Source organism: Phodopus roborovskii, unplaced genomic scaffold (assembly GCF_943737965.1).
Source record: "Phodopus roborovskii unplaced genomic scaffold, PHOROB, whole genome shotgun sequence".
NCBI classification, from domain to species: domain Eukaryota; kingdom Metazoa; phylum Chordata; class Mammalia; order Rodentia; family Cricetidae; genus Phodopus; species Phodopus roborovskii.
The window spans coordinates 24525652-24593938 of NW_026126459.1; the positions used below are offsets into that span (position 1 = coordinate 24525652).

At 49.7% G+C, this 68287-nt stretch overlaps 5 protein-coding genes across 5 annotated transcripts; 3 read left to right on the forward strand and 2 right to left on the reverse strand.

The window, feature by feature from the left end:
• Positions 1–4482: 4482 nt before the first annotated feature.
• Krt7 (keratin 7) lies at positions 4483–17754 on the forward strand. The gene is made up of 9 exons (XM_051189948.1): positions 4483–4845; positions 6113–6324; positions 8267–8327; positions 10166–10261; positions 10616–10780; positions 11580–11705; positions 13935–14155; positions 17090–17124; positions 17471–17754. Exons 1-9 carry the CDS (start codon positions 4537–4539, stop codon positions 17626–17628), a joined length of 1383 nt encoding a protein of 460 aa, XP_051045905.1. The 5' UTR covers positions 4483–4536; the 3' UTR covers positions 17629–17754.
• Positions 17755–20850: 3096 nt separating this feature from the next.
• LOC127226122 (keratin, type II cuticular 87) lies at positions 20851–28105 on the reverse strand. The gene is made up of 9 exons (XM_051189981.1): positions 27707–28105; positions 26156–26364; positions 25121–25181; positions 24256–24351; positions 23601–23765; positions 23236–23361; positions 22365–22585; positions 21595–21626; positions 20851–21206 (listed from the first exon to the last, which is right to left on the reverse strand). The coding sequence occupies exons 1-9, from the start codon at positions 28088–28090 to the stop codon at positions 21013–21015; spliced, it is 1488 nt and encodes a 495-aa protein (XP_051045938.1). The 5' UTR covers positions 28091–28105; the 3' UTR covers positions 20851–21012.
• Positions 28092–37389, forward strand: LOC127226224 (keratin, type II cuticular Hb1). The gene is made up of 5 exons (XM_051190162.1): positions 28092–28289; positions 34125–34229; positions 36379–36596; positions 36897–36928; positions 37220–37389. The coding sequence occupies exons 1-5, from the start codon at positions 28092–28094 to the stop codon at positions 37387–37389; spliced, it is 723 nt and encodes a 240-aa protein (XP_051046119.1).
• A 5938-nt stretch (positions 37390–43327) lies between these two features.
• On the reverse strand, positions 43328–48018 carry LOC127226125 (keratin, type II cuticular Hb1). Its single transcript, XM_051189983.1, has 9 exons — positions 47622–48018; positions 46775–46983; positions 46156–46216; positions 45554–45649; positions 45225–45389; positions 44856–44981; positions 44357–44577; positions 44088–44119; positions 43328–43833 (listed from the first exon to the last, which is right to left on the reverse strand). Exons 1-9 carry the CDS (start codon positions 47988–47990, stop codon positions 43667–43669), a joined length of 1446 nt encoding a protein of 481 aa, XP_051045940.1. The 5' UTR covers positions 47991–48018; the 3' UTR covers positions 43328–43666.
• Positions 48019–57239: 9221 nt separating this feature from the next.
• LOC127226124 (keratin, type II cuticular Hb6) lies at positions 57240–63246 on the forward strand. The gene is made up of 9 exons (XM_051189982.1): positions 57240–57678; positions 58315–58523; positions 59163–59223; positions 59981–60076; positions 60213–60377; positions 60619–60744; positions 61023–61243; positions 62777–62808; positions 62941–63246. The coding sequence occupies exons 1-9, from the start codon at positions 57310–57312 to the stop codon at positions 63120–63122; spliced, it is 1461 nt and encodes a 486-aa protein (XP_051045939.1). The 5' UTR covers positions 57240–57309; the 3' UTR covers positions 63123–63246.
• Positions 63247–68287: the final 5041 nt, after the last annotated feature.

Here is a 68287-nt window from a genome sequence, read left to right on the forward strand (position 1 = left end):
CCCCAATGTCTAAGACCCATGGGAAATGGCAAAACTTCCTTCAGTTCAGGCTAGAGAAATGGTCTAAGTGTAGACAAAGGCAATGTGTATAGAAAATGTCTCCAGCTTCTTCCTCTTCCCAGATATTTCAAACAGACACTGCTCCTACAACTTAGCTAACCCTGCCTCCTTGTTTAGCTATATCAATGACCCAGCCTCCCTGCTCAATTGTAGGTAATAAACATGCTGTAGCTTCTCCATTAGAGAGTACAGTACAGCCAATACCAACTTTTCTTTGTGTATTTGTATTCATTCCCTCGATAACCCAGGCATATAACTCCTGGAGCCATGCTGGATGTGGCAATCGTGTACAGAGACCTCGGGATTCATTCACCAGAAGCAGCAGGCATAGGTAGCCCACTCCAGAGCCTGACTTGGCTTGCACCACCTATTGTGAGCGTCTGAATATGTGTCCTTGTCTGCTCTCAGCTCCTTTTCCTACCACAGAGCTGGGGCTATTCCTTGTGTGCTCCAGCAGGTCTCTTAGGTACATTCCTCTGGACCCCACTCCGGTGATTTGCATAAGTTTCTCATGTTTGAGATCCCAATCCATGTGCCTAGTCTGTAACCATGTCTTTATTTAGGCTTACTTTCTGCTTAAGTCGACTTCTATGTCACTTTCTTTTCCTTCCAAAGGGTCCTTCTAGAGCTGGTGATGGCTCAGTGGTTTTTTAAAAAGATTTACTTACTTTTTTTTTAATCTTATGTGTACATGTGACTGCCTGCATGTATGGATGTGCACTACATGCATAATTGGTGCCCATGGAGTCCAGAGAGGGTGCCAGATAATCTGAAATTGGGGTTATAGATGGTGTGAGCCTCTTTGTAGATGCTAGGAACTGAGCTCAGACCCTCCAAAAGAGCACCCAGTGCTCTTAACCATTGAACTGTTTCTTTAGCCCCTGAACATGTCTTTTTAACCCTGAGACCTTTTGCTAACTTTCCCTGCAAGAGGAAGTGACAATCAATAACTCCAGCAGCAAAGGACAAGATTTGCTGTTATCTCCACAGCCATCCACATGGAACGCTGCTAACATCAATTTCAGTCTTTGATGACTTGACACGCACAAAAGGATTTCATGAAAGAGACAGAGACTTGTTATGGAACCTGGACTGTCCCTCAGCTTGCCACCCTTCACTGTCAGCTCCCACCGTGCTGAGGTTATGGTCATGGCCACCATACTGGCCTGGTTTGCTGCTTCTATTCTTTCTCTCACCCCACTTTGAGTGGTGCTGAGCAGTCCTTCATATCTGCAACTCGTTTTCCTTCTTACAGTTGTATTTACTTTACGTGTGTGTGTGTGTGTGTGTGTGTGTGTGTGTGTGTGTGTGTGTGTGTATGCATATGCTTTCAGGTACTCACAGAGGTTCAAAGTATTGGATCCCCATGGAGCTGGAGTTATAGGTAGATGTGAGCCACCTGACATGGGTGCTGGAAACCTAACTAGGCACTCTTAACCACTGAGCCCTACTGTCGTCATCATCATCATCATCATTTTACAAATAACCCAGTGGTTCCAATTACGGGGACTCAAATCTTAGCTTTTTTACATACTAGCTGTGGGGGGCTGGGCAAGTGACTTACATTATTTGTGCCTCAGTGTCTTCTCTTCAGGTGGGGACAATAACTGGGTTTGGTGACACATGCCTGTAATCCTAGCACTTAGGAGATTGGGCCAGCTTGGGCTATGTGGTGAGAACTTGTCTCAAGAGGTGGAGGGTATACGACATAAATCTCTGTGTCACAGGTTATAGCATAGGGACAAAATGGTTCAATAGGTTGTAAGCAGACATGCATGCAGGAGGCACGAGGTACACAACAGCCCACACTCTTCCTGTCTGTCACACTCTTCTGGACATGATTTACAGTCGGGAAAGTAACCTGCTGTTAGTCACATTCTTCTTAGCTGTTGTCACTTATTTCCTTTGTAGGTGTTATGCTCTGTGTGGAACTTTTTGTGGTTCACTATCAGAGATTCAGCATAGGACCACATGCATGCTGGTCAAGCATTCTGCTACTGATGTCCACACAGAATGTCAAGTGGCTCTTAGTGTGGTTAGAAGCATTCACCTTCCAAGATAATGGAAAAAAAAATTCCCCTTTAAGAATCAGAAGATGTAGGGCTAGAGAGATGGATCAGAGGTTAAGAGCACTGGCTGTTCTTCCAGAAGTCCAGAGTTCAATTTCCAGCAACCACATAGTGGCTCACAACCATCTATAACAAAATTTGGTGTCCTCTTCTGGTATATAGGCATGCATGTAGAGCACTCACACATAAAATATTAAAAATAAAAGACTCAGAAGATGTGTTTTTACTTTGCTGGGCTATGAATAATACTTGTGAATATTTCACCTACTCTGTGGGAGGAGCCACAATGTTCATGGGCCAGGAGAGTAGGGGCCAGGTGTCTAGGTGTCCAGGTTGGGATTTGTGGACAGAGATAGGGCTAAGAACCTGGGTCCAGCACTGTTGGTAGCTGTTTGTTCCAAAGGGTACTTAGTACTGTAGCCAAGAGAGTCAGAGGATAAGTGAAGTTTACAATTGGCTTAATGTGAATGATCATGAGTGCGTGCGTGCGTGAGTGCTTGTGTGTGTGTGTGTGCACGCGCGCACGCGCGCGCACACACACGCGCTCTCTCTCTCTCTCTCTCTCTGTGTATATAGTGTATATAGCAGAATTCACTGAGTTGGCAGAGGGCAATGGAGAAAAGAGTTTGTGGGTTAAGCCAGGATCTAGAATCTGTGGTCTCTGTGATGGCCAGCAGGAGCAGTTGGTGTGTGTGTGTGTGTGTGTGTGTGTGTGTGTGTGTGTGTGCGCGCGCGCGCTTGTGCATGCATGCATGCATGCGCGTTTGCCTGGGTTCTGATGAACCACCAGGTTGAACTCCCTTGGGGCAAGAATTTGATGGGAGGCTTTCAGGGCTGTGAAACCCGAGAGAAAGGGGGTGGGGTGGGGTGAGACTGCTGCTCTCACCTGGCACTGAGTTGGCCTGGCACTCAGGTTGGCCTGGGAATGTGGGGGCAGGGGGAATCTGGCCAGTACTGGAGCCTTTAAGAATGTTCCAGGGAGGGGCAAGAGGCCCAGGGAAGAGCGGTGTAGGCTCTGGAACGAGGAAGTATTCTCAAGCCTGTGTGTAGTGGTTATGGGGGACTGAGGCCTGGCCTGAAGTGCCCGGACACCTTTCTGTTTTCAGTGTGCTTCCCAGCTTCTGTCAGACATTTGCCCCGAAGGAGTCATGGCCAGTGGCTTGTCTAGGTCGTTGCACTAGCTGTGACCTCCTAGGATTTCTCAGACCAGCTAGAGAAAGTGGGCAAGACACAACCTTCAAAGTTGGGGATGGAGTGGGGAGCAGGAGGGGCTGCAGAAGGGTACAGGGAGCTGAAGAACTGAGGAAACACTCTGAGGGATGGGGGTCTCCTTTGGCAGTTTAGGGGTTGCTAACTGCAATGGCAAAGCAGGAGGAACATTCCATTCCCACCCTCCTCCACCCAGGACTCCCCTAAATACTCAGCTCACAGGGTGGGGCTAGAAGTGGGCCAAAGGCTGACCAAGAGAGTCTGGGAAAATGGGAGTGGGGGAGTAAGTGTGCTGGTACTGGCTGCACCAGAGTGACCTCAGTCTCGGACCACCGTTGATTGCCTTTTCAGGTACACCGGGTAGACCTTTAAATAGGAAAATGAGGCAGGATGGGGAGGCGTATTTGGATGTGAATGGGAGCCAGGACACACATGCAAATGTTCATAGCAATGTGTTTAATTGTGTATCCAGACAAGCATGTATGCTCACATGCATGTGCCTAGGAGTGAGAACACAGGGAAGTGCACATTCGGACATCCCAGAAACCCACAGGGTAGTATGAGTAGGGGGTGAGGAAGGTCCTGGGAACTTGGGTGGAGTGGAGAAGGTGGACTGCAGTTAGGGAAACAGTGGTGAGGCTCATCACCCTGTAGGTTACTCAAGAACTGAGCATCGGATCTCTCCAGGAGCAGCTGGACTGGGGAGGGAGTGTCTTAGAATGCCTTAGGCTTCTCTAGCCAGTGGGTGAGGGGTTTCAACTTTCTCAACTGGAGCTGAAGTTTGTCCTTTTGTTGAAACTGGCTTCCCTGCTGGCCTCAGGAATCTGGGTATTCACTCCCCAGGCCTGTTCCAGGAAGCCTTCCCTGCCAACTGTAAGGCAGTCTCTTTGAGATCCAGAGATTTCTGAACTGCGGGTGTCTGAGGTGGGGGTGTCCCAGGATGGCGTTTTTGCATCCTGCATATATTTCTGGCCTGGGCCGAAAGTCTGGGCGGCGGCTGGGGGCGGTGCGAGGGCAGTAGGCGGGCCCCATAGGCCCCTGGCGACAGAGAAAGGTGGCCAGCGGCCAGTCCCGCCCTGTCCCCACCTGTGTGTGCTCAGCAGCCTGTCCTGAGGGATAAAAGGTCGCAGTCTGCCTGGGGTCAGTCAGTTCCCGCTGCTCTTCAGCCGCCCCGTCTAGCCAGCCACGTTCAGCTGCTATGTCCATCCACTTCAGTTCTCGCTCCACTGCCTTCCCGGGCCGCGCTTCCCAGATGCGCCCGAGCTCAGGCCGTGCTGGTGGCTTCGGCAGCAGCAGCCTCTATGGCCTGGGAACCTCTAGGCCGCGCTTGGCAGTGCGCTCCACTTATGGGAGCCCGGTGGGCGCTGGCATCCGAGAGATCACCATCAATCAAAGCTTGCTGGCACCGCTGAGGGTGGACATCGACCCTACCATCCAGCAGGTGCGCCAGGAGGAACGTGAGCAGATCAAGACCCTCAATAACAAATTTGCCTCCTTCATCGACAAGGTAAGGCCATATGACCCAGGCCCAGCCATTCCCTAGCGGTTCATACCTGACAGGCCTGCATCGGTCCTGCCCTAGAAGGCTGGGCTCATATCTCCTTCCTCTGGCATCTTTGGTGGGCTCTTTGTAGTACTTTTCCTTACACCCTCCAGTCTCCTCCAGCATCCCTCCCTTTCCTCGAGGATTCAAGGATTGCGGTCTAAGATCTGTCCAGCTTTCTTGGTTGATTGGTTTGAGGTCTCTGGGGCTTTGGAGCACCTGTGTTACAGATATGAGGCTGGGAGCTTTCCAGGCCACACCCAGCAGTTAGTCCTTTGCTGTCTGGGTCCCCTTCCCTGAGTGGAAGTGATGGGGAGTGAGGAATAGGGTGGAATGGCTATCCCTTTCCAGTGGAGAGAATGATGTGTCTGAGATAGAGGCTGAGAATAAAGGCCTGGGGGTGGGAAGCTCCTGCCCCCCCCCATCTGCCTGTTCCTCTACTTTCCTTTGCTGGTAGGAGGTGAGGTCACCGGTGCCTTTGGAGATGGGGAAGATGGCTGGTGAGGGATAGGGACTGAGTTGAGGGACCTTTGATAAGAACCCTTTTAAAGCTATGCTCCCTGGCAGTCCATTCCTGCCATTCATGGGCTCCTAGGGGTGAGAGGCAGACCCAGGTCTCAGAGAAGGGAGCCAAGAGGAGTTGAGGCCTATAGTCCTACAGAAGCCCTTCCCCTACTCTCTGCTACCCAGATTCCTGCCTTGATGCTGGGCTGGACCATCCTAACCCAGTTCCTGGCTCTCCAGGCCACTGGTTTCGGGGCAGCTCCTCTTGTCTCCCATCATCAGGCTGAGCGTTCCCTTTGGTTCTGGGATGGGTGCCAGGGCTTCTTTTCTTTGGTTTGATCCTAACATGCTTCCCTGAGGCCTGACTGGAGGAAAGAGGAGGAGAGAAGATATTGAGGAAGAAAGAGAAGTTGCAGCCTGGAAGGAGGGGGCGGTCCAGTCAACAGCCTAACACCCTCTCACCTCTAGTTTCAGAAAAGAAATGGGCTATTTAAAGGGCAGAGATAGAGCATACCATTGAAGCAAAATTGGCTAGAAATCCTGATACACCACTGAACCAAGCCCACCTACTCCACATCTCACACTTGAAATGGGGTCCTAGAGGGGAGGAGTGAGCACTGGGGACAATTGGTGGGTATGTGGGCTCTGCCTGGTGGCTCCAGACTGTTCAACACCTGTGGTGGTGTGGTCTGGCTGCTCAGGCACCTCCTCTTCCACACCTCTCCAGGTGCGCTTCCTGGAGCAGCAGAACAAGATGCTGGAGACCAAGTGGGCGCTGCTGCAGGAGCAGAAGTCCACCAAGGGCAGCCCGCTCCCCCGGATCTTTGAGGCCCAGATTGCAGGGCTGAGACAGCAGCTTGAGGCGCTGCAGCTGGACGGGGGCCGCCTGGAGGTGGAACTGCGGAGCGTGCAGGATGTAGTGGAAGATTTCAAGAATAAGTAATGTCCCTGGTGCCACCTGGAGGACCCCAGCCCTGGGACACTGTGCCTCTCACTCATAGGCGCTCTGCAAGTGTCACTGGTTCAGGGGTCCAAGTGCATACCTGCCCAGTATTAGAACTGCTTAAGTGATGCCTTTTGCTGACACACTCCCTGCCTTGCCTCTCTCCCTTCCCCCTCAGGGGATGTTGCTGGGGCATTCTGGTCATTCCACCCCCACCCCACCCCCTGCTTAGTCAAGAGAAATAGCACAGTCTACCCTGACAGTCCTGGTTCCTTTTGGGTGCCTGGCTAAGCCTCAAGGCCTTGGGTGCCCGAGACAGAAGGTATCCCATGATAGAGTGATTTAGAACTTGAAGTCCTCTCAGATTATTCTAGAACAGCCTCCCCGGCCCCCATGCAGATGAAGAATTGGAAACCAGACAGTCTATGGGTCTTAGTTGAGATTGCTGCATAGTGGGTGACAGGAAACTTGGTTTTGAATTTGGGTCCCTAACTCCCAGATGTGAGAAGGAAAGAAAGAGATGGGAATGATGGTTTTGAGTGACAGGGCAAGGCTTAAGGCAGAGCCAGGGAAGAGGCTGCCAGAGACAGGACTCCTGGGGGTTTGTGGACATGCCTTTGAATGCTCCTGTGGGTTTTTCCCCCTCCCTCACTGATCAGAAGCAAAGCCTAAGGCTTGAGCTGGGCCCCACCCTGAATCCCTGTTACTGGGCATTGGGGGCAGTGGATGTGCTCTGTGGTTGTGTGACTAAGCAGAGCCAGGCATACCGGCTCTGACTGGAGGAGAACAAACAGGACCTCTGGGGAGTGTCTCCCACCAGCTGCTTCCCTTGGCAAAAGTCAACAGATTCATCCCACAGTGGGTGGAACCAGATAGGAGTAGGGCAAGGGGATTCTGGGTAGCCAGCCAGCAACCCCTGTTGTCAGGCATTCATTCAGCCTGCACCCATCTCCCCTTAGAGCACCTGGCTTCTATGGAGCCAGGCTGAGCTCTAGGAAGAGGGTGAATGAGAAGCTGGCAGCAGGTACAGGGAGGGGCATGGGTGCTCTGAGAGCTTCAGCCAGTGCATTTGGAGCCCAGCAGCCCAGCAGTGCAGCACCAAGGCAGGGCATCAGATAGCCTTGCAGATTTGTAGCTTCTGTGGTATTGGAGTGGCACTCTGCCCACATGAATATTCTGAGACTGGGTTTCTGGTTGGCACTCTGCTTCCTACCAAAGCTATTGCCACTCTGTGCAATTCCTGTGTGCCAGGGAACCTTGTTTCTTCACTGCTACCTTCCCATTGCTTTCCTTGGATTCCCCACATACACACCAGAACAAGCTAATGCACTCTTCCAAAGCCAGATGCCAGCTCCTCGAGAGGAAGAGGGATTTGGGAGAAAAAAGGATGCTGGCTAACACCCAGTTCGGACACTCCATATGTTCTCTGTCCTGATTCTACAAGCTTTCCCCATTTGAACTTCCTCTTTGCACCTCAGGGGTGGGCCTAGCTAGAAGTCAAGGCATGTGCAGTGGAGTTAGCTGCCAGGCATTAAGCCAGGGCTTTGTCCCTTTGCAGCACAGTGACCCGGATAGGTGACTTGCCTCTGTGTTTTCAGCTCTGATGATTATAGTACTGTATTGTAGGGCTGTTGTGTGTGTGTGTATGTGTGTGTGGGGTGGGGTGGGTGAGTTATCCCACAGAAGTGCATGCCAATATAGGCCCCATAAAGCAGCCCCTGAGCGTGGCTATTTCCCACCAGTAGATGCAGCCTTTGGCTTCTAATTCACATGCATTTCCTGAGCCCTTCCCTCCATGCTGGACTGTCTGCATGGAAGTGAAGAAGTTAGTTAGGTTTTGTAGCTGTGCCACTGGCTCTCTTAGGTGTGTTGCTGAGTGTTGTGTGTGGCTGTTCTGAGGCAAAGCTGGGCCATGACCACGCTCCTCCCTCATTGCAGGTATGAAGAGGAAATCAACAGGCGCACAGCTGCAGAGAATGAATTTGTGTTGCTGAAGAAGGTGAGGGGTGGTGGCTCTGGGGCGCTGTTTCACACACAGGGTGAGACCAGGCAGGGGCTTCGTACCCCAGGACTAGGCCCATGGTCAAGGCCTGCCTTGGATTAAACAGAAGGGAATGATGAGCTTGGGGAAGTCTCAAAACCACACTGGAGTAGTACAGCCTGTGTCCACATGCCCTTCGTTCATGCATGCTTGTGTGTGCCCCCTCTCTGTCTCTGTGCATGTGTGTGCTTGTGTGTCTCTCTCTCCCTATTGCTTTGTGTGTGTATGCACACTCGTGTGTGTATGCACACTCGTGTGTGCCTCCCCCTCCCACCCCCGTGTGTGCCTTTCTGTGTGTGTCTCTCTCCCCCTGTGTGTGTGTGTGTGTGTGTGTGTGTGTGTGTGTGTGTGTGTGTGCACTAAGACCAGAAGATAGAAGTTTGAGAGGGAGGTCTTAGGCTCACGTAAGAAAGTGTTTTCTAGGAGTCAGAAACATTTACCCCAGACCCCATGGCTCCTGGATGACCTCAGATGTTTGCAAAATAAACAATAAACTGTCTTCAGTCAGGAAGAGCTAGAGATGTGCAAGTGTCCTTTGGGAAGCTGTAGGAGTGTCGTAGAGGGATTTGTGCCACCCACCTTTTAGAATTCTGAGTCCAGACCCTTTCTCCAAGCAGTTCTGTATTCCAGGCCCTGTTGCAGGCATTCACCATGGCCATACACCAGGCCCTTGAAGACTCACGAGGTCAACCCAGAAAGAGTAGGTAGAAGAGTGAGGAGGCTAATCTTCCTTGGCAGCTTGACTGGACTTAGAATCATTTAGGAGTTAATGTGGTACTACACACCTTTCATTCTAGCCCTTGGCAGCCTGAGGCAGAGGTTTGCAAGCTGGAGGCCAGCATGGACTACACAGTGCATCCCAAGCCAGCCAGAGCTACATAGCAGGAATCTGATTTTTAATTATTATTACTGTTAATCATTTGTAACATTGGCGAGGCACATTTCTGGGTATGTCTGAGAGGGTGTCTCCAGAGAGGGGTAACTGAGTGAGGAAGCCATGGCCCTGGACAGAATAAAAGGGAAGAAAGGAGGGAAGGAAGGAAGGAGGGAGGGAGGGAGGGAGAGAGGGAGGGAGAGAGGACCAGAGCTAAAAGAGCATCAGAACTCACTCTCCCTCTGCTTCTGGGCAACCATGATGGGAGCTGACTCTGTAGTAACCAGAGACTAAAGTCTTCCAGGTTTTCTTTGCTGTGGTGCACGGAGGCTTCTGAAACCCAGAACCTAGACAAATCTTTCCTCCCTTACACTGTTTCTGTTGACATTTTCATTTTGGTTACAGTGATTTAAAAGCACTAACAGAAGCTTGGCTCCTACCTGGGCTGTAACCTGGGTTCACCAGCCTTAGAGTCACCCAGTACTTCTAGTGCAGCAGGCCAGCTGGATTTGCTCATCATTACGAGAGTGAAGGGGGATCTGAATGATTGTAACTCTGCTCATACATGGACTAAGAGGTTGAGGCATTCAGTGTGGAAATGACTTGTTCTGGGTCACACAGCCAGTGTGCCTGAGCCAGGATTGTGTCCACACCAAGAACCTTTTGGGACCTGGGCACATGTTTGGTTTGGAGCTCAGGGTCTCTGGACTGAAGGTGTTGGGGAGACAATGCTGGTTATGGGGTTGCATGGAAATGCCATCCATTCAGCATGCAACCTAAAGGACCAGGGAGGAAGTTTCTGGGGAGGCAGGGCTGTTTTGTCCTAAAAAACTGGGCAGGATTGACTAACTTGCTCTTATTTCTACTGCCTGTTCTCTGTCTTGAGGGCATGGTGTCACTCTGTCCCATCTCTCAACCCCAGGACGTGGATGCTGCCTACATGAACAAGGTAGAGTTGGAGGTCAAGGCAGATAGTCTGAATGATGAAATCAGCTTTCTCAAGACCCTTAATGAGACGGTGAGTTCCAGGGTGGGTGGCATGTCATCTTCTAGCCTTAGGAAGGAGATCCACTGACTATCTGGCAGGAGTTGGGCCAAGGCTAGGTACCCTGAGGGGACCTCACAGGAGGAGCTGTTGTGTGCACCACATTGTCTCTTAATCCTACCACAGTCTTCTATTTGAGATGCTAGCAGCCAGGGTGGGCAGAGAACTATTCAGCATGTGTTGCATCTGTGCCCCTCACTGCCTGGCAATTCTGCCTACTTCAGGCAGAATTCTTTTTCTTTTCCTAGGGGAGGTTCCAGTGTAGTATGGGTACATGGATGGATCATGTCCTAGACATGCATCCAATGTCCTGTCTGGTCCCTGCAGGAGTTAGCAGAGCTGCAGTCCCAGATCTCAGACACATCTGTGGTGCTGTCCATGGACAATAACCGCTCCCTGGATTTGGATGGCATCATTGCTGATGTCAAGGCCCAGTACGAGGAGATGGCTAACCACAGCCGGGCTGAGGCCGAAGCCTGGTACCAGACCAAGGTGTGTGGTCATTTGGGGTCATCTTTTTTCCTTCTGCTAGGCTCTGAGTGGCAGCTCCTTTTCTCCTCATCTTGTCTCCAGCCTTCATGACCTGGCAGGCACCAGTGATTAAGGCAGTGGTATGCTCTGGAGTTCAGGATGAAGAAGGCTAGTTCCCTGCCTTAGGTTTGAGCCCAGGCTGATGGGGCAGAGGAAAAGGAAGGAGACACATATTGATAATAGTTCAGTGTCATAGTGCTAATCAGGCAGGGCACACCTGCCCAGGGCTAGGTCTTAAGTGTTCTGTCACTTTCACATGTTTAATCCACAGAATATCTATTTTATGTGCATCACTGTGGCTGCCATTCTAAACATGAGGCACAGAGAGGTTAAGTGAATTTTCCAGCTCACACAGCTCACAGTAGGTGAAAGAGTAGGGACTAGGTCCTGAAGTCTAGTGTTTTAGGAGCTGGAAGCTCAATTGTTTCTAGAGGCAAAACAGCTGAGAGCAATCTGCTAACGAAATGGGAGGGACATGGGCTAGAGCAGTGTCACTAAAGGAAGCCAGAAGCCAGGTCTGAAGGGTGCTTAGGGTGTGGAGCCCAGCAGTGTGCGGGTGTGGGTACAGGTACAGCCTTGGACTCATGCTAGGAGTGGATGGAGACAGCCCTGTGTGGGGGGTTGGGTAGTAGTGGTGGCTGGGAGGTGACTGCCTTTCCTGGGAATGTAGGCTGGGAGGGAGTTTCTGTGGGTGGGGAGAAGGTCTCTGTGGCTGGCAGTAATGGTCCATCTTGCCATAATTGTGTTCATGGCCTTTCAGTTTGAGACCCTTCAGGCACAGGCTGGGAAGCATGGAGATGACCTGCGCAACACCCGGAATGAGATTGCGGAGATGAACCGCACCATCCAGAGGCTCCAGGCCGAGATTGACACTGTGAAGAACCAGGTGGGGACCAGCCCTCTTGCTGCCTCATTCCTGCTTTGTGCGGGTGAGAGGCAGCTAGCCAGCCAGGTCAAGGTCAGGAGGAGTCTGGGAGGTCTGGGCCCAGGTGGGTGCAGCTCATCTAGGCCCCTAGTGAGACCTACAGGGTGGAATGTTTTTGGCCAAGACCTGGTTTGGGGTTGAAAGTAAGTCATGGAAGGGAACTCAGGTTGCCTACCGAAGGGGAACCACTCTGACACTGAGCCTTCTGCTTGTCCCTAGCCCTGGGCTCACAGCACAATCACAAATCCTTACATGCCCTACTCCTGTCTTCTCTCTGAACAACACCCCTTCCTCCTTTTGCTCAGGCCATGCTAGCCTGCTTCATGAATCTTGCCTTCGCTATTCCTGCTCCAGGGCCTCTCATTCCCCCTGGACTGTGATTCTCCCAGCTCTGTCTATGGCTTTTTGCTTTATTATCCATGGGATTTAGGACCAGAGTCCCTTTGAGGGGGTTGGCTTCTTCAAACACCCATCTACTACACCAGCAACCCATCTGAAGTTTGTTGAAGCACCTTCTACTGTCTGGAGTGTTCAAGGTTATTAAATTATTGAGTGTGTTCACCCCACCGGAATTGCATGCTCCTTGGGAGTGGAACCCTCTGTCACACCATGGGGACAGAAGTCTCAAAGGAGGGCCTGAGAGCACATGCATTTTGTTGGAAGTTGGGATTGGGGGTGTTGATGAGGGAAGGGTCCCCTAAGTGCCAATGTGGTCAGGACAGTTCAGCCTGAGCAGGCATCTGCAGTGGGGGTGGGCAGAGGATGCATGCAGCAGCCTCAGCAAATATTTCACTGAACTGGGGTGGGGATGTAGGAGTGATTTACCCAGTAATACCTTTCCCTGAGTCCTGTAGGCAGGTTTATACACAGGATAGCTGCTGCCTTCTGGGTTGGATGCAGAGCTGTGAGTATCCCAGGGAAGCAGCCAGGCCTCTTGGCCAGAACAGGAAGCTCAGATTAATGAATGGTCCTTTCTCAAACCGCATAGCCTTCACCACATCCATGAACTTTCATGTGTTATTACTCAGAAGGCAACCGCCACCGAGAGCCTCAAAGAGTTGGGAGGGGTCTCTAGAGGCAGGAGATTGGCCCTGCCTGGTCCAGGGAACATAAGAGGACGCCACTAAGTGGTACCCATGGAATAGAGACTTGAGCTGAAGGAAGAAGACCCTAGGATGGAGAGGGGCCCTCCTGAAGAACAGAGAAGCACTGGACTGGAGTGTGGGGGATGGGAGAATGAGACAGCTCTTGTTAGTGGCCGTGTTAGCCACCTGCCTACCCATGTGGTAAAATGGCATAGAGAACCAACTCAGTGGAGAAAGGAATTAATCTGGCTCATGGTTCTAGTCTCTGGTCATAGTATCAGATCAAAGCCCTCTATTTGAAATATTCACATCTGGTGCTGGTTTCTTATTTTTTTTTAAAAATATCTTTTAATTAAAATGTAATCACATCACTTCCTTCCCTTTCCTTCCTCCAACCTCTCCCATGTCCCCTACTTAGTCTCTCTCAAATTGCTGGTTCCTATTTTGAAGGCATCTGGTTCTTGTCATCTACTGATATTTGTGACCCAACTGGGATTCCCTGTCCTTGCTTCTCTGGCTAGGTGTGGGTGGGTGCTAGGCTTTACATGTTATAGTAACATTGACTGAGCACCTGGTGTGTGCTAGATAACATGTCAGGGCTCCGTGTGTCTTTTTAAAAAGACTTTAAAAATTTTAAGATTTTTGTCTTACGTTTTATTTTATGTGTATGAGTATTTGGCTTGAATGTATATCTGTGTATTCTGGGACTGGCCTTATGGACAGTTGTGAGCTACCATGTGGGTGCTGGGAATTGAATCTGAGTCCTCTGCAAGAGCAACAAGTGCTTTTAACTCCCAAGCCATCTTTCCAGTTTCTCATCTCTCCTTACTCTCACAGTATCCCTACTGAATAGATGCTGTAATCATTATGCTTTTAGAAAGAGGAGACTTTGGCTTGGAGGGGTTAATCCTTGTAAGGCTACACTGCTAGAAAGTGGCAGTGGACCCTCATATCCTTGAGTTTAAGCTTCAGGATTCCATGATATTTGGGGGACTAGGTAGGGTCAGTGAAACCATCTTAAGCAAGATTGACTGGTGCAGTATGGGTTGGCAGGAAGGTAGTGGTCAGCTATCTACTCTGCTCATGATTTCACTATTGCCCACAGCGTGCCAAGTTGGAGGCCAGCATTGCTGAGGCTGAGGAGCGTGGGGAGCTAGCACTCAAGGATGCTCATGCCAAGCAGGAGGAGCTGGAGACCGCTCTGCAGCAGGCCAAACAGGACATGGCACGGCAGCTGCGGGAGTACCAGGAGCTCATGAATGTTAAGCTGGCGCTGGACATCGAGATCGCCACCTACCGCAAGCTGCTGGAGGGCGAGGAGAGCAGGTGAGAGGTGCAGGCTGGCAGAAGGTTTTGGGGATCAGTGAGGTCTGGCCTTGTTGTTTATACACTTACAGGCATCTCCTAGGTTCCCCTCTTTTGCAGGACATAGGGTGGGAAGGACAGGGTGCACAAAGTTCATGATTGCTGCTTAGCCCTTTTTGGAAACGTCCTTCTAGATGGGAAGGCCATGTGGTAAGTCCCTACTTAAGCAGGGCCATTAGCAAGGCTATTAAAAAACCATTTATTTCTTGGTATGGTATATGCACACACGTGTGCACAGGTTCCTACATCCAAGTTGATGCTTGGAGGCCAGAGGAGGATGCCAGTGTCCTGCTCTGTGCTTATCCCATCTCCTGCTTGCTCCTCCATAGCACCGAGGTTACAGGCATGTGTGAGGCCTCACCTGGCTTTTTAATGTGGGTTCTAGGGACTCAGATGCAGGTCTCCATGCTTGCTCAGTAAGTGCTCTTCATCATTGAGCCATCCCCCAGCTCCTAGCAGGCTTGTGATCCTCAGCTTGTTTTCAGGGAGGCAGGTCACAGGCATCAAGCATCACCTCCAGAGGGATGTGGTTCATTTAACTGAGGGCAGGGGTAGTGTACAGCCCAGGCCTGCTGACAGCTGGCTAGGCTGTTTTCCATGGCTAACTGGGCTACCTGTATGGCACTCAGTGTGCTGGGTGGATGTACTCTGTCCCCAGAGCTAATTGCATAATCACCTGCAGTGACCTAGAAGGCTGGCAGGGGCTGGGCTGGCTTCCTTAAGGATAGAGCACTTCCATCTGAGGTTGGTTTTGTTCTTTGTGGCTGCAGGGCCTGATTTGGACAAACGAAGCTGTGCCCTGGGAAGGTTAAGGGTTGGGGAGGTGAGAAAAGCAACCATATTGGCAAAAGCATGGGAGTAGACTCGGTAGTCTTCATTTGTTAGAACCCAACATAGAGTCAGCTAATATTTAAACCATTTTCTGCCTTCTGGGAGGAAGGAAATGCGTTCACCATGGAGATAAATGCCTGCAAAGGGAGCACAGAAACCTGGAACATTTACTTTTTTTTTTTTTTTTTTTTTTTTTTTTTAACATTTTTTACTTGCACTTGAAAAAGCAATGTTAAAAAAACATTTGTTTAGAGAGAGAGAGAATGTGTATATGAGTGTATATACATATATGTCACAGCGTGTGTGTGGTGACCAGAGGAGAGCTCTTGGGAGTATGTTCTCTCTTTCCACCATGTGATTGGATTTGGGTTGTCAGGCTTGGTGGCAAGCTCCCTTACCTGCAGAGCCACCAGGGACTTAAACTTTTCAAATGCTAAGTTTATTGGAGAACTTTTCGTGCTCTGTGTGTGTGTGTGTGTGTGTGTGTGTGTGTGTGTGTGTGTGTGTAAGTGAGGATTAATGGAGTGGAGACAGGAAGGTATGGATGTTTTGGGGCAGGAGTGGGGGTGTGTTGGGGCAGAACTTTTGGTGGTAGGAAGAGGAGGGAGAAACATGGTTTAGAACATAGGCCAGAGTAGAAGAGGGCCCATTTACCCTATTTAGTAATATTTATTACCCTATTTATATGTACTTTGATTTGCTTCCCTGACTTCTTTGTGAGAATCGGAACTGAACATTGGAGGCATCTGGAAGACAGGCTGTCCCACAGGCCATCCCACAGGCTGTCATACAGGCATGTCCCACAGGCATGTCCCACAGGCTGTCATACAGGCATGTCTCACAGGCTGTCCCACAGTCATGTCTCACAGGCTGTCCCACAGGCATGTCCCACAGGCTGTCATACAGGCATGTCCCACAGGCTGTCATACAGGCATGTCCCACAGGCTGTCATACAGGCATGTCTCACAGGCTGTCCCACAGGCTGTCTATCACACAGGCAGCCCCATCTGAGAGGCCTCTCAATATCTTCTTAGCCTCATGGGGCCCTGATTCTTCCTAGTTTTAGGCTCTTAACCCCCTGAGCTGTTCCTGGGCATATCAGGGGCTGTGGCTCTGAAACCTTCATAATTGTTTTGAGTTTGTAGTCTTTGAGATACAATGTTGCAAATATAGTCACAAGGTCAATATGTACTTAGAATTAAGGAAGAATTAAATCAGTCACTGTAACTTGGATGTCAGGTCTGTCCCAATGAGTCCTAAGACATGGAATTGCTTCTTGGTGGCACCCTGCCCTTGACTGCTTCAACTTCTAGCAGTCCCCACCATTGGATCCTGCATCCCAGAAGCATTCTGAAAACTGGACTTTTCCCTTCAGTTTGAGGCTGCTGAGGCCAGCAGATTCTCATTGCCCCTCCCCTATGAAAGTGTCTGTCCCCCCTGCAAAGCTAACTGACTATGAGTCACCAAACAAATAGACCCAGCTGTCTCAGATTTTTAATTTCCACTGCAAGACCTGTTTCAGGCCCACAGGCAGCTGAAAGCCACCCGCCTTTCCCCACCCTGGAAGTCCTGGCTGGAGCCAAAGTCAATCAGTCAACAATCAGTAATTATTTCAGCACCTGTTAAGTAATTGCTAGTTCCAGGTCTCATGCTAGGGGCTGGAGACAGGAGTCCAAGGGCAGCATCCCATTTTGAGAACTTCTGGTGAGGAAGGGCAGGCCTGCTTACAAATACTAAGCATGGTAACCATTTCCCAAGCTCTAGCTGTTCAGGGCTTATAGGGAAATTGCATGCAGCAATCTTCACAAACAAACCTGTCATCTTAGTTCTAGAGGTAGGCCCAGTTTAGAGATGGGACATGAAGGCTCTGGAACTTTGATGCAGGTCAAAGTTGAGAGAGGGGTCTAAGTGGGGCTTCTTACTCCTACTCCTCAACCATTTTGAAACAAGGCTAAAGACAAGCTGGGAACAAGAAGGGAGGGATAGAGATTCTGGTAGGGTCTGGAGGCTGGTGCCTGCCAGTGAGAGTGAGGGCCGCCTTTTAGACCTGTCTTCTTCTTCCAGGTTGTCTGGAGATGGAATGGGCCCTGTGAACATCTGTAAGTTCTCGGCTACCCACTGAGCTGTGTAGACTTAACTAGCTTTCTAGCATGGTAGACTGGCCCAAGGGTCCTGGCTTGGGGGGTTGGGAGCCTCCCCTTCCACACAAAGTTCTGGCAGGTTCCATGGAAGGCAGGGGTGAGTGTAAGGGGAAGCCAGGTGAGGGAAGGCTATGAACCTCTCTGGAGGGGCCCCTGCCACTGTCAGAAGTTTCTTTTAGGTGGGTGAGGGGAGTTTTTAGGCAGGAGGAAAGGGACATCTGTGGCAGGAAGGCGGGCTGGGGAAGGATGGGTTCCCTGGGTAGGGGAATATGCACTAATCAGACCCTCTTCTCTTCTCTTCCAGCTGTAGTAAATTCTACTGGGGGCAGTGGCAGCAGGCTCATCTTTGGGGGAACCATGGGCAGCAATGCTCTGAGCTTCTCAAGCAGTGGGGGGCCTGGTGGGCTCAAGGCCTATTCCATCAGAACCACATCTACCACCCGCAGGGGCCCCCACAACTGAGCACATATAACTAGGCTTGTGGGCTTGGAGAGTGCCCATACCCCTTTGCCCACATACAGGAGGACCCATCCTGCCTCATGTCCCAGCCCCAAGACTGGAAGATGGTTTGAAACTGCTGCTGGTTTTAATAAAGTTCTCTGAGTGAGCTTCATCAGCTAGACAGGAATGATGTGCACAGGGAGCAGAGGGTATGGTTTGCTCAGGGCTGGGCTTCAGATTGACAGGGGTGTGACTCTAAGGTACTGATCCCCTATCCAGGGGATCCTTTTAGATAACTCTGTCTCATGTCAAGATGACAGAGAACTAACCAGCACACCCTGTCCCAAAAGATAGAGGAGAGTATGCAAGGAAGACACTTGTCATTGACTCCTCTTCATATACTCACATACATATACACATGCACAAACATATATTATACACACATGCACACACATGGCACACACAAAACACTCACACACATGCATGTACATACATATACTACATATTCACATGCACACACACGTGACACACACAAGCACACACATGCATACATATGCACACACATATACTACACATACATATGCACACACATGCATACATGCTCATACACATGTGCACATATACCACACATGCTCACACATATGGCTTATGCATGCACACACTCTTTCTCTCACACACACATGCACGCAAATATTACACATACATACACAGCTCTTATTAGAAGAAGGCTACTAGAGCCCCAGAGTCCTGTGGTCCCATGAGTTGACACTGTGTCTTTGCTGCTGGCCGAAGAGTATCAGAGGGAGAGGATTACATCAGCTACACCCTTGTCTAGCAGAATCAGTTGACTGCTCATTGCACACAAACATGGAAACATTCAAAGGTGTACTCATATCCTCTAGGTTCTGACCTGTTCCCTAGTCAGTGCGTGGTGTCATAGTTCGGGGTCTAAGATGAACTTTCTCCTGTTTCTTTGGCCCATATCCTTGTTGGGATCAAGTTATTTTCTCCAGCATGGACCCACTTCAGCTGCACAGGAGCACAGGGTGTGGCAGAGCTGAAAAGGCAACCCTGACATCTCAGGAGCTCTGGTGGGGCCCAGACACAGAGGCCACTTCTTGACAAAGATGCTGCCAAGACCTGGCAGTCTAGCAGTCCATTGCCATCAATTGACTTTTAATTCCTTGTAGATGAGTGATGTAGTGATCATGGATGTGATCAAGGCCCAGAGAGTTGGGATGAAGGAGGGGAAGGCAAGAGGCTTGCAGGAGCCTGTCTGGGGTCACCTAGCAAACTTCAAATGGAGCAGCCAGCATTGTCCAGCTGGCTCATAATTCTTTGGGCTTTAAGTTAGGCATCAGCAGTGACTAAGGTCTTACCTTCTACCAATAAAAGAGGTTGGGAGATGGGGATGGAGGAGAGTAGGACAGCAGAGGGGCTGGTGGACAGACACCTGCCCCATGGGAGTGGTAGCTAGTGTGTTCTAATGCAGAGATGGACTCTGAGGGAGCTGAGTGTCAATGGTTCTTGCTTTTCAGCTTCTTGAGATCACTCTACACACTGCAGGCCTAGCACGCCCTAAGCCCTATCCTGGGACCCAGTGAAGGCTCAGAGCCGGAGACACTTTCTGCCCTCAAAAGATTTCAGTTTGACCTTTTGACAAGGCCTGAAGGCAGGGAGGCAGAACCAAATGTCTTCAGGGTTCTAGATGTTGTGATGCAGAGGTATTAGCAACTGGTAAATAGAGGTCGCTGAGTACAGGTGCAGGTGACAGGGCACAGGGCTGGCCCCGTGTCTGCTTTGGATGGCAGTGAGGTAGTCCTGGAGCCTCGGGAGGGCAGACTTGTCTCCTTGTCGTGGAGGTCTGGGGAAGGTGCACTGGGAAGAAGCTCATGCCTGTCTGCGAGTATTCTGAGCCCAGTGGCATGTGAAGGGTGGGGCTAAAAGACAGGTCTGTTCTAACTTGTGACACAAGTTAGAATCATCAGAGAAGAGGGACACTCAAGTGAGAAATGCCTTCATAAGACTGGTTGGGCTGTAGGCACTTCTATAGGATATTTTCTTAATTAGTGATTAATAGGGAGTGCCTAGCCCATAGTGATCCATGGTTCAGGAAAAAAAAAAAAAAAAAAAAAAAAAAAAAAAAAAAAAAGCCGAGCAAGCTAGGAGGAGAAAGCAACATTCTCCACGGTCTTTGCATCAGCTCCTGCTTCCATGTTCCTGCCCTGTTAGAGTTCCTGTCCTGATTTCCTTCAGTGATGGACAATAATATGGAAGTGTAAGTAATATAAACCCTTTCCTCCCCAAGTTGGTTTGGTCATGTGTTTCATCACAGCAATAGTAACCTTAACTAAGGAAGCAGGGTGGCTTGTTCTTTTTGGGCGGGGGGGGGGGGGAGGGGGAAGGATGCTGAAGGAGGAGCTGGAGCTGTGCTCCAGGCTGGCAGGGACAGAGGAGGACAAGTGGATCATGCTGTAGGAATGGACTAGAAGAGAAGGAGTCACAGGGGTGAGTGGAGAAGGTTACCCTGTGACATAAGATACTGGCTTTTCCAAAATGCTGGTTACCAGTGTGGGGCTGGCCTAGCATTGGTTGTCAGAGAGCAGAGAATGTTGACACTGGCACAAAATATCACACACCCTTGCATGGCAGCAGTATTTATTGAAACACAGATGGGGTCCACCCAGAAGGCAAGGCACCTACAGACAGAACCGGAAAGTGGCCTCATAGTCCCTGTCCCATCAGCTCTCCAGTGGGCAGTTCCCTTCTGCACAGGCAAGGGAGGCCAGGAGCAAGTATGGAGTCTTTGAAATGTGTAAAGATGTCCTGAATAGCAAGACCTGCTCAAAGCTCCCCAGCCAGGGGCTGTAGGTAGCAGGACTCCCCAGAGAGCAGACTGTTTTCTGGGAGGCAACCTAAGGAGTGTGGCTAGAGCATGTTGCCCCGGGAAGGCAGTCAGTCAGGGGGGTGAGCAGACACAACCAAGGACAGGTAGGTGCTTGCTGCCTCTGAGGCCATGTACCGGGGGCTGCTTGGGGAAAGTTCCCTCTGGTTCTTGGTTTTAGGGGGAATGGCTGGTGGTTGGGATTGTGCTTTGACCAAGCTTTATTGTCCAGCCACCCGGTGTGACCAGGGGAGTCCCCGAGGGCTTGGTGAATGAAACAAATGAATTATAAGTGTTTGAAGACAGGGTGGAATTAAGGGAAGGGTTGGGAATAACCTTCCAAAGTGAAGCCAGAGGAGAACTGAGAAACAACTCCCTAAAAGGAGAAGGTGGAGGAGAGTGGCCCTGAGCTCTTTCCTCCTACAGGACCATCTGGAATATTCCGGAAGCAAGCACACATTTTCCATTCACACATCACTCCATTCATGGGCAGACAGGTTACTCAGTTGAAGGTCCTGGCACTAAGCAAAGCGTACTGAGCGGCTGCTCCCACAGCTGAAGCTGGAGGATCGTGGCTGGCAAGGAGAGCAGGAGTCAGGGGCCATCACTGCGATGCTGCCCCCGGTGGCAGAGGGGCCAGAGGCAATCTGGCGCCCTGGGGTTGTGCCATATGTGAGGCCCCCACATGTGACTCCACCTCGAGAGCTGCTGACACCTGTGGGAAGAGGAACAGGGAGGGATAAGGGGCTATAGTGTCACCAACCCACCACAGTTCCCTGGGGGCTTCACATGCAGGGCCTGCCTCCTCCTCAAGGGATCCATGGTTAACATGACAGGTTTCAGCCTCATAGCACATCTGGAGAGATGTGAAGGTTCCTGAACCCATTTCCCTGGACTGCAGTTTCTAGTGCCCACCAGTAAGGGGTGCTCAACTTTTTTACACCCCACCCCTCCAGTAGTCCTTAGGAAGGAACCTATGGAAGAAGGAAGAATAAAGACTATGGAAGTTGGGAAACATTGGAGGGTCAGTGGTGTAGGCCCATGGTGCAGCTTTGCCCATCCCCCAAACCACTTTTCTAAGGGCATTTCCAGCAGATACTTACAGACATTCACAGAGCCCACACCCTCACACAGCCTAAGGAGAAAAGAAAGTGCCATTAGTTCCAAGCAGTGAGCTGGATTCCTTGAGACAGTTGCTTGGGGACAGACAAGGTCAGCTTTTGTTCTGGGTTGGATCTATCTCTTGAGAGGCAGGAAGACCTCCCCAAATCTTCATGGAATGTTCATTTTCTTTCTTTAAAGAGTCCCCCATCCATGAAGACCAGCCCTCCCAGTTTAGAGCAGTAGTGAGTGGAATTGTGACTTCCACACACTGCCTGCCAACAGGGTGCCTGAGCTTGCTGATCGTCAGTAGAGCTCACAGTAAGGATGAGGCAGAGCTTCGTGTGTACAGGGTACATCGTCCTTATTCTACATGACCCCGGCCTCAAGGGAAGCTATGAATGGGCTTTAGAAGCCCAGAACCCAGTATTGGGTCCCAGCTCTGCAGCTTAGTAACTTGGTGGTCATGCTGAACACTGAGCCAACCCTCTTCTGTTTTTGGATAGGGAAAATGGTACCTACCTTCCAGGATGAGGATCATAAATGGGCACTTGACATAGAGCATACTATGGTGATACGTAACCATTATTGCTGAAGCCTGGCCTGGAGTAGGGTGGTCAGATCTGTGTGTCACACTTGTGCCCCAGACCATTCACCAGGAGGACCAGAGCCTCTGCCTCTTCCATGCAAGGACTGACAGGCCCTAGCCAGCTAGTTTGTTCAAGACAGTTCGGCCCTCAAATGAATTCCCACATGGTTTTTCTCAGCTCACCTGTGCTCCTCGCCCTCCAGCAGGCGCCTGTAGGTGGCGATCTCGATGTCCAGCCCCAGCTTGGAGTTCATCACCTCCTGGTACTCCTTGAGCAGGCAGGCCATGTCCTGCTTGGCCTTCTGTAGGGCAGCCTCCAGCTCAGCCAGCTTGCAGCGGGCATCAGTGAGGGCGGCCTCTCCCTGCTGCTCAGACTGGGTCACTGCAGCCTCCAGCTTGGTGTTCTGGGATGTGATGAGAGTTATTAAAGTTCTCTGTACTGTGTTCAAGGGTGGAGGTGTAGCATTCACTGCTGAAACTTCCTATTCTCATTCTCATGCAATGTCTGTGCTGTGTCTTCAATTGTGGACATTAGCCTACTGGTGCAGATCTGGCTTCTTTCAGAAAAGTTACAAGGTCTCACCATGCTAGCCCTGCATGCCCTCATTTCCTGTTTCTGTTGTATCTTTCTGGACTGTATGTTTTCCAATTGGCCATACTCTTGTGCCTAGGACACAAGAGTGTCCGGTTGCTCATAATTACCAGCTTCTGTTTGCCTGAGTGTGTGACTGTTGATCTAGAACGATGGCTAGAGGAGGTAAACTGCTCACCCCAAGCCCATGACTTGTGGGTGCCGGGACTGGTTTCAGCACCCATTTCCCTTACAATCCAGTGTTATTCTCTCAGCCTCATTCTGGCCTCGAGACCTGGAAACTCCCTGCATCTACACAGGGCCATCATTCCCATTCAGCAGGAACAAAAGTTTTTCTCTGTAGGCTGTTGGCATTGGTGTTGGCTTCTAGTACCACCCGTTGGCAGAGTCTAACTTGAACCTGCATGCTACTGAGTCTACTTTCTTCTCATGTTGCAAGTGCGGAGGGGATTGGGCTTTTACCTGGCACTTGGCGTTCTCAATCTCAGCTGTCAGCCTCTGGATGATGCGGTTCAGCTCATTGATCTCCTCTCTGGTGCGGCGCAGGGTCTCCCCGTGCCGGATCACTGTGGCCTTTATCTCCTCGCACTGAGATGAATTGGACATACTGTGGTCAGGATGGGATGTCCACCCATTGAGCATACCACCAATGAGGGTACAGGTTGTTCAGTGCTCAGCCTGTACAGTCAGGTGGCAAGTCTCACCCTATTGTTGGCTTTTATCTTGTCTTTAGGAATCAGAATGCTTAGACAAATGGGGCCTTTCAAATAGACACCTCACATCCTTCCTATTGCCATGTCTAAGAGACAAGTGTCCAGATCACTCACCTTAGTGCGGTACCAGGACTCGGCCTCTGCCCGGCTGCGGGTGGCAATGTCATCATACTGAGCCTTGATTTCAGCCACGATGCAGTCCATGTTCAGGTCCCTGCTGTTGTCCATCTTGACGATGACAGAGGTGTCTGAGATGTGGGCATGGAGGATTCGGGTCTCCTGCAGCAGGGGAGGGAGGAAAGCTCTTTTTAGTTCATGTCCCTACTCTTGGCAGCCTACCTTCTTCCAGTCTCTGTCTCCTCTCCTCATTCCCCAAGGGTCTCATTCTGATGGCCACTGTCATATTCCAGTGTTTCCCCTGCAGCCTGGCACCATCCTTCTGTACTTTTCACACCATATGCTGCAGGTCCAGGAGGGAGAGACAGTGTTGGTTGGTGTCTGTAGCCTCAGCATGGTACCTTGGACCCAAGACTGTGGTTTACCACCTGTGATCACCATGGTTACAGTAACCAGGGAATCTAGCTTCCATGGGGTGTGAGATGAGATGGCCAGCTACAATTCTTCACTTTGGGAAAAGAAACCTGCCTCAGATCCCTAAAGTATTCTGTACCCCGTATCCACTGGGGAGCTTAGAGACCAGAGTGGTCACAAGTCCATCCCAAAGCATTACAGGCTCCTCCTGGATGTCCTACTGCCCTGTGCCCCTCACCTCCTCATACAGTCGCCGCAGGAAGTCGATCTCCTCTGTCAGTGCTTCTGCGTTGGCTTCCAGGTCTGACTTACGGAGGTAGGCACAGTCCACATCCTAAAGGGGGAAGACAAACCAGGAGTCTCATGGGGAGTTCAATAGATTGCCATTCTTCCCCTGTCCAGTTATCACACTGAACAACTCTGGAGAGGTCTTCAACTGATGGCCATGCAGGGGTCCAGTGCCATGGTGTGCGCAATAGCTTTATGTCATTCGTGAGGAGTGGGGATGGGAGGGGGATCTGAGGATCCCAGGGCACTGCTTTGTTGCACTGGGATGGGTCTTCTAAATCCACAGGTGGTATCATCTTCAAAACCTGGGGTCTAGTGTGGAATGGGTCATTTCTAATTGGGCTCTGCAGCTATGTTCTGGATCTAATAGTAGAATCAGGCTTATTTTAGAGCTGAGGGCTCAGGGCAAGCCCAGCCTGACTCTCTGCATCTGGGCCTTGGGGCTCTCAGAAGTCCCCTCATCCAGGTGAGTAGGAGGTGAGTCCCCATGGCTGTACTTGCAGTCATGTTTAGGAAGCAAGTAGCACTAGGCATCTTTACCACCATGAGTTTCCCATTGTGGCTGTCCAAGGATGCCATGGCAACTGCTGCTCTCTCCTTCACTCTACTGACAGGGCCAAGGCCAAGGAAGATCAGAAGACTAGGTGAATAAACATGAAATAACAGTGTGCCAAGTGAGGCTGGCATGGGGAGCTCTGGTCCAGGGCTATGCAGGGGATGGTCCTGGAGACTCTGGGGAGCAGTGGCCTCCAGTGTCTAATAAAAGGTGTTACATGGCATCTCTGACCAAAGGATGACTATTCTGAGTCACTCACCTTCTTCAGGGCCACAAATTCATTCTCAGCAGTGGCCCTGAGTGCCACTTCCTCTTCATACCTGGGGACAGAGGATACAAAGCTCAGATTTGAGGAGGATGAGGGGAGAATAAAGGCCAGGTGAATGTATCCCAGGACCTGGATCTTTGGAGGGGACCATGACAGTTCCTTGTCCCCTGAATTCTCCTGGCTGATGTGGGTCAAGGAGGGACCCTGCACCTTTCAAAGACTTCCTCTCTGTGTCTGGGCTGTGGCTCTCTGGTATCAAGAAGCCTGTCTGGTTGTAGAGCAACTGTTGCCCAGTCTCCATCCTAATGCAGTACTTAGAACATCATCAGATGCTCAACAAATCTTTGTGAATTAAGAAAATAAATAAGTAAAAATGAGAATCTTAGAATCTCTGCAATCTCTATTTAAGATAAATTTTTGAGATTGTATTTATTTTTCTTTTATGTGTATGGATGCTTTACCTGCACATATATTGGTATACTATGTGCATGGAGTACCCATGGAGGTCAGAAGAGGGGGCTGGATCTCCTGGGGTTAGAGTTATAGATGGTTGTGAGCTGCCATGTGGGCACTAGGATTTGAACCCTGGTCCTCTGCAAGGGGAGCTAGTGTTCATTACTACTGAGCTGTCTTAGTCTTAGTCCCCTCTGCAATCTTTAAACTACCAATCCAAAAGAGAGTGGTCTTCAGAGCAGTGGTTCTCAACTTGTGGGTCTCGAACCCCTTTGGGGCTGCATATCAGATACCCTGCATATCAGATATTAACATTATGATTCATTATGACTCATAACAGTAGCAATTACAGTTGTAAAGTAGCAATGGCATTATTTTATGGTTGGGAGTGACCACAACATGAGGAAATGTATTAAAGGGTCGCAGTGTTAGGAAGGTTGAGAACCACTGTTTCAGAAGGATGTGCCTTTGTCATCCTCTTTAGGGAGGGTCCCTTCTAGGTCCAATCTAAATCCATTAGTCTTTGACTTAATTTCATCTTGTCTCTGTGAATGTCATCACCACCGAACTCACCTCTTCTTGTAGCCCTCCATGGCCTCCTGCACGTGGTTGAGCTCAGCAGCCAGCCGCCCACTGTCAGCCTCCACACACTCAGCCTCCCTCCTCAGGGTCTCGATGTAGCCCTCAAACAGGGGCTCCACGTTGCTCTCGCAGCACTTGCGGTTCTGGTAGAACTGCCACTTGGTCTCCAGCAGCTTGTTCTGCTGCTCCAGGAAGCGCACCTGCCATGGGAGAGGGAGAAAGTCTATGGAAGGGAGCCAACCTGCCTTTTCCTCCTTAGGGCATAGGAAGAGCCAGGCAAAGCTCACTGAAGAAGCGTGCAACAGGTGGGCAAATGAATGTCTGTGTGGGTGGGTCTGGATGGGGAAACTGAGGGATGTAGCTGTGCTGCGGTAACTGAGTGGCTGCAGGTAAGGGAGAGGCAATCAGGAAGGCTTCCTGGAGGAAAGAGCACAGGGCGGAGAAGGGAGAGAGAAGGGAGCCTTTCACTGAGAGCTTCCTCAGGGCTGGTTGTGGCTGATGTGATGTTCTCAGTGGTCAGGGAGCTTGGTGAACAAGTGAGAATGGACTGGAGGGTTGGGTGTCCTGGGGGGGGAAGTAGTCAGGGAGGTGAAGGTGAGTGTTCTTGGGGCTATTGCCGTGTAAGAGGCCTGCAGTTCCAAGTGAGCCTAAATTCACAAGTGTCTGGAGACCAAGTGGATGATGTAGACTGGAGAAGATTTTAGAAAAAGATGTCACCATTTAAGTTCAGTCATGTAAACAGGAGTGCCCATGTGGCCCAGACCCACTATGTTGGTTGAGAGGAACTGCAGCAAGCCAGACTAACCCTGGTCTTTAGGTTCCCAGGCCCTGAGACTGAGCTGAAGTGGAGTGGCCTGTGCAGGCCTGGCCCACATTTAATGCCAGGTCTGGCCCTGAGCGCACCTACTTCCAAGAGTAGAGCCGAGGAGCCTTGGGCTGGCTGGTACTTTCAGAGATGGGGACTAGAGTTCTTGGTACTATGTGGGATGGTTTTGCGGGTCTTAGCTGAGAGGATCCCATTGCTGTCTCTGCTCTACCTTCCCTTTCAAGGTCATGACCAGCTATCACTGCCACGGGTAGGTAGGGAGGGCTCTGAGGTGGAGAGAAGAGGGCACTGTTCCATGTCACCCAGTGAGCCAGAGGAGGAAGCAGGTGCTGGGCAAAGGCCACAGACTCTTGGGCCAGGCTCCTTTCTGCTTGAGTCTGTGGCCCCTTTCCCAGGGTGTAGCCTGACCAGAGGGAACTATAACTCTGGGATCTCTAACTCAGGGGCCTGTGGAATGTGACAGCCCGTGCCTGGATCTAATCTGACTCTGTGATTGGATAACTCTGTCACTGCCACTTTTCTCCTCTGGGTACAAAGGACTATGCTAGAGGCATCAGTCTTCGATTGCCCTGTGTTCTGAGACTGGCTGCAGCTTGAAGAGGCATGACTCTTCTCATTAGCTAGAGCTACCTAGAAGCTCTCCCGTTCTGCCTGTGCTTCTAAAATGATCCACTTGGTACTTAGGCTCTAGGAAAGGGCTGGTGCAGGACACCCACCTTGTCGATGAAGGCTGCGAACTTGCTGTTGAGGCACTTGATCTGTTCCTTCTCCTCATGCTTCACACACTGAGCATTGGGGTCGATCTCCAGGTTGAGGGGTGTGAGCAGGCTCTCATTGACAGAGACACTGGTGATGCAGGGGGGTGTGGGCCCACAGACTCCTCCAGAGCGGTATCCGAAGCTTCTTCCACAGGAGCCTGAGCGGAAGGTCCCGCAGACACTGCGACTACCGAAGCCCCCGGAGAGTCCACGGTAGCAGGAGATGCCGCGGTAGGGGGCTGCGGAGATGCAGCAGCGTCCAGGTCGGGGGCCACAGGCTGAGGCACAGCTGAAGGCGCGGACCCCGCAGGAGGCGCCAAGGCGGGAGGAGAAGCAGGACATGATGTGTAGGCGATTCAGAGCTAGTCTGGACCCCAAGCCCTGTGCTGAGGCTTATATCGTGAAGGAGGGAGCGCGCCCGCCGCCCCGGAGTTTACGAGCTTGCCGGTCAGAATCAAAGCAGTTGGGGCTGCCTGGCCGCCCCCATAAAACGGCGTTCTTCTCCCGCCCTTCTGGGCTTTATGGTGCCATGAATCGCCTGGTCAGCTCGGGGGCCAGGTACTCTGGGCATCCGGCAGGACCCTGCTGCCCTGCTGCTGGGACTCACTGTGTTACCTTGTCCATCCCAGGCTGTCAAACACCCCAGCTGGTCTCCCACCCTGAAGACTAGGAAATCCTGGTCTTGGGTGTCTAGTGACCTTTGAATTCATTGTGTGTGTGTGTGGGGGGGGGGGTGGGGGGGGGTTGTGCGCGCACGTGTAACGAGGGGCAAGGCCTTTGAAGTTATGGGCAAGGTCATGTCACGACTTTGGACAGGTGAATAATCTTCATGAGCCTTAGATGTCCTGTGGGGAGTAGGAATAAAGAGATAATAATTATAATATCCACCCAAGAGCTGCTGGGAGTAACTAATGGGATAATGGACCCGAAAGCCTCCAGGGCGGGACCTAACACTTAGTAAGAGCGCCAGAACTGTTTGTTGTTTATCTATTTGTTCCACTATTATTAGTTACTTCTCCTGTGTCCCTTTGGGCAGAAACTTTCTCATCTCCCTTTCACAGCTCATGTTCTGCCTCCTCTCACCCTTCTCTACCCTTCTCTATGCAACTTGGAGAGGGGAGACAGTAATACCAATGGGGTGGTAACAGCCTAACTAGCTCACTGTAGAGGGATTTCATTGCTTTTGGAGGCAGGGTTTCATGTAGTCCTGCTGAGGAAAATGAACCCATAGTGGTACAGACTTATGTGGAAGGCTCCGAGGACTGGAATCAGAGTCCAGGGCTGTTCCATGCTGTCTCTGTAGGCCATGTGCCTGTGTGTCTGGGGGTTATATGAGGCTGAGTTCTTGGAGGCAAGATTTGGGTTGTGCTAGGGCCTTCATCAGCTCATTGATAGTCAAGGGCATTGACTCTAGGGGGCCAGAACCATCACAAAGGAGATTAATTATGTGTCCCATTATTAGCAGCGGAAACTGGAGTGTGTGCTCAGCAGCCAGCATTAAAGAGAAGCATGCATGTCACCCTCGCTTCCTTTGTTTTAAAGCTATGCTATTATAGTGCATGCAGTAATTAAATCTGGGAACTCCAAGATCATCATGGTCAGTCCTGACATCTCATTTCCAAGGAGTGTCCTGTTGCCACCTCTGCTGTCTTTTTTTTTCCATACTCTCTTGGGTTGGGTTGTTTTGGTCCAGCCTGGGTTTGTTTTATATCAGTTTAGCCCAACAATGGTTCTGTGCATGAGATGAATCCACAACTCTAGTGTCATGACAGTAAGATTCTCTTCCTTCCTTCCTCCCTCCTTTCCTTTGTTCCTTCCTTCCTTCCTTCCTTCCTTCCTTCCTTCTTTCCTTTCTTTCTTTCTTCTTTTTTTTTCTTGGTTTGTCAAGATCGGTTTTCTCTATGTGTAACTTCGGCTGTCCTGGAACTCATTCTATAGATCAGTCTGGCCTCTAACTCACAGAGATCTGCCTGCCTCTGCCTCCCGAGTGCTGGGATTATAGGTGTGTACCACCACCACCCAGCTAAGATTATTTTTCTTTTTGACAAGGTCTTACTCTGTAGCTAACAGTGGCTTTGAATCCTCCATCCTCCTCCTGAAAGTATGTGCTATCATATCTGACTCAAGTTTGTATATTTTTAGTCCCTTTTTTTTCCCATTTGTGTTGGGGATAAAAACCAGAGCCTTGTATTTACTGGTAATGTGGTTCTCTAGTGAGCCCACATTATTCCATTTTTCTTTTGGGAACAGTAGTGTTGAGGTGTCCTCCCTTGGGGCCTCCCTCACCAAAGGAGTCAGATTTTCTCTGAAGTGTGAGTATTTAAACCAGATGTGTGGTTAGGGATTACACAGTTCTGGCTTGGAAACATTCTGAGTTTTGAGCAGACCATCTGTGCTAGCACAGTCAAGGTGTTAACATCTAGTCTCTCCACAGGACACTGGGAGAGCTGCAAGCTGCGTCCAGACTGCCAAGCATACAACCTAAAAGGGTTAGTTTGACACATAGGCTACCATGGTACCCCCAAAATGTCATAGTAATTCTTGGTCCAGCCTTAGGGAAGCATGCTCCTCAGGTCCCTATATTGTTTTGAGAACTTGGGAGGGAAGTAGGTTGAATCATGAGAAATATCAAATGCAATCCAGGACTGACATCTCATCAGAGGGTTAGTGGTGACTGGTGCTGGGAGGATGAAGGGCTTCCCAAGTCCCAGCCCTGGGAGGTATGTCTTTGGCCTTTCATCTCCAGCATTTGGGTGGAGTTACTGTCTTGTCTTGGTCATCATGCCCACCAGGAACCAGGCTCAGAGTATAAATGAGGAGGTTGCATCTGGGACAGGGCAGGCACACAGGTTCTGTACTGGAAGTAGTAGAGGTCTGATCTTGGGACCCCAAGTCATATGAATTTTTCACTGGATGAGCCTCTCACATTGGGATTTGGGGCTAGGTTAGAACAGGTTCTTAGAGGAGATGGATCTTTGTTTGGATCTGGAGAATGGGAGAAGGTAGAAACTCTGTGTGTGTGTGTGTGTGTGTGTGTGTATGTATGTATGTATGTGTATGAATATGAATGTATGTATATATGTGTGTGTGTGTACTACTTCTGATAACTTCATTTTGAAACATCTTCAACATTGTCTTAATAAGGGTTTCATTGCAGTGAAGAGACACCATGACACTAAGACAACTCTGATAGAAAAAACATTTAATTGGGGCCGGCTTACAGTTTCAGAGGTTTAGTCCATTATCATCATGGCAGGAAACATGGTGACATGCAGACAGACTTGGTGCTGGAGAGGTAGCTAAGAGTTCTACATCTGGATTTTCAGGAAATAGGAAGTGACATGAACCACTAGGCCTGGCTTGAACTTCTAAGATGTCAAAGCCCACCCTAGTGACATACTTCCTCCAACAAAGCTGCACCTACTCCAACAAGGCCACAACTCCTAACATTGCCACTCCCTGTGGGCCTATGATGGCTATTTTCCAAATCACCACATATATCAATGCTTGCATCTCAGAAATATATTTCTTCCTTCTCCATGGCATAGTTGTCTGGTATAGAATCAAACACATCTTAGCTCCACTATAACCACCTGAGAGAAATTGCATATAGCACCTGAGCTTTGTTGTCAGCACTGGCATAATCATACTTGTCCAGGACACCACGAGGATATGGTAAGGGGTACCTGTACCAGGCCTTTTCTTTTGAGCCACCAACCACACACACACACACACACACACACACACACACACACACCTACCTTAAAAATAACGTCCTAGAAATATTGGACTTCCAGTTATCATAGCAAATAGCAATTCTTCCCTAATGGAAAATGAAGGGGAGCTGAGTGTGTCACTTGTAACATGGCAGGATACTCCTATAATGAGCAGATGCTCCTGGGGAAATCTTTCCTGATTGGTGTCCAGTTTATGTGTGCCTCTACATTGCTCTGCCTACAAATCTAACCCAGAGCTTGCCCTCCCTGGTTTCTTAGAAAATCTTGGCTGGAGACAACTCTTGGTTCTTCCAATGAAATATGCACACTAAATGTACCATCCCAAATGGGCACACATTCAAGATGAACTATTTATATCCCTGGGCAGGGACAGTGCCATGAGGGCAGTCCCATTCTTGGGTCCTGTAAGGTAGGTAGAGTCAGGTATGTTTGTGTGTGGGGGGGTATAGTAAAAGACATAGGGGCAATTAGTAGTGTACATCAGGGAATAGGGTGCGGACAAGTATTTTTTTATGGTTAAATGGCTTGAAGTGATGGGAAAAGTGGAGCATCCAGTCTTCCAGGAGAGTGATGTGTCTCAGTCTTTATTTCTCCATATGTTTGGGCCTCTGAGGTGTGGTATTCTGTTTTTAATGTCTAGACAGTGACCTTTCTTTGTGTTGCTCATATTATAGTAGAGTCAGTGATCTTGGAGACAGATCATAGAAATGTTATACCCTAAAGAATAAAGGGAAAAATACTGAAGGAAAAAATGACAGCCCCTAAGGGACCCAAAAGATGATAAATAACTGAGCATTGTTGTAATCAGTTACCTAGAACTAAAGGAGGGTGAGGCAGGAGAAAATATATAATGTCCAATGTTTGATAAAAACACCATTCTCAAGACTCCCAAGATCTCCAGATGCAATACAAAGACCAATTAGAAAATGTTTTCCATGTCTCTGGAGTTATTAAGGGTCAGCCCTAAAGAGCCAGTATCAGCTACTCATCTTTAATAAGTCTATTAAACATGCAATAGTGAAAACAGGGAAGGGATTTAGTCTATGTGATCATATTAGGAAGGGAAACAAAGATCTAGGATTTTTAAAGAAGGCACAGGGAGATGAGAAGAGAGTGTCAGATACCCTATAACTGGAGCTACTGATCGTAGTGAGCCACAGTCTGGGTTCTGGGAACTCAATCTGGGTCTTCTGCCAGGGCAACAAATCCTGTTAATCACAAAGCCACGTCTCTAGCCCCATGCATACCCCATTTTAGTAAGGAAAACAAAACAAAACAAACAAACAAACAAAAAACAAAAAAACTAAAAGTAGAATTACATCAAGTATGAGATAGTCACACAGAGTAAACTAGGTCCTATGGAAGGAAGCTTCCCCCTCCAGCCTTCCCACCTGGGCTCACAGCACCCTCTCCTTCAGACTTCTGCCTCTCAAAACTCCAATCAGAACTTTGCAACTGTAACCTAGTGAGGTCACAAAGCTCTTAGGAGGGAGTGTCCTCAGAGATGGGGACTTTGTGAGCTCTTCAGGTTGGAGCTAGGCTTTGGTGCTCGAGAGCTGTGGGGGAGTCAGAGCCCCTTTACTATGGTGAGGCTTGCTTATGGCTCATTAGTCACATGGGTTGAGGGTTCTGGTCTCCACCAGGTGTTCTAAGTGCTGCCAGTTACAAGTCATCTACTGTATCTCACTTACCTTGGGCACATGGGACAGGAAGGGGGACAATGGAGTACAAGAGATGTTTGTGGGAGATGACGTTTTACCGTCTGGCCCTGTCTGTTCCCCATGTTCTCTCTGTGGGATTTGCACTGTGGCGGTGTGGACAGCCCCTCATCAGGGTAGAGGCATGTGTGTTTTCATCCCTCCTCCAGAGTGTAGAGCAAAGGGCCTGACTTAAAATGTAGTCTGGGCAGCTAGGGAGATATCTCCATCTATGAAGCAGTGCTTGTTGTACAAGCATGAGGACCCAAGTTTGATCCCTAGAACCCATGTCAAAATCTGGGTTTGGTGGTATGTGCTTGTAATCCCAGAGCTGGGGAGCAGAGACAGGAGGATCCCTGGGGATCTCTGGTCAGCTAGCCTAGCCTGACTGATAAGCCCTAGACTCCAATAAGAGACCCTGTCTCAAAAACAACAACAACAACAACAACAACAAATCAAGGGGAAACATACCTGCAGTCAAGATGACAGCTTCCTAGGGAATAACTCTCAAATTTGACCTCTGGCCTCCACACACTTCACACACATGTACACACACACACACACACACACACACACACACACCTCAGATACAACTTAAAAATTTTAAATTACTAATTGCCATTGGGTTTTCATAAAGGATTGTCATAGGTGGTAAATTTTAGGGCTTGATTTCACAGAGTTTAACTCCCTCTGTTCTTGGGATGAACCCTGGGTTGCCCAGTCCCTTAAGCCTCTTGACAGATGCCTGGATTCTGCACCAGGCTCTTTGCTGCCTCTCAGTCTGGTCCACTGAAGTCACTGAATTCTTCCAGGAACACAGATAGAGAATGGAGTACCTGGAGAAGAGGGTCTGGCGGGGACACCCGGTGTCTGTTGGGCACTGAGGTTGCTTTATTCTTATGTGCTCCTTCCCCCGACCTCTGCTCTGCTGCCCCACTCCAGTGTGAGGAGATGAAGGCCGCTGTGCAGAAATGTGTGCAGAGCCCTCGGCACAGCAAGGAGGCCCTGAACAGACTTAACCAAGCCATCCAGCAGCTAAAGACAGAGGTGGGCGGTGCTCAGAGCCAGGTGAGGTGTTGGTGGGGGAGGCAGTAGGGCAGTTAGGGGTGGGGTGGGTGCCATTACCTATGACACCTTTTCTAGATTTCCTCAACCTTTGGAAGAGGTGAGTTTTTGTATGTGTGCATGTATGTGTTTGTGTGTGTGTGTGCATGTATGTGAGAGTATGTGTGTGAGTTTGCATGAGAGTGTGTGTGTGTGGTGTATGGTGTGTGCATATGTTGTGTATGTGTGTGAGAGTGTGTAGTGTGTGTGTCTGAGCACATAGGAGTGTTGGCTGTATGTACCACTCATGCTTCCCTTTGTCTGGGCTCTGTATTATATGGAAAGGCAATTAACCAAGAGGATGTGTACCAATGCATATTGCTTGGCCTTTCCTTTATACGAATATATAAATATATAAATATATATATATATTCGTATCTGTTTTTTTTTGTTTTGCCTTGTAATAATTCTGAGCTTATGCTCAGAAGTGACAAGATTTAACAGAAACTCCTTAAGCACATGAAAATCAAGGTGGGTGTGGTAGCACATATCTGTAACTCCAGCACCCAGATCTCAAGTTCCAGGGCACCCTGTACTGTATAATGAGTTAAAGAGGAGTCTGAGTTACAAGGCTTATTAGAGCTAGAGTTTTATCTCATCAGCAGAATGTTTGCCTGAACTACCCAAGACCCTGGTTCTCATGCTCTTCAGTGATTAACAAACATAAAACAGAGCCCTAATTCCAGTGCTTGGGAGGCCGAAGCAGAAGAATTTCCAGTTGAGGCCAGTCTGGGCTGCCCAATGGGCTGGCTGCAGAGTAAGATACTGTCCCAAAACAAACAAGCAAACACACAAAGCTAACACAGAAAAGCAAAAGCCTCCTCCTCTCAGCAAAACCAAACCAAACATATGAAGAGCTGGCAGTAGCAAACGGTGATAGGAAACATCTGGCTACTCCTCACAGGACACAAGCAGCTCTACCACTCCTGACTGTATTATCCCTTGACACTTGAATCTAATTCTCCTTGCCCTGGTAGCATCATCACTGTCCTGTGGCAGAGGAAGGGCTCTGACTCCATTCTTCTTGGGGAATGTGTCTGTAGAGAAAGACTGAAAGCATGTAGGAGAAGTCCTAAGTTTCTAAGTCTCTCTGGGAACGGGATTTTGTGTTTGGCGCCTGCCTTCATCTGTTTTACTTCCTCTAGGCAGACCCTGAAGGTGTTTGAGACTCAGGCTCAGTTCTGCAGGGAGTGTATGCTCATGGACACCTTCCTTCTCCCAGTCCCTGCTCTCCAGCTGCATCTCCTCCAGCGTTCTCTCTATTAAGTCTGCCTGGCTCACCCCGTGCCCCTGCCTAGGGCTTTCTGTTCTGGGTCTGGTCTTACTTTTTGGAGATACAAGTGTCTTAGGCTTAGGGCATATTCTTGGTGTGTGGTTCCTTGTCCAGTGGTGACAGAAAGGGTGGGAAGGGAAGGCCCACAGTGGTTGAGTCTCCCACACCAGCCACAGCACTGCCCTGGTTGTCCAAGCAGCAGGCACCCAATGGGAAAGAAGTCTTTCTGTTCACTTCGATTTGGTTCTGATTTGGGTGGCCCTAGGAGTGGGGCCCAAAGCCATTCCTATGGTAGTGACCACTTGGCTACTGAGCTACTTCCCAGCCCTTTATCCTTTTTCAGCGTGAGGTGAGGGCTCCATGGTTTCCCAAGCTGGTCTTTCACCCTCTGGAGCCTGGGAAGGTCTTGAGCTTTTGATTCCCCCTGCCTCAGCCTCTCAATTAGTTGGGATTGCAGGCTTGAACCTCCATATCCTGCTCATTCCTTATGAAATGCTAACCCCAGTTTTCTTGATAATGATACATCTCTACTCTTAACTCATGTGAAGAGTGCCATCTTGAGACAGGGATCTTAGCCATTCATTCCAGTTGGTGGCCTCCAGTGTTGAGTATATGTATATGTATATATATATATATATATACATATATATATATTCAAATAAGTGCACAAAAATTTTAGAGCAGACTTCCTCTTACCCCTGACCATGGATCATCTTCCCTTATTGGCTCCCAGGCTTTTGAATAGTATCTGGATTTCTAAGGCTGGAAGAAATGTGGTAGAGAATACCTTTCTATCTATGGTCTTTGCTTCATTTCCAGCCCTGTGAACTAGAGAAAACCAAAGATGTGGAGGCCCTGCAAGATGTGGCCTCAAGCAGCACTAAGGGCAAACTGGCCTGGCTGGAGGCTGCCCTGCAGCGGGCCAAGCAGGACATGGCGAGACAGCTACGTGAGTACCAGGAGCTCATGATCGTCAAGCTGGGCCTGGACTTTGAGATTGCCACCTACCGCAGGCTGCTGGAGGGCGAGGAGCAGAGGTGAGGTATCATGAAGTATGGGAATGGATGTCAGGCTTTGGCTCTCCTGCAGCCAGTCTTCCCACACTTTAGTAGCTCCTTGAACAAAAAGGCCCCAGCACTGGTGTGGGCTGAGTCAGTGTCAGAGAGCAGAGCCTTTTGTCCTTCAAGACATGGAGACAGTGGTAGGAGCCAAGGACAGACTCAAGGAGCTTGCAGGCTAGAAGGCTCTATCTAGTTTGGGGGTGTGGGAGTCAGAGCTGTCTGTCATGGGGAACCTGGTAGGCGGACTGACTTACCTATTTCTTCTTTTTGTCACAGGCTTGGTCTGGGTCTTGGGGCAGGGAGAGAGGGTAAGTGACCAGGGTAAGATGTGAGCTCTTCTGGCAACCCTTCCCCATTCCTTCAGACCCCTGAGAAGGCAGAAGGGGTCTGTTGTCTTTCTGTGCAGATCGCGGTTATGGTGGGTGGTTTCTTCTCAGAGGGTGATTTTCTGTCTATGTTCTGGGAGAGGAGTGTTAATCTACCGGTGTGGGAAGCCACCCTCTTCCTGGTGCCAAGGAGGGTCTTGGAGAAGTCCGTGGGCCTCCTTGGCAGAGGTAGGACGGGAAGGTTTCCCTGAGTCCTTTGGTCTCACCACCCAGGCAGCGATGTCACTGGAGGTCCTAGCCTGATCTCGGTCTCCGTCCCACTTCGGGCACCTGGACTCTGTTCCCGTGGTCTAGACGTGAGCGCCCCCGGTGGTGTTTGCGCGCTCTGCAGCTCCGCAGGCTGTGTCGAGGGCTTTGGATGCCTTGGCCCTAGGGAATGTTGAACTTTCCCTCCCAGCTTCCTTCCAGAAAAGACTAGGACGTCATGCTTCTGCCCAAAGATTTGGCCCTCTTAACTCAGATTCCCTTGCCTATAGATCGGGTCCTCACCCCACCTTCTGTCTCTTTTGTACCTCACCTGGAATTAGACAGGATGCTGATGTCATCCTGTAGACATGGCCTGTGGCTTACCTGAGCCCTGTACCCTGCCCCTCGGACTTGCCCCAGCCCTTTTTTTCTAGACTTCCCCCTTTAATAAAAGCTTTCTGTGGTGGCTAATGTCTGAACCTGACTTCGGGGCTACTCCACAGCCAAGGTCTAGCTCTGACCCATAGGCTCCAAGCAATAATACTGTGAAGGAATATAACAGTATGTGGGTGCAAGGTGACTTTATTTTGGGTGACTTGTTACTATACAACTCAGATCTTTCCGATGGGGCAGGTAAATTGTAGGATGGAGAAAATGAAAGATAGGGTAAATCCCAGAGTCCACAGTCAATTATGCTGGCAGAGGGGACAGACAGAGGAGACTCCTCTGTCCACTCACCTCCTCATTCACTCTCTCAGCCCTTGTTTTGGAATTGAGGATTGCACCCAGTGACTTGTATATACCAGGCAAGTACTCTACTGCTCAACTACATTCCAGCACCTCCTCCCCCCTTTTAAAGACAGGCTTTCACTATGCAACTCAGACTGGCATGGAAGTCCTGTGTGGCCCAGGACTGAACTCAAAATCCTCCTGCCTCAGCATCCCAAGTGCCAGGGTTACAAGTGTGCACCACAACACGCAGCTCTACTGGAACAGTGGTCTAAGGTCCCAGTCCTGGGGACTTGACAGTGAGTAAGACACTCTAGCCTTGCTCTCTGGAGGCAGGACACTGGCATAGAAATAAGTAGCAATAAAGAAGCGGGACACGGGGGGAGAAAGTTCGCCTCAGCCGCCCTGCTACACACTAAAGACCAGGCTCAGGTTGAAGCTAGGCCGAGACAGACCATGCTGAGTGGCCCAGGCCTGGGTTCTGATTTAGAAAATGATGATAGTGGGCCAGGAGCAGCACATTGAGGCATGGGGCAAAGTCCTCACCTCTATAACCAGACCTGAGGGATAGTTTGGTCTGTGTTCTCATAAGGGACAGAAGATAGCACAGCTTTCTAAGGAGAGGTGGCCAGATCAAGGCTGGCTTTACAAGGCTGGAGTGTGTTTAGAGAGTTCACATTCTTTTTCCTTGCGAAAAGGATTACATCATCAGTGTGTCTTGGGAACAATAGTTCCTGCTCTCCACATCTGTCTCTGGGTGGAGTGCAGGTGCGTCATCAGCCAGAGGCCCGGCATTGCCTTTTAAGGAGCTTGAGTGCCTGTGTGTCTGCTGGTTCCTGCTTCAGCACCTGAGGAACAGGTATCCAAAACGCTCCTTTCTTGGGTAAACACGACAGTCTCATGGAAAAGGAATGGATGGAAACGTGGCTTGCTGGTGACCACACACATCCTTGTCAGCCTCAGTGGGTCATCCTTTCTAATCAGATACTCATTCTTTCCCCCCGCCCCCCCCCCAAGACAAGGTTTCTCTGTCCTGTCCTAGAAAACTCTCTCTAGACCAGGATGGCCTTGAACTCAGTGAGCTGCCTGCCTCTGCCTCCTGAGTGCTGGGGTTAATGGTGTGTACTACCCCCACCCAGCTCAGATACTCATTCTTACTGATTCTCCCAAAGCAAGGAACCTTGGGAATGTAGCCCCTCTGTGAGCTTCCAGAGTCCAGCTCCATGTCCCTTGTGTTTTGCTGGGAGATAATGAATTTGATATTCAAAGGCAGGTTTTTTTTTTTTTCACCTTCTAGTTTCAGTACATGCGTCTGTCAGTGAGGAGGCTTTGAGGGAAGTACAGAGAAACATCTCGGGCTTGCAGGCAGGACTCTGGCCAGCATTCTGCATCCTGGCTCCTTGGAGATTGGCTGCCTACATTTTTCCTTTCCAACCCCAATGTTTTGCTTTTCCTGGTGTCTGTACTGAGATTCCAAGGGCTTGGGGTCAGGTCTAGGCTAGGGCTAGGGCCATTTGAATCACCAGAATATCTGTGGTTTGGGACCTGTTCTCCGAGAGGTTCCCTAAGCTATGGGCCACATTCCAGTGAGGGATGGAGGAGACTGGCCTGGTAGCTTTATGAAGAGTAATTTGTTCTCAGTTGAGGTGACTTCTGAAGGGAGCTGGGCTGTCCCCAGTTCAGTCATTGCTTTTCATTACAAGTGTGAGGTAGGAGAGAAAGATGTAACATTAAGGGCCATGGGAAGGGAGAAAAGCCTCTTATCCTAGGGCTTAGTGTTTATGTTTAACTGGCTGAATGAATTTAACACACTGCCCAAATCAAGGAAGACAGACTAAAGAGAAAAGAGCCCTTTGAGAGGCAATCAACAAATGGTTGTATTTGTTAAAGACAGTGTGTGCAACTTTGAGTCTAATTTATGGGCATTTATCTCTTAATTCACACCTGAATGACACATCTCACAAGCCCTCTACAGCCTTTTAAGATTTATTTTTTAGTTTCATGTGTACATGTGTGAATGTTTGCCTTGTTCATGCAGGTTCCTGAAGAGGCAAGAAAAGGGCATTAAATCCCCTAGCACTGGAGTTACAGGTGCTCGCGAGCCCTGATGTGGGTGCTGTGAACTGAACTCAGGTCCTGTGGAAGAACAAAGGGTTTTTAATTACTGGGCTATCTCTCCAGCTCCCACAAGAGGGAATTCTTTAAGAGAAGTAAACCAGCATATCACACACACACACACACACACACACACACACACACACACACACACACACACACACAGAGAGAGAGAGAGAGAGAGAGAGAGAGAGAGAGAGAAAGAGAGAGTTTAGGTTTTTCTCCTTTTCTCTTTTTTTAAAAATAAGATTTATTATGTATACAGTATTCTGTTTGAACATATGTCTTCAGGCCAGAAGAGGGCACAGATCTAGTTATCGATGGTTGTGAGCCACCATGTGGATGCTGAGAATTGAACTCAGGACCTCTTAACTGCTGAGCCATCTCTCCAACTCCCTCTCTCCTTCTTAATAAGCTGAACTCTGCTCACATGGACTTGTCAGGATCTCACCTGAGTGAAGGCCTCTAAGGAGAAGATTCTTTGGGAACTCCCATTCCCACTCCAAGAGGCCCATCTGTAAAGATGGCTTTCTGTTGGCTCTGTACACCCACTACTTTCCTGACTCACACTTCATAGCACTTAGAACCAGCAGAAGCTAACCTTGGTTCATATCTCTACTTGAGCCCCCTGAGGACAGTGACTGTCTCATTCACCTGTCTTTAGGGCCCAACCACATAAGTAGCTGTGGGCAGATTGAGACTTTATGGTCTAAGTTGATCTATCTAGGAATATTTTGTGTGTTTCCCCACCATTAGCATGTCCCATCTTACATAATCCCTTGAAATCATTTAAAATTATTTATCACAGTGCTGGAGATTGAACCCAGGGCCTAATGTGTCAAGAGTGCACACTATACTTCAATCTGCACATTCAGCCCTTCAGGAGCACTTAGTATACCTTTAATAACAGTGGTATAAAGCCTAAGGCATCTGACATCTCTCAGCTCCAGTTGGATCAGCAGCAGGTAGGAACAGGCAAACAAGCTTGTTCCAGAGGAACCCTTCCCAGAATACTACTCAGTGGCATGAAGCTGTCACCACTCCTGCTTGACTCCCAGTGTCCTCCTGTGACACCTGCCTAACCCATGGAATACATACATAATAGAAAGGGGAAGGCTGGCTTATACAACAAGGACTGGGAGGTCCAACAATGGCTGGCTGTACATTAGATAACGTGAGGACTACGTAGCTGCTGAATCCACGAGGCTTTCACATCTTCTCATCCTTCCCAGTCTGGCACTGAAGTCTGAGAATCATTGGTCTCAGCCCACAATGCAAGCCTGACAAAACAAAAGATGCCCGCAGCACTACCAAACAACAGGCTAGATGCACTCACCAACAAGGAGCAAAGATAGGCAGGCAAAAGCAGCTTTGCCTTTTTCTGAGACCTGTTCCTAACTAGGCCATAAAGTGCTGCCCTCTGAGGGAGGGTCTTCCCCCTCAGCTAGTCTTTGCAGGGAACACCCTCACAGATCTGCTCAGGAACAGATTTCTTAGTGATCCCAGAATAAATTAGGTTGACAATCTAGATTAATCATCGAGTATAGGATCTGGTTATGTCCCTATACTGTACTTACATGTACACTCACAAGTCCCTGGAGCTTGGAGGAGGTAAACGTTGTGTAGCTGGAACTGGGAGGAGAAGAGAGAGGATCAGAGCTCAGCAAGATGAAAGAGTGCCAGTAGAGCAACCCAGTAGTATGTCAAGGCCCAATTTGGCTGCTGAGAGCAGCGAGGTTGACAGGGAGGGGAGCAGAATGGCCCATCAAGATGGGAGCTTCTGAATGGAAGAGTCCTAGAAGGCTGTGGCTGTGGCTGTGGCTGTAGCTGGGCTGTGGCTGTAGCTGGGCTGTGGCTGTGGCTGTAGCTGGGCTGTGGCTGTGGCTGTAGCTGGGCTGTGGCTGTGGGCTGTAGGCTGTGGCTGTGCCTCTAGCTGGGCTGTGGCTGTAGCTGGGCTATGGCTGTAGCTGGGCTGTGGGCTGTAAGCTGTGGCTGTGCCTCTAGCTGGGCTGTGGCTGTGGCTGTGGCTGTGGCTGTGGCTGTGGCTGTGGCTGTAGCTGGGCTGTGGCTGTGGCTGTAGTTGGGCTGTGGCTGTAGCTGTTGCTTCTGGGCTAGGATCTGGACATAAACTCTGCTTCTTATCTATGTGATACCCGGGGCAGAGGGCTGTCAAGAGGAATCACAGATTCTGAAACTCTCTGGGGCTCTGTCTATCAGAGACGGCTGGCATTGGCTTTGTTCAGGACACTTCCTCTTGCTCTCTCATTAATCTTCATTGTGGGGGCTTCCCTTTCTGCTTCACCTGCTGAGCCTGGGAGTAGAAGTTTAGATATACATTCTGCTATAAAGATGGATATTCAGGGACAAGCCTCAAGATCACAGGACAGACAGCCTTGCTGTTCATCCTCTATGAAGAAGTTTAGTTGTCCTGGGGACACAGACATTTCTCTCCATGCTTGTGACTTCTGTTCATGAATATGCACATAAGAAGAGGCTCGTGGTGGCCCTGATCCATGGAGATATTTTACCCTATGTTCTACAAAAGAGCAATAACTAATAAACACAGATAGTGGTTGCTTGTGGTAGGTCCTGCCTGGCTATTATACATCTGTGAAACTGCTTTTCTTTGCCATAGAACCTGAGTTCTAGTCTCTTGTCATCCCCATCTTAGAGTTGTGCAAGCAGGCCCAGAGGGAGCCGAAGTCTACTCTGCTGGGAAGAAACGAAACAGCCTGGGTTGTTGTTGTGTGCTGTTTGTTGTGCTTGAGGCAAGGCAGCAGATCTGGCAGGGTTCCAACCCCCAAAGGGACTCCATGAAGAAAGGACAGCTAAATCAAAGGTTTTTTTTTTGAAGCTTTACATCATATTCATGTTATTCATGCCTTTAGGATTCCAGTAAATTACTCAGGTATGAGTCTTTCTCACCTGATAGCGAATGATGTTTCCTCAAGCTTCGGGCACTGGGGAATGTGATGCTCATCCCATCATTTACAAACATGTTCTGGCTGCTTTGGCGAGGCAGTGGCGCTCACACAAAGTGAACACAAGACTCACTGCAGTTGTAACCCTCAACTAAGAGACAGCTGTTCCTCATCTCAGGGTTGTTTTCATATATTTTAGGGAGATGTCCTTTTAAGGTGGTGTGGGGGAAATTGCACCATGGGTGAGCCTAGCATGGACCTCACCAGGGAGCCCAGGGATAAAGACTGTCCTGGAAGTCCGGCTTTCAGTTCAATGTGATGCTGGAAACTTGAACCCTGACTCGTTAGGCTAACAGAGACACAGACATGGTTCAGGGATGACTACATTAATTTATTGGAAACAAATCAAGACAGAGATTAGAGGGGAAGGGGTGGCCCTGTGATTCTAGCAATAGCTCCCAGGTGAGGCAGGGTAGGCGCTGTTCTAGCCCTCCCCTTCCCCTCCAGACCCCCACCCTCTGGCTCCAAAGGGACTTCTAGAAGCCCATCTTAGTATTCACTTCTGAGAGCAGGGGGTCATCCAGGGAAACCAGAGGGGCTGAGAGTGAGAGGGTCCCTTCAAACTGAGCAAGTCGCTGAGCCCCTTGTGCCAGGTCCCAATACCAGGCAGCCAGAGATGTCTCAGAGGGAGAAAAGCCATGCCCGGGTCCTAACATTTGCGGCCACAGGACACAGCAGAGCCGCAGGGCGCACACAGGCCAGTGCTCACTGCCAAGTTCCCGCTGCAGGGGGCGCTGCAGACGCTGCCAGTCACTGGCCGCGAACCTGACACACATAGGTCCCCAGACACGACCCCTCCACGAGAGCTGCTGACACCTGCGGATTGGAGGAATGGGTTTGAGTGAGGATGGGGTCTGGAGGTGTGTGTGTGGGTGGTAGGACCCAGTTCGTTCCCTGACCCCGAACCTCTGGGATTAAAAACCAGACCCACTTCCGGTGAGCACTCTGGTTCTATCTATATCCCCAACTCCTGCGTCTGCACATTTAACTCTCATCTAAATCCCTCCTTTCACCCTCTTGCTGCTGTCACAGGGAGTAAATATGTCCACAACAAAGCCCCCAATACTTACAGACATTCACAGCTCCTACACCTTCACACAGTCTAAGGGAAGACAAAAAAAAAAAAAAAAAAAAAAAAAGCTTATGAAGCCCAACATAGGAGTAAACAGTCCCCCCCATATCGTACTGCACAAGCCAGATTTTGCCCTCAAAAGTAGGTTGAAACATGACCCACTATGAACACAACCTCACAGGGCCCAGTGAAAGATTTTATCCCAGGGAGTCCAGCCATTGGTCACCTGGGGCAAGATGGGGATTGGTTCACCTGGAAGGAACTCACCTCTGCTCCTCGCCCTCCAGCAGGCGCCTGTAGGTGGCGATCTCGATGTCCAGCCCCAGCTTGGAGTTCATCACCTCCTGGTACTCCTTGAGCAGGCAGGCCATGTCCTGCTTGGCCTTCTGTAAGGCAGCCTCCAGCTCAGCCAGCTTGCAGCGGGCATCAGTGAGGGCGGCCTCTCCCTGCTGCTCAGACTGGGTCACTGCAGCCTCCAGCTTGGTGTTCTGGGGACACAGAAAAGAATGAGATGGTCTATGGTCCCTGGGTCCCTCTATATTACCTGGATGTATCTAGTCTGATACCAGCTGGAAAACATCTCTATCCTCAAATAAGAACTTTTTCTTTTTAGACATGGTTCAATCAGAGGGACCATGGCCAGGATTCTGCCCATATAGATAGGAAGTATACTAAATGGTAAGATCCAGGCAGGGCACATGCTGGGCCTATGGCACTGATCAGGCACCCGGCCTCCCTGGTCCCAGCACAGCTGACCCCTGCATACCTGGCACTTGGCGTTCTCAATCTCAGCTGTCAGCCTCTGGATGATGCGATTCAGCTCATTGATCTCCTCTCTGGTGCGGCGCAGGGTCTCCCCGTGCCGGATCACTGTGGCCTTTATCTCCTCACACTGGGGATGGGAGAAGCAGAGATGCCCGTGAGGCTCAGGATGCAACATGGACCCAGTGAGTGAGCACACCACCACTGAGTGTGCAAGATGCAGGGCAGCACAGTGCTCAGCCAGGCCTGCCTCCTCCCCTGAGAGCTGACTGCAATCTTCCTGTGATTCTTGGAGTACAAGAAGCCTTTGCTGATAGACCCTGGATCCCTTCCTGCTGTGTCATCTAAGGACAAGTGTTGTGACCTCTCTCACCTTGGTGCGGTACCAGGACTCGGCCTCTGCCCGGCTGCGGGTGGCAATGTCATCATACTGAGCCTTGATCTCAGCCACGATGCAGTCCATGTTCAGGTCCCTGCTGTTGTCCATCTTGACGATGACAGAGGTGTCTGAGATGTGGGCGTGGAGGATTCGGGTCTCCTGCACAAGGAGGAACAGTAGTCAAAAGCTTGTTGAAAGTTCAGTCTAATCTCATGGACCCGTGCCAGCCTCTCAGACTTCCCTTGGTCCACACAGGACTTCACAGTCATGGAATGACTACTTTTAGGCTACTTGCCAGGTTTCCACCTGGCTGATGCCCTCACCTCCTCATACAGCCTCCTCAGGAAGTCGATCTCCTGGGTCAGAGCCTCTGCGTTGGCCTCCTGGTCTGACTTGCGCAGGTAGGCACAGTCCACATCCTGGGAAACAGGGATGTGAGACACTCATGCTTTAGAGACTCTCCCTGCCTCCCAGCTCTGGCCTCAAGTGCTTCTGAACTGCTCCAGCAATCCTCCAAGATGGGTTCCAGCTCTGCCCCTGGAGCCTGTCGTGTCCCCAATAATGAACCCTGTTTCTGTTCCATTATTCCTTCTGGAGTGGGAAGTAGACTACACAATTGCTCAATGGACAGACCGAAGCCCAGTGTGTCCCTCAGATGCCAGTCACAGACTATAGCCTCCAAAGCAGGACAAGGCAGCAGAGGTCTATCTAGCCACCCAGTACATCAGGGCCACTAGACATCCCAGGTAATTTGTCCTTTGTCACAGACCTGAAGTGACATTTATTGAGTTGCTTCTCAGGGAATTTCCCATCCTACATGAAAAAGTTCACATCCCTGCTCCCCGAAACTGGCACCAGTTACCCTTCAAACAGTGTGTCCCTCAGGTATCCACGTTGCCCTGCCTCCCACACCCCTGCTACTTGCCTTCTTCAGAGCCACAAACTCATTCTCGGCTGTGGCTCTCAGAGAAACTTCCTCCTCGTACCTGACATAAAGAGAGGAGAGATCAGGCAGGGAAGGGGGGTTCTCTGAACCCCACTTGGCCAATCCTGTTCTAAGATCCCTTTCAGAGAGAAATAAAGACCCAAAGTGCACAAGATGCATTCTTGGACACGTAGTTCCAGCCTTCCCGCACATATGTGCCAGTTTTAGCCCTGGAGACCCAAGACTGAGAACCCAAGGCTGTGGGACATTCTGGGCCTGGGTCCTAGCCCTCCTAATGCCTTAACCACATCTACTTGGCCGTCACAGTGCAGGGAACAAAATCAGGAGGAGAAGGTAGAGTGTTGGAGTGTGTACTCCTTCAGAGGGGAATGGGCAGAGTGCTAGACTGGGCAGAGTTACCACCTGGGCTAGATAGAGCATGACAAAAGACACCAGGTCCCCTTTTGGTGATTGTCTAGACAGAGATTCCATAGATGGTAGGATCTGGCAATGCTATAGCCCAGGGATCACATACTTTCTTGAAGATAATCTTACTTCCTGTACCCTGGATTTCCATGTAAGTGAAACCCTGTGGCAGCTGCCCACACCCTGCCCTCACCTCTTCTTATAGCCCTCCATGGCCTCCTGCGCATGGTTGAGCTCAGCAGCCAGCCGCCCACTGTCAGCCTCCACACATTCAGCCTCCCTCCTCAGGGTCTCGATGTAGCCCTCAAACAGGGGCTCCACGTTGCTCTCGCAGCACTTGCGGTTCTGGTAGAACTGCCACTTGGTCTCCAGCAGCTTGTTCTGCTGCTCCAGGAAGCGCACCTGCCATGGGAGAGGGAAGGGGTTCAGGGGCAGATCTGGGGTGGTGGTGGTGAGGAGGTGGAGAGCTCTGGGGAAGGAGCCCAACTCTCCATTCCCTTATCTTGGCCCTGCCTCAGCTTTTCCATTTAGGGAGAATACGAGGGACAGACCCAGCTGGCCACTTCAGTGTCCTGTGCTGGGCTTGGTACTATCCTCTGAAGCCAGGAAGGCAGGACTCCCAACAGGCAGAGCACCCACATTCACGTCCCAGAAGGAGGGGCTGCCAGGGATCCTGGGAGATAGTGTCACAGGCCATCTGGAGGAGCTAACTAGGCTGACCTCTGGCCCTCCCCCCAGCAGTCTGCCTCCCTTCCTCTCAGCTGGAGTGCAGCCTTCCTCCTTGGGCTGCCCACAGCTCCATGCTGCAGGCCCCTGGGACTCCCTGCTGTGAGCTTGTGCCCAAGGCAGCCTGGCCATGAGCCCTGCTTCTCGGGACTGGCAGATAGCCCTGTGGGTCCTCAGTGTGCCCATCTGGACACACCTGTCCCCTGAGATTAGGGGATCAATATGAGAGGTCTTTCTGCCACCTGTCCTCCTCATGTCCAGCCTTGGCCATGCATATGGTGGGCTCCAGGAAGGGGCTGGTGCAGGACACCCACCTTGTCGATGAAGGCTGCGAACTTGCTGTTGAGGCACTTGATCTGTTCCTTCTCCTCATGCTTCACACACTGAGCATTGGGGTCGATCTCCAGGTTGAGGGGTGTGAGCAGGCTCTCATTGACAGAGACACTGGTGATGCAGGGGGGTGTGGGCCCACAGACTCCTCCAGAGCGGTATCCGAAGCTTCTTCCACAGGAGCCGGAGCGGAAGGCCCCACAGACGCTGTGGCTGCCGAAGCCCCCGGAGAGTCCACGGTAGCAGGAGATGCCGCGGTAGGGGGCTGCAGAGATGCAGCAGCGGCCTGGCCTGGGCCCGCAGGCTGAGGCGCAGCTGAAGGCACGCTCACAGAATCCTGATCCGCAGGTCATTGTGATTTTGAAGATGGACTCTGAGTTGTGGATGGGAGCTCTGGAGTCCTGGCGGAAACTCCAATGTACCAGTCTAGGTGCCTGGGTCCTATTTATGGCAGAGTCTCAGGGGTTTGGCTAAGAAGGTGGTTGAGGCAATTGGACTTTATGGGCTTGGGCGGTTAGCCCTGTTCAAGCCTCTCTAGAGTGTCCTTTAATGGAGGAGTGGCCCTCACCCTCCCCTCTGTAAAGCATGCCAGCCTGTGCCCGGGGCACCCAGCTGGTTGCGTCTTCAAAGTGCCTGAGGTGGGGCATGCACACTCTGTGGCACCAGAAAGGGCAGGAAAGACCCAGAGGAGAGCCAGGAATGGGATGCAGATGCACTTGTGCCTTCAGTGTGTGGGGAGGAGGTCACCCAAGTAAGGCTGGGGAATCAACGCCCAGTCCCCATAGGCTTTGGTCCAGGACCATAGCTGTTCCAAAGCAGAATGGCCATCGCTCTCTCACTGCTCTGTCCTCTGAGAACTGCTCTTCCTGAAGGATTAGTGCAAGGCTCTCTCTCTCTCTCTCTCTCTCTCTCTCTCTCTCTCTCTCTCTCTCTCTCTCTCATCTCTCTCTCATCATCCTTATCCCTACCCCTACCCCTATCTCTATCTCCATAGCTATAGCTGTTTAGTTCTCTAAAACCTGCCTGGAATTTCCAGAAAGTGAGACATACAGTCCTTAGGTACCTCAGCATACCCACTCCCAATTAAACCCAGGGTCTCAAGTGTACGAGCAAGTGCTCCAACCTGGGGGACGCCCCACCCCCTTCAATGTACATTTCTTAAAAATACAGGCAGTACCCTTTTCACTTGCAAGAAAATCAACAAGGAATCAAAAAAAGCACTACAATCTGTTCCATATTATTTTCCCCTGGTTGTTCTAGGATTATTTTAGAGTAAGTTTTTTGGGACACCGTAAGTATAATTGTTGACTGAAGTCTCAATCAGTTAACTCTTTTGCTCTTTGATTTCATTGTGGGCATTTGGGCCCTCATTATCTATTTGTGAGTGGTGTCTATTTATTTATTTCCCAGAACAGATGAGGAATATCCATCCACCATTTGACAAAATTCTTGGAGACAGTGCTGGGCTAGAGGCTTGGCTCATTTCCAGGTCAACATTTGGGGCAGAATACTTCATGATGAATTCTGCCTCAAACTAGGAGGCAAAACATGTCAGGTTGTGGATTTGAAGTTGGATTGCTTAAGAACTTTTTCCCTTTACAGGGAATGGGGACTCTGGGGAGCACACACCTTACTTTGATAAACATGCATTCATTTGCAAGGGTCACCTACTATGTGCTCATCAGTATAAGCAAGAATCAATCTCACATCAGCCATCTGAGGGATGCACCATTCCTCTTGTTCTACAGAAGGGGAAATGGAGACTCAGAGAGGCTGAGTAATTTGCCCAAAATCTCCAATCTGTCAAGTGATGTATTTGGGAGGTTCTAAGCCTTTGAGAGAAAAACTTCTCAATTTACTAGTCTCTGAGAAAGTTCTAGAGGGTAGGGCATGCTGGCTCAGATGGATATCTATGACTTAGATAGCTCAAAGAAAATGGTAGAGTCTGTGATTGGAATAGGTTGAATGGGAAGGGCCAATGGAGTGTGTTCTTCCAGGGCAGTCTGGGGATGGCATGTGGCTGGGAGGTGGCTACATGGATGTGAGCATTAATGAGGCCACGGGAAGCAACAGTTTTAGCTATTTGCTTCCTCTGGGGAAATTGCAATGATTTTAATTTATTACTGTGTTCTACTTGTCCACCATCCATTTCTACTCCAATAATATCATAGAAAAACTCTCTTGGAAGGCACAGAGGACAGTACAGTGGCATGGTGTAATGTAAGCCCCCGTGAGCCCAGGCAAACAGAAAGACTTTGGGGAGGAGCAGGGGATAGGCTTGGTGAAAGGGTAGGCAGGAGAAAACCTCAGGGCAGGGCTACAGCATTTGGGCAACACATTCAGAGATTGACAGGACAGATGTGGGGGGGGGGTCACAGGTTATGTCAATGATCTGGTCACACAGATGTGTGTGGCACCTAAGGCCATTTCATGTATTCAGAGAGCTGGGCTAACATGTTGGAAGTTCTTTGCAGCTATTCTGGGCACTATCCACAAAAGTGTCCCCAGCCAACCAGCTGGCCAGGTGTCCCTGGAATGAGTGCTGAGTCAAGTAGCACCTCACAGGTGGCTTTTCCTGCTAGGGGAACTCCTCATCAAAGCACCACTCACAAGCATGAGCTCACTACTAATGCCTAGCTCTTGCTAAGCAATTTTCAAGTCCAAGAAGCAATTGGAACAAGATGCAAAGAAACTCAGCTATGACACCACTTCATTGGACTTCAGGGCTATTATTCGCTGCTAATTTGTGACCCCTAATAGGACATTTAGCCTGTTTATTTCCAGTGGGAAGCTGAAAAACTAAAAGGGGAGGGGGGAAAAGAGTAAGAGAGAAGGAGAAAGAAGGACAGGAGGTTGACTGAACTATGCCATTCTGACGTCGCGGCTCTAACAGCGTGAAGTCAGTACATTGCGACTATGGGAGTTAAAATAATTTTTATTGTGAACTACACCAACAGACAGGGAGAATGTATCACTGGTGTGCCTAAACACTATAGTAAGAAATAAAACATGTGCCCTGGCATTGTTGGTGGCTCACTCTTTTAATCCCAGCACTCAGAGGCGGAAGCAGGTGGATCTCTGTGAATTTGAGGTCAGCCTGGTCTACAGAGTGAGTTCTAGGACAACCTCCAAAGCAATACAGAGAAACCCTGTCTCCAAAAAGAAGAAGAAGAAGAAGAAGAAGAAGAAGAAGAAGAAGAAGAAGAAGAAGAAGAAGAAGAAAGAAAGAAAGAAAGAAAGAAAACAGAAAAGAAAACAAAAGAAAGAAAGAAAGAAAAGAAATAACATGTGAACAGGAGCTTAAGAGCTCCTATAGGCTGTGACTCCTTTCACCTAGGTGGTTCATTACCTGGGTCTTGTAATTGTTCCTTGTTTATCTTTACAATTTTGATAACCAGTGATTCTAAAACCAGTGGCACATTTTTTTTTCATTTTCCAGGTTTTAGATTTTACATACATAGATTCACACCATATGTCTTTTTTCATGTCTGGCTTCTGTTCTTTGTTTCCTTCTGTGTCTGTCCTGTGCTGTGTTCCCTTGGTGAATGCTCCTTGTGTGAGATGATCCCATCTAGCCACCTCTCTGCCCAGGTAGGCTCGTGGTCTAGTGTCCATACATTGAAGAGAGACATTGGGAACATCTGTTTCCATCTTCTAATGCAGCTGTAGCTGTACACCAGCCTTTACAGAGTGTATCTTCTAAATACTCTCCCAACTTTAAAGACAATCTCTCCTCATTTCATACAAGGGACTGTTCCAACAGATCAATACACATGTACTTGTATAATTAATTTTTTACTACATTTATTTACTGTGTGTGTGTACATGCATGCATCTCTCTCTCTCTCTCTCTCTCTCTCTCTCTCTCTCTCTCTCTCTCTCTGTTACAGTGTACATGTAGAGGTCAGAGAGCACTTTGTGGGGATCAGTTCTCTCCTTCCATCATTTGAATCCCCGGGGGATTGACAGGTCATTAGCCTTGGTGGTAGGCACTCTTAGCCACTGAGAAATCTTGCTGGCCTTTGTATAGTTCTTTCATTATAATTTTTATTTTATGTGTGTGAGTGTTTTGCCTGTATGTATGTCTGTGCACCATGTTCATATCTTGTGCCCATGGAGGTCAGAAGAGGTGTCAGATTTCTTGGAGCAGAGTGGATGGATAGATGGGGTTGTGGATGGAGTTGTGGATGGGGTTATGGGTGGAGCTGTGGATGAAGTTGTGGATGGGGTTGTGGATGGAACTGTGGATGGTTGTGGAGCTGACTCCTCTGCAAGGGCAACAAGTGCTTTTGCCTCCTCGCTACCCCACCAGTCCCCCCCTCCTCCCACACCCTGTGTAATACTGTCTCCTCTGAGGTCAGTGTCCTGAAATATTGAAACAAGGAAAGGAAAGGTGGAGATATTTGCTCAGGGTGAGAGTTGGAGACAGCTGATATCCGAGGCTGATGCACCAGACCCTGAGGGAAGGAGTGAGTTTCGCTGTTTGCACTCTATCTGCCCACCACCAGCAGCACACTGGGGATGTGTTTGCACGGAACACCTAACACACATGTTCTCTTACCTTCTCCTCTTCAAGGCCTTTTTTTGCATCTTGCTCTCAGGGTTATGGGCTGGAGGATGGAGGGGAACTCTTGCTCTTGGTGAGCCTCTAGCTTTAAGAGCAAAGTTGTACACATGCACAAATCATGAATGGTGAGGCATATTCTGAAACACATTACCACACACAAAAATTTTGTTTGTGGACAAATTTCAAGGGCTTGGCACATAGTAGGTGCTCAATAAATGTCTGTTGAATGAATATGGTGAGTACCATCTACACATTAAGGATTGAGTAATGGGGCCATCAAAGCCTGGTGGCCAGTTGTACAAAGCTTTGTGGTCAAATGGGGTGGGGTCACACGAAGTAGACCGGGAAGTGGCCATTCCTGAGGGTGGGGTGGGAAGAATGATGCTCCTTGCTGAGGTCTGAAGGAGTGAAGTAAGAGAAATGTGTTATTGTCCAAAGAGAGCCAGTCAGTGAAGGCAAGGATCCAGAAAGCCTGGGGCAGAGCAGATGGGGTGTATGCCAGGTTGGGGGTGGAAGAAAGGGTAGGAATGGGAGGGGATTTTTATGGGGAGAAAGAGTTGTGTGGTCTTAGATGATTACTCTTGAGACCCACTGGCAGGAAGGGAAGGAAGCTGGTGGGTGCAGTTGGGAAGAATGAGAGGATGAAAAGATAGAAGGAGGTGGAGAGGGGTGGAGGGCAAGTGGATGAAGATCCAGAGGAGAATGGTGTGGTGGCAACACTTCAGCAGAAATGGATGAGGGGGGAAGGAGGAGGAGAGGAAGGCAGGAGAAGAGAGGAGGGAGGAGGAGGAGGAGGATGAAGATGGTGATGACAATGAGGAATACAAGGAAATTGATGATGAGGAGGAGAGTGTTGTTCTGGAAAGATACAGCATGAGTTTGGAATCTTGACCAGTCTGTAGAGGGGAAACCAGCCCAGATGTCTGGTGATGTGGTCTCACAGGCAGGAGAGTGGTTAGGGAATGAGGCTCAGCAGGCTGAGCTCCAAGGGTTGGGCACCCATTCTTCTGACCCTTTGGCCAAAGATACTCCCTTTGTTGTATTCTGATGGATGCTTAGCCAGTGCCCTTGACAGGGGAAGGATGAGAAACGAGGTTCTGATGTGGAATGCCCCCCCAACTTGCCTCACATATGCAGAGGCTAGACCTGAGGTTAGTTCTCTCACTCAAGAATCCTGCTAGTATGTACATATCCTACTTCCACCAATTTGGAAGCCTCACTGGTACTGGCTTCTCTTTCTGCTCATAGATGGAAAGGACACACCCAACAGGTGGTGCTTAGGGCCCTCTAGTTGTAGAGCCCATGGGCTACTTCAGTCTAAACTCCCACTAGTGTTTCAGGGATGACACCGAGACACTGTTTCCTGAGCCTTGGTCTTTGCTGGATGGAGGTCTTTCTCTCTGTCTTTGTTGTCTCTATCCCTGTTTCTACCTCATGTCTCTCTCTCATCAACCATAGAAGTTCACAATCCTTCTTTCAAGGACCCTCAGCCTTCCTGGCTTTTATCCTTGGCTCTGTCTCTCTGCTACCCATTCTCTGAGTCATCTCCAGGCTTCTGCCTTGTGAAAACCCATTCTTGCCCTCCCCAGAGATCCTCTTTATCCCTTCCTAGAAGGACACCACAGTCTACACCCTCCACGTTTCCTCACCATGGTGATTCCATTTTCCCTGACATGTGAGAGTCCCAGAGTCTGTGTTTCTTTCTGTGTAGTCTCCCCTTCCCAGTCAGCACACGTTCAGGGTTTGCCTGCTATGGCATATCAATCAACCTCAGAGTCCCAAGATGTCCCATCTTCAAGGCACATCTGGTCCCTGCTACTTTCCATCTTGAGGATCTGTCTCATACCTGATATTTCCTCAGAAGCAGAATGGACTGAAGTGGGCTTTGAGTAAGGACTTCATAAGATGAAAACGGTCGATTTGCTGTCACCACAAGGCCCATTTGTCCACCTGGGCTGGAAGAACAGGCCATACCACTTGGGCCCACTGTTTCTCCACACTCAAGGTGGCCAGTCCAGAGGGGGCTTTATTTAATATAAAGATTCCTAAAGTAAAGAGTTAATGTCTTTCTTTCTGTGGTTTGGCTACTTATTCTTCCCCAGGAAGTTCTTCCTCAACCCTAGCTTTCAGCCAGTCAGTGAGGGCTTGCCTGCCCTTGCTTCTTTTGCAGTTCTAATGTATTAGGGCAGACTTCCAAGGACAATCACCAACAACCCCATGGGGTGTCTGGCTACCACCCAATCAGGAGGTTTGGGGATTAGAATGACAAAACAAAACAAGATACACAGCTGGATGTTGATTGATTTATGACCAATGATTTCTTTTTTTCAAAATAATATTTATTTTTTGTACCTATATTATTTCCCCTTCCCTTCCTTCCATCCAAACCCTCCTGTGCACCCCGACTCCCTGCAAATTCATGGTCTCTTTTCTGTAATTGTTGTTACACATATATGTATATACACACACACATACACATTCATAAGTGCAAGAATGAGGCCCGCTCAGTCCATATAATGTTACTTGCATGTATGTTTTCAGGGATGACCATTGGGTATTAGATAATCAATTGGTGGCCCTTTCCCAGAAAAGATTATCCACCCCACTTTCAGCTTTCCTTAGTTGCCTGTAATTCTTTGTCTAGGTTTGAGGACTTGTGAGACTTCCTCTGTCTACATTAATGTGTTTGTTGGTGTCTTCCTTCTTCAGCTTGTGTTTGGGCATCCATGCTAGTGAGACTTTATGTACCCTCTGATGTTTCTAGGAGATACAATCTCCCAGCAAATTTCCTATTCCTCTGGCTCTTCTAATCTTTCTGTCCCATCTTCCCCATGATCTCTGAACCTTAGGGGCAGAGTTTGTTGTAGATGTATCAGTTGTGACAGTAATCCACAACTCTGAATTTTGCTTGGTGTGTGGTTAACAATATCTGATGCTCTTCTAAGACCAAATAAAAATGCAAATTTTTGAACTGTTTTCCAATTAATGATGCTTTAGATCATTTGATCTTTTTTCCACTTAGAGCTGCTGCTAAGGATTGGCCAAGATGAGGGCTTGTGAGCAGACCTTTCCTGCAGCATTTGGGCTGGACTTGAGAGGAGATGAACACTTAGGCTCTTTCCCAGGGCAAAGGTCATAGCCTTTTCTTCTCCTGGGATAGGCTCATACGGTAGAACAATAGTGCACCCAATAATAACAGAACTTTCTATGGGCCAGTTACTATATTAAATATTATCCATGTATTATTTTATTCAATTCTCTCACTACTCTTTCAAGCTAGACCACATTATTGATAATTGAACATAAATAGTTTGGGAAGGTGAGTGAGTATACCCCATCAAAGCTGTCAATACACCCACAACAGCAACAGCACCACAACAACAACCCACATCTATTTGTGCTCGGAGTGTATCAGGCTCAGTCCCAAGTGCTTACCATAGATTATTTCTTTAATCCTTACAACAACTTTACGAGGTGTGTGCTGGTATCATCATCGTTTTACAAACCATAATGGAGGCTCAGAGACATTCAGTAGCTGCCCAATGTTACCCAGTAGCGTGGTGGAGCTAGGATTTGAAACTAGTCACTTTGGAATCCGGATCTGTGTCCTCAACTGGTATAACACGTATTTCTACTTTTTAAGAACTGCAGCTCCAGAAGGAACAATTTTATGCAATTACAGAATAAACACAAACCACAGACAACTGAACCAGAAGGCCAGAGCTCAGTGGTGATGCAAGCAAAGCAATGATGTCCTCTGTTCTGCTCTGGATGGTTTTCTTCTAGTCTGCTCTGTGACTGAAAAATGATGGTTATTCCCATTAGTAGGTATCAACATGAGCTCTGGGAAAGCACTGCCTGGAGCAATGGGAAAGGACTGGGATGCAGCCTACCACATTGTACTCTGGAGTTTACTGAGCCTATACACACCTCTTTACACTTCCAAGACAGCCAGAGGAGCAAAGCCTAGCACTTTCTAGGAGAGGGAAGCATCTGCTTCCAGAACATGCGGAGCTAGTCTGGGCAGAACTCTGGCCCTACACAACTCTTGTGAGTTCAAAGTTTATACTGGATGGACAGCACCATATGGTATAGTTGTGTTTTAATGCCAATAGAAGCTACTGGCAAGCTGATGTGCAAAGCAGAAGGTCATGGGAGTTGTTATGGTGTGGAAAGCATCAAGTGTCAGTTGGGGGTTGTATGTTCTATTCATGCCACCTTATTGAATTTTATACTCTGAGCCAATTACTATGTAGACACATAACAGTAAGGCCACCCCCTGCCTTGGATGACATAGGATCCTGAGGTGAAATGAAAACATTCCAATGCCTGTTTTAGGCCTTTCTGCAAAATGTTGGGCTTTGCTTGGGCCATTGAGCCAGTATGTATCCTTAGGCTTTGGGAGAAGATACTCTCTTGGTCTAGGCCAGTCAAGATGGCCCAGGGATAGTCTGTGTCCATAGAGAGATAGATAGATGAGAGTGGGTGTGTGTGTGGTGTTTGCCTATCAGGCAAACAGAGGCATGAAGCCTATGAGTGTGTGTGTGAAGGACAGCATGATGAGGGAAGGGAGGAAGAGTCAGTGGTGCCAGGGATGGGAGGAATCCCACTTAGCATACCAGTTCCATGCCACCTTCTTTCCTAGCCTGGCCGAGTCAGGACCATGGACAGTGGTGTTGAGTTCTCCCCCCCCCCCCCCCATTCAGCCCATTAGAGTTACAGCTCAGTCCTGTCTCCATTTTCCTTGCAACCTGAATCACTTATCCTGTCTCTCCACCTCTGTTTCTGAGTATTGGGCACATGAGCAGAGAACGGATGAGGTGAGCTGGTCCTTTGAAGAAGAAAATTGTACAGTTTAGGGTAAAGGACCATAAACATCTGGCTGCAATGGGCACCAATTAAGCACACTTAAGAAGGAGCCACAACAGCTAAACAAGCCAAGCTCATAAAGGCAGCTAATTGCTTCAGATCACGTGGTCACAGTCAAGGCCCCCACATATATAAAAGGCCAACGAAATCTAAAGAGGTAAACACCCAAATCCACGTCCACTGTTCCTCCACTTGGACGTCTCCAGTCTCATAGTATCCCTTCTCCCCAGATAACCATGACTTGTGGATCCTACTGTGGTGGCCGAGCCTTCAGCTGCGCCTCAGCCTGCGGGCCCAGGCCAGGCCGCTGCTGCATCTCTGCAGCCCCCTACCGCGGCATCTCCTGCTACCGTGGACTCTCCGGGGGCTTCGGCAGCCACAGCGTCTGTGGGGCCTTCCGCTCCGGCTCCTGTGGAAGAAGCTTCGGATACCGCTCTGGAGGAGTCTGTGGGCCCACACCCCCCTGCATCACCAGTGTCTCTGTCAATGAGAGCCTGCTCACACCCCTCAACCTGGAGATCGACCCCAATGCTCAGTGTGTGAAGCATGAGGAGAAGGAACAGATCAAGTGCCTCAACAGCAAGTTCGCAGCCTTCATCGACAAGGTGGGTGTCCTGCACCAGCCCCTTCCTGGAGCCCACCATATGCATGGCCAAGGCTGGACATGAGGAGGACAGGTGGCAGAAAGACCTCTCATATTGATCCCCTAATCTCAGGGGACAGGTGTGTCCAGATGGGCACACTGAGGACCCGCAGGGCTATCTGCCAGTCCCGAGAAGCAGGGCTCATGGCCAGACTGCCTTGGGCACAAGCTCACAGCAGGGAGTCCCAGGGGCCTGCAGCATGGAGCTGTGGGCAGCCCAAGGAGGAAGGCTGCACTCCAGCTGAGAGGAAGGGAGGCAGACTGCTGGGGGAGGGCCAGAGGTCAGCCTAGTTAGCTCCTCCAGATGGCCTGTGACACTATCTCCCAGGATCCCTGGCAGCCCCTCCTTCTGGGACGTGAATGTGGGTGCTCTGCCTGTTGGGAGTCCTGCCTTCCTGGCTTCAGAGGATAGTACCAAGCCCAGCACAGGACACTGAAGTGGCCAGCTGGGTCTGTCCCTCGTATTCTCCCTAAATGGAAAAGCTGAGGCAGGGCCAAGATAAGGGAATGGAGAGTTGGGCTCCTTCCCAGAGCTCTCCACCTCCTCACCACCACCACCCCAGATCTGCCCCTGAACCCCTTCCCTCTCCCATGGCAGGTGCGCTTCCTGGAGCAGCAGAACAAGCTGCTGGAGACCAAGTGGCAGTTCTACCAGAACCGCAAGTGCTGCGAGAGCAACGTGGAGCCCCTGTTTGAGGGCTACATCGAGACCCTGAGGAGGGAGGCTGAGTGTGTGGAGGCTGACAGTGGGCGGCTGGCTGCTGAGCTCAACCATGCGCAGGAGGCCATGGAGGGCTACAAGAAGAGGTGAAACTGTCCTGCTGTTGTGCTGGCATAAGATGTGCCTAGTATCAAAAGTCAGGACACAGACAGCAAAAGTCTAGTCAGGTTGAGGACATTGTGGGATCCTGCTGTGAAATGTCTGCACAGATGCTCCCTGGATAGGATTGAAGAGTGCCTGATTGAACTATTTCTGCCTCAGCCTTCCCACTGGAGACTGAGACCAACAACTCTACCTTCTCTGGGAAAGGACAGACCTAGGACCCCCATATACTCTTTTTGACTTTGATCCCCTGCACTGAGCAGAGAAGCAGGAGGGCCAGGCCCACGCTCCTGTCTCACTCTCCCTGCCTTCGGACTCAGCCCTGTGGCTCTTGCTCTACTCAGCAGCTGGGCTGGGGCTGGCACACCAGTGAGGGGAGGTTGGAGATGCAGTACCCAAGACCTGTCCACTCCCAGATGAAGTTGGGGTCAGATTCCTCCCTGTGGTGGCATCAGAACAGCTATGGCATGTTTCCTTACAGCCCAATTCCACTCCCAGATAGCTCAGCTTCCTCCAGAAAGACCTGGTAGGCCAAGAGTGGCAAGGGCTTCTCTCCTGCACTCCCTGGCATGGAGCGAAGCCTTTTCTCACACTGTCTCTTTTCCACTTTTTTTTCCTCCTAGGTACGAGGAGGAAGTTTCTCTGAGAGCCACAGCTGAGAATGAGTTTGTGGCTCTGAAGAAGGCAAGTAGCAGGGGTGTGGGAGGCAGGGCAACGTGGATACCTGAGGGACATACTGAGCTTGTGGCGACTCCAAGGCTTAACCTCTGCAGGAGGTGTGACGTTTTCACAACAAGACAGGAAAATTCGCAGTGAGGTGGCCCAGTGACTGTCATACCCAGGCTTATAACAAAGGGCTGGTACCAAGTGGAGGCTTATAGTTGCACTGCCGTGGAGCCATGTATCACTTTGCATTGTCCATTGCTTCCTGCCCTGATGAAAGGTGGTGGCTATATTGACCTTGGGATGCCTTTCTCTGCTTCTGAGTGTATGGCTGGGGTGCCAGTCACCACAGGGCTTCATTCTGTCCATTGTAAAATGGTGTGTTCTACATCCCATTCTACAGTCTGACTGGGATGTTAGGACTGAGTCAGTGTCTATAGGATGATAGGGTCACTAGGAGTGGCCAGGTGGCCTCTTGATGCCCTACTGGTTTAGGTCAGGGTCAGTTGGCTGCTTTGGGAGCCACCGGGAAGCTTTTTAGACTAGAACAGGATCAAAGAGTGAGAAGAGAGAAGATGTCTTGGGGACTGAGAGGGAGCAAGTCCTCAGTCCCGAAGAGCTGCCAAGTGCATTCTGGGAAGTGGGAACAGAGATGGCTTGCACACAGGGATCTCTCTCCCCTGTGCTGCACGGTGTGGATGAAGAGAGAGAGAGAGAGAGAGGAGTTCAGGAACATGATCAACCAAGTCATTTGGGCTCACATATTCCTGCTTCCCAGGATGTGGACTGTGCCTACCTGCGCAAATCAGACCTGGAGGCCAATGTGGAGGCTCTGACCCAGGAGATCGACTTCCTGAGGAGGCTGTATGAGGAGGTGAGGGCATCAGCCAGATAGAATCCATGACTGTGAAGTCCTGTGTGGACCAAGGGAAGTCTGAGAGGCTGGCACGGGTCCATGGGATTAGACTGAACTTTCAACAAGCTTTTGACTACTGTTCCTCCTTGTGCAGGAGACCCGAATCCTCCACGCCCACATCTCAGACACCTCTGTCATCGTCAAGATGGACAACAGCAGGGACCTGAACATGGACTGCATCGTGGCTGAGATCAAGGCTCAGTATGATGACATTGCTACCCGCAGCCGGGCAGAGGCCGAGTCCTGGTACCGCACCAAGGTGAGAGGTCACAACACCTGTCCTTAGATGACACAGCAGGAAGGGATCCAGGGTCTATCAGCAAAGGCTTCTTGTACTCCAAGAATCACAGGAAGATTGCAGTCAGCTCTCAGGGGAGGAGGCAGGCCTGGCTGAGCACTGTGCTGCCCTGCATCTTGCACACTCAGTGGTAGTGTGCTCACTCACTGGGTCCATGTTGCATCCTGTGGCTCACGGGCAACTCTGCTTCTCCCATCCCCAGTGTGAGGAGATAAAGGCCACAGTGATCCGGCACGGGGAGACCCTGCGCCGCACCAGAGAGGAGATCAATGAGCTGAACCGCATCATCCAGAGGCTGACAGCTGAGATTGAGAACGCCAAGTGCCAGGTATGCAGGGGTCAGCTGTGCTGGGACCAGGGAGGCCGGGTGCCTGATCAGTGCCATAGGCCCAGCATGTGCCCTGCCTGGATCTTACCATTTAGTATACTTCCTATCTATATGGGCAGAATCCTGGCCATGGTCCCTCTGATTGAACCATGTCTAAAAAGAAAAAGTTCTTATTTGAGGATAGAGATGTTTTCCAGCTGGTATCAGACTAGATACATCCAGGTAATATAGAGGGACCCAGGGACCATAGACCATCTCATTCTTTTCTGTGTCCCCAGAACACCAAGCTGGAGGCTGCAGTGACCCAGTCTGAGCAGCAGGGAGAGGCCGCCCTCACTGATGCCCGCTGCAAGCTGGCTGAGCTGGAGGCTGCCCTACAGAAGGCCAAGCAGGACATGGCCTGCCTGCTCAAGGAGTACCAGGAGGTGATGAACTCCAAGCTGGGGCTGGACATCGAGATCGCCACCTACAGGCGCCTGCTGGAGGGCGAGGAACAGAGGTGGGTCCTTTAGCTTTTCACTTTCTCAACCCTTCTTGGGTCCTCAGCATTGAGAGCCCGAAACATTGGGTAGCCGTCAATCTTCGCTTCCTCATCTCACCATCCTGCACGTGCATAGGAGATCTGTGTAAGTCCTTTAACCTTCATCTAACTCCATCTCACTTCCTCATGCTTGCCTGTCTCTGAGGCTGCCAACAGGAAAGTACTGGGTGTGCTCCCCTGAGGCTGAGCTGTAGTCCATTCCTAGGGTTTGTTTCTTCTTTGCCCATCGTGGTCCATCTGTGTTCCCAGGACTCCTTCTTTCCTAACTTGGCCCTGGCTAGCTCCACTCTAACCCTGGAATTTCAGATTTATCTCATAACTGCAGCTGTGGTAGCAGATTCCACCAACACCTGCTTAGCTATTTGGCAACAAGTGCCCTGAAGTGCTCTCCCATTGCAGTTCAGTCTGCGGTATGGATAGCAGAGGAACTTTGTTAGTTTTCATGCTTTGGAGTTAGGTACTGGTGGAGGAACCTCTGGCCAGTCTGTCTTCCTGTGGTGGATGACCCCTTGCAACCCAAGCTCTTAAGGACACCACTCTAAACCAAGATCTCATTTTGCACCCTTGCTTTCTGTTTCCTGGCCAGTCATTTGGTCAAGTCTGGAGCTGCTTTTTATATATAGCCAGCTTCAAGTGTGGCATTCAATTGGAGAATCATGTGTACTGGGGACATGGGCACATAGGCTTGGTACCTAGAAGTCTGTGTGATCACATAGAGACCCGCCCCCCACCAACACAGTGAAGTTGCTTGGGATGTCCAGGCACATAGGGTGATGGTACCCTGGGGATCTGGAAGTTGGAGAGAGACATGGACAGAACACTGGGAGAGGAACCACAGCTCCTCCACCTTGCTGTGGGAGGGAAGCAGTTACCTAGGAGACCAGATCTGAGGCTGAATTTAATAGCACCTTGACCATTGTGAGTTCAGAACAATTCTGCTTGGTTCCCTTCTGGGAGATGATATCAAATGGAAAAGATACAGGCCAGGTGAAGCTGGAGTTTTAGCCTTTTGCTGTCATTGGCCATTTCATCTCTGGGTGCCTAATGAGATAACTGACTGCTGTGGGTGATTTGAAGCTGTCTCCAAATTGTTAATATCTCATTTCTTTACTGGGGAGTCATTTGTGAAGACAAGCATTGTCTTCAGATACTGGGGCAAAAATTCTGTTTCCTCTTGGCCCATATTGTCATGATGACAATCAGATAGGATTTAGAAGGTCCGGTCTGTTCCCCTGGAATGCACTCACAACTCAGAACCAACAGGGCAACAGCAAGTGCTTCACCATGTGTATCTAGGTCTCTGTCCCCTATTCTGAGAGAAGACCTAGACCCCACTGCGGAGGCTAAAACTCAGGGTGCGCAGAGTAAGCCTGGTGACAAGGACATGCCTTGCCTTCAGAACTCACATAGTGCTCCCCCCTCACCCCCCCGCACATGGTCACCTGTTCCAAGCTATCCCGTCTACTAACGTCTCCCTTTCCTCTCCCACAGGTTGTGTGAGGGCGTTGGCTCGGTGAATGTGTGTAAGTAATTCCGCCTTCCCCTTTTCCTGCGGGGTGTTGTGAGCCTTGGGGACGGGAGTACATGTGCTTGCTGCCCAGCCACCTGGCAGTGGCAGTGCCTGACGCGGTCTCCCCTGTTCTCCCTGCTTTCAGGCGTGAGCAGCTCCCGAGGTGGCGTCGTCTGTGGAGATCTCTGCGTCTCCGGTACTGCCCCTGCTGTCAACACCAGAGTGTGCAGCGCCCCCTGCAGCGGCAACGTGGTGGTGGGCACTCCTAATGCCTGTGGCCCCTGCGCTGGGGCGGGCTCCTGCAGTGGAGGCTGTAAGAAGTGCTAGGAAGCCTAAATGCTGTCACCCCCACCCTGCCCAAGTGACTGCACAGAGGGACAGTGGCCTCAGCACCTCCATCCCATTCTGTAGCCTTCCCTAGCAACTTGGTTTGGGGATTCTTGCTTTTATTTCCCCATCTGTCCCCTCCCTGCCCCCCACCACTGGTCTTAAGATCTTGGAGGCTTCTCTGCCCCAGGATCCCTCTTTGTCCGCCCGGTCCCTAGCATGCTTTTGCTTGGACATGGAGACAGGGACCAGCATGGTTGCTGGTTTTCCTGCTACTCAGTAGAGACCACGTGATCCTTTAGGGTCTGCCAGGCAACAGCTCTCCCCAGCCTAGGGACTCAGCTGCCTGCACTTTGGCCTTTGTCTCACTCTGAGTTCCCAATAAACTAATTGCAGCGCATCAAACCTGTGCCTCAGACTCTCCAATCTCTGCCTATTGGACAGGGGCCTCTGCCGAGGTCTCAGGACCCCCAGCTACCTGGGTATTTTCAGTAGATGAAGGCAACAGTAGACACCTTCTGTCTGGTTTGGAGAAATCAGGGTTCGGGGACAACAAAGTCAGACTCAAGACAGTCTTGTGGAGGGGTCGATATTCTAACTGAGGTGTTCTGTCTCAGCACCGTGCATTATGGGCTGGGTGACTTTGTCCCTGAGGTCTCCCGGGACATTTTATTTTGTAGTATCCGTGGCCTCTGTTACTAGACACAGGCAGTATTTCTCTTCCCCTTGTTGTGATAAGCAAAGATAGCTTTAGACAAGGTGAAATGTCACTGAGGGCTTCTCAGCCTCAGCCACTTGGCTCCCCTTCCTTGAAGGGCAACTTGAAGGTCAATTCTAGGGTTCAGTGCTTGAGGAAGGGACTGGGAGAATGGCAGAAAGGCAGTGAGTGGCAGAGAAGAGGAATTCCTGGTAGGTCAGGGGCAGAAGAGCTGGCATTCAGAGTGGTGACTGTCATCTGCTGAGTGGAAGCAAGTTGCTTCCATCCTGAGTGTCCATTCCTCTGCTGCAGATTGAGGAGGGTCACACCATTCCTAGGGTCACACACCTCCTCTGAGGAGGGGGGAAAGGGCTTTATTCCTGGAGGCTCTATCAGAACAACAGGCCAGGTCTGGCTATTTCCAGTTCCAACACAGCAGGCAGGTCTCCTGTCCTCACCAGACTTGGGCTCTTCATCTGTAAAATAGGACGATGGTGCCTACATTGTTGTGGGGAAGTATGCCAGGCAATGGTGGCACACAACAAATCTCTCCAGAGAGGTGTCACTTTAAAAACTTAAACATTTTTCCCAGTACCGAGGACCAAACCTATGTCTTTGCACATCCTAGACAAGTGCTCTCCCACTGAGTATGATCCTAGCCAGGGAGGCTTCAAACACAAATTCTTCATACTCCTGCTTCCTCTCTCCTCTCTGGGCTTGCAGGGAAGCTCTTGCTCTTTGCCTGGCATCTTTCTGGGTACTGTGATGATGAGAGTTCCTCAGGGCCTCTCTGGCAAGGCTGGTCCTGGTGCTGACTGCCAGTTGTGAGCTTAGACAAGGGTTGTCAGCTATAGAGTATTTCAGCTAGCTAGGCTTGAATGGGAGGGAAATAATTGGGCAGAGAAAATTACCGTAAATAATTATTAACTACAGTGGAGGGCTGGGGAGAATGAGAGATGGCTAGCAAACAGTGAACTACAGGAGCTGTGGTGATAGACATGGCTGGGGCCTGCTTGGTAGTGTGGTTAATCTTGATTTTCAGTTCATTGGATGGAGAGTGACCTAGGATATTTGCAAAGCACACCTCTGGTTGTATCGGTGAAGGGTTCCCAGAGAAAACTAACTAAAGGGGAGCAGACCCACTCTGAACATGGGGGGGGGAGTTCTTTCTTCCTTCCTTCCTTTCTTTTTTTCTGTCTTTTTCTCTCTCTCAATTTCTTCTCTCCTTCCTCCTCTCCCTCCTTCTCTCTCTGTCTCTCTCCCTCTCTCTCCCTCTCTCTCTTTTTTTTGAAAGAGTCTCTCACACTGTGATCCAGGCTAGTCTCAAACTCATGATAATCCTCCTGCCTCAGCTTCCTGAGTGCTGGAATTACAAGCATGTGGCACCACACCCAGCCCAAGACAACCATCTTTAATTCTCTCTTTCCCTGAGTGACTATGGGGCCTACACATCTTTGGTGATTCTCATGGCGATGCCCTGCCTCTCCTTGAGGTCTCAATTTCAGCATTGCATCTAACCCTGGCGAGTGATCCTCCTGCCCAGTTCCCATCTCCCAGCACTAAAGCCCAGGGCTCTCTGGAGCCCTTTGACTGTTTCCTCCAAACACAAAAGCTCCTCCAGGAAGGAGGAGGGAGGCTCACAATACTCAGGAAGACAGTGAAGACCCAGGCTCAGGAAGCTTCCCAGCCCAAGGTTGTAAAAGTAGAACTGACAGGGAGCACACCTGGAGCTCCAGGTGTCAGGTGTGTGTGTGTGTGTGTGAATGTGTGTGTGAGTGTGTGTGTCTAAGTGTGTGTCTGTGTAAGTGTGTGTACACAAGTGTGTGTGAATGTGTGTGTGAGTGTGTGTCTGAGTGTGTGTCTGTGTAAGTGTGTGTGTACACAGTGTGTGTGTGAGTGTGGGAGTGTGTGTACACAAGTGTGTGTGTGAGTCTAAGTGTGTGTCTGTGTAAGTGTGTGTGTACACAAGTGTGTGTGTGAGTGTGTCTAAGTGTGTATCTGTGTAAGTGTGTGTACACAAGTGTGTGTGTGAGTGTGTCTAAGTGTGTGTGTGTCTAAGTGTGTGTCTGTGTAAGTGTGTGTGTACAGTGTGTGTGAGTGTGTGTGTGAGTGTGTGTCTAAGTGTGTGTCTGTGTAAGTGTGTGTGTACACAAGTGTGTGTGTGAGTGTGTGTATGCGTGTGTGTGAGTCACTGTCCATGCTGGGGGGTTTCATGATGCAGCTGTCTTTGAGTCACTCACATTCCTGTACATGTGGAACATGGCAGACTCACTGGTTCTTCAAAAAGACTTAGAGACATTACTTTTTTGTTTTGTTTTTCATCAGTGTCCCATTTGGGTAAAAAATATGCAGACATTTGTTCATGTCTCCCCAGGAAAAGTCACATAGCAGGTGACTTTGGTGTCAGAGGCAGGCCTAGAGACTCATCACTGCAGCTGAGACTATAGTGTCAGCCTTGGATAGGACAGGAATTAGGGAACTCCTTGGGTTCTCCTATGTGACACTATGATGAGCCTCCTGAGGTGGCCTGTCCTTAAGGCCCCCCACTGAAGTCTTTGGGAAGAAGTACCAATGACCCAGAGCAGCCTCCAGGAAGGGAAGAACTGCAAGGGCCCCACAGAGCTTCTGCCCACCCCCTTTAGGTGTTGAGGACATCTGAGGCCCCCATAGGGGAGCAAGTAAAGGGTACTGGGAGACCTGAAAGACACTGAGTGGCAGGTCAGAGCCAGAGTGGGGGGCTGGTATACTCCTTTAGATAGCCTGAGATCACTCGGAGAGCAGAGGGAGCCACTGAAGATGGGGCTCGCATTCTGTGGCGTTCCCTACTGCTGTGTGGTATGAACAAGTATCACCCTGTTCTGAGTTGTAGAAAACAGTGGCTTTTGAACTGAGCCTTGTGTTGGGTGATTCCACTTTACAAAACAGAAATTGGCTCCATTTGAGTGCAAATAACTAGGCAGACTCATTATCCTTATCCTTGCATCTCGTGTGTGTGTGTGTGTGTGTGTGTGTGTGTAGATACCATCAACTATCTCTGAATCTCATGTGTGCATGTGAAGACACTGTCAACTGTCTCTGCATTGTGTGTGTGTGTGTGTGTGTGTGTGGAGGGGGTGAAGACACTATCAACTGTCTTGTATCTGCCATGAGGTACATAATGATAACTCATTTATGTAAACTAAAAAGTGTCACCCACCCACGAACTTATCAAAGTAGATGGAAATACATGGACACGAGCAGATTAAAACTATATCAGAAAAAATAGGCTGTGAACACTAAGAGCAATGAAGGCTATTGTGTCCACACAGACCTGGCCTTGGACCTCACCTGACTGGACTTGGTGGGTAGGTCTGGCTCTACGCCTCCAACAGCTCTCTCTCCAGCTAGCTTTCTTTCCTAACAGTCCATGGCCACCTGCATATGTGTTAGCTCTCTGTGCTCACTAAGACCTCTATGAACTCTGTAGCCTCTTGAACTCTCAGGAAGCCACTTTGTCACATATATATTACTGTGTAAATGTGCTGTGTTATCTGAGGAGTGACATTAGTAACTTACCAGAATGAAAGGAACCTGAAGCTGGGGGGTTGGTGGTACATACATATACTCCAAGCACTTAGAAAGTTGGGGCAGGAGGGTCAGGAGTTAAAGGCCAACTTTGGCTACATAGTGAGTTGGAGACCCATCTATATGACATGAGACCCTGTCTCAAAAAAAAACAAAACAAAAGAAACAAACAAACAAACAAAAAGCCCAGCCAACTAACCAACCAGTTGTGATTGCCAATGACCACAATATTTAGGGAGATTAGAATTACTAGATAAATTGCAGTCAAGAATACTGATACAGCGGGAGGGAGGGAGAGGGAATTGGGATCGACATGTAAAATAATAAATTAAATTTAAAAAATGCTTTGACTCCAAAATTTAAGTTCAAGGACAAGTTACTGGGGAAAAGGATTTCTATTTTTATTTCCACAGAAAATGAAAAGATGTGGATTCCTTCCAGACTAATGTGGTTTGATCAAGCCAGACCGCCTGAAACAGAGTACCAGGTGATTCTACATTTAAAACAGCTGGACCAAGCAGCCTTACAGACTATAGCCAGGATTTCTGCATCTTCTTAGAATCCCCCATGACAGCACCCCTTACCAGCAGGAAGTAGTTTGGAAAGAACGATGCCCAAATTCCCAAATATTGTCTATAAATGTTTGTTTTCATTTAAATGGACTTGGTTATATAAAATAAATATATAAAAAAGAATACTGATACAGCTAATTAATTTATTGTTATCCACTAATTCTAAGGTTGTTGAAAGACATAAACATTCGTTATATGGTTTTGTGGCAGTAGGAAGAGAAGAAGGAACACTAGAAAACTGTTTGGAAGGAAGACAAGACAATTCTGGTGGCTGAATCAGAGGGCAGGCTGACTAGGAGGGATGCTGGCTTCTGTCCTGACAGAACTGTGAC

Bases quoted from the DNA above. Each gene is read 5' to 3' on its own strand.
- Krt7 (XM_051189948.1), top strand. From the start codon at position 4,537: ATGTCCATCCACTTCAGTTCTCGCTCCACTGCCTTCCCGGGCCGCGCT. The intron at 4,846-6,112 runs GTAAGGCCATAT...ACACCTCTCCAG, and splicing joins TTGCCTCCTTCATCGACAAG to GTGCGCTTCCTGGAGCAGCA. The intron at 17,125-17,470 runs GTAAGTTCTCGG...CTTCTCTTCCAG, and splicing joins AATGGGCCCTGTGAACATCT to CTGTAGTAAATTCTACTGGG.
- LOC127226122 (XM_051189981.1), bottom strand. From the start codon at position 28,090: ATGTCCTGCTTCTCCTCCCGCCTTGGCGCCTCCTGCGGGGTCCGCGCC. The intron at 26,365-27,706 runs GTGGGTGTCCTG...CTCCCATGGCAG, and splicing joins TCGCAGCCTTCATCGACAAG to GTGCGCTTCCTGGAGCAGCA. The intron at 23,766-24,255 runs GTGAGGGGCACA...CCCCTGCTGCAG, and splicing joins TGCGGCGACTGTATGAGGAG to GAGACCCGAATCCTCCATGC.
- LOC127226224 (XM_051190162.1), top strand. From the start codon at position 28,092: ATGTGTAGGCGATTCAGAGCTAGTCTGGACCCCAAGCCCTGTGCTGAG. The intron at 34,230-36,378 runs GTGGGCGGTGCT...CTTCATTTCCAG, and splicing joins TCCAGCAGCTAAAGACAGAG to CCCTGTGAACTAGAGAAAAC. The intron at 36,597-36,896 runs GTGAGGTATCAT...TTTTTGTCACAG, and splicing joins CTGGAGGGCGAGGAGCAGAG to GCTTGGTCTGGGTCTTGGGG.
- LOC127226125 (XM_051189983.1), bottom strand. From the start codon at position 47,990: ATGACCTGCGGATCAGGATTCTGTGAGCGTGCCTTCAGCTGCGCCTCA. The intron at 46,984-47,621 runs GTGGGTGTCCTG...CTCCCATGGCAG, and splicing joins TCGCAGCCTTCATCGACAAG to GTGCGCTTCCTGGAGCAGCA. The intron at 45,390-45,553 runs GTGAGGGCATCA...CTCCTTGTGCAG, and splicing joins TGAGGAGGCTGTATGAGGAG to GAGACCCGAATCCTCCACGC.
- LOC127226124 (XM_051189982.1), top strand. From the start codon at position 57,310: ATGACTTGTGGATCCTACTGTGGTGGCCGAGCCTTCAGCTGCGCCTCA. The intron at 60,077-60,212 runs GTGAGGGCATCA...CTCCTTGTGCAG, and splicing joins TGAGGAGGCTGTATGAGGAG to GAGACCCGAATCCTCCACGC. The intron at 61,244-62,776 runs GTGGGTCCTTTA...CCTCTCCCACAG, and splicing joins CTGGAGGGCGAGGAACAGAG to GTTGTGTGAGGGCGTTGGCT.